We start from the raw sequence: 67,608 nt of genomic DNA on the forward strand, positions 1-67,608 counted from the left end.
ACTTACACCTATCGTGGTGACAACTAGGTAGAGCTGGAGCATAGTCCCAGGCTAGGTTTTGTCAACAGCGGTGGGTTGGCCAAGTATTTCTTCAGATCCGTGAATGCCTTTTGACATTCTTCAGACCATTTGCACGTTAGCTTTACCCCTTTGGTCTGCCTTTCAACTGCTCGGTTTTTCAGTGCTTTGAAGAATGGAAGACACCGATCACCAAAAGCATAAATGAATCTTCCTAGTGCAGCTACTCTTCCTGTTAACTCTTGCACTTCCTTGATTCATCCAGCTAGCACCATATCTAAGATGGCCTTGATCTTGGCCAGATTTGCATCTATCCCTCTTTGTGACACCATGAAGCCAAGGAATTTACCAGAAGTTACCCCAAACGCACATTTGGCAGGATTGAGCTTGATTTTGCTCATTTTCAAAATTTGGAATGTTTCTTCGAGGTTGGTTATGTGGTCAGCTGCCTTCAAATTTTTCATGAGCATGTCATCCACATAGACTTCTACGTTGCACCCTATCTATTTTTGAAAAATCTTATTCACCAACCGTTGATAGTTGATGCCTACATTTTTCAGCCCAAACGATATTGCATTGTAGCAGTACGAGTCGCTACCTATTATAAAGGAGGTTTTTAGTATGTCTGGTTCACACATTTTGATTTGATGATACTCGGAGTAGGGATCCATGAAACTTAGGAATTCACGGCCTATCGTGGCATCTATCAATAAACCAATACGAGACAAAGGGCAGTGGTCTTTAGAGCATGTTTTATTCAAATCAGTAAAATCAATACACATATGCCACTTGCCATTAGGCTGGGCACCATAACTACATTAGAGAACCACTCAGGATAAATGGCCTCCTCAATGAATCCTGCCTCCAGCAGCTTGACAACTTCCTCTACCACTTTTCCCTGGTGCTCGGGTGCAAAGGTCCTCTTCTTTTGGAAGATTGGCTAAGATGCTAGGTGGATGTTCAGTAGCTGACCATGCGAAGATATCTACATTGGCCCTCCAGAACTCCACCGTGCACTTCTCTTGCTCTCCCGTCAGACCTGTGCCAACCTGCACGATGCGGCGATCATCTCCTTCAATAATCTTCACCGAAACTAGGTCCTCGACTAGCTCTGAACTTTTGTGCCCAGTATCATCATGAGCATGTTCGAGTGTAACTTGGAGCATCTGTGGCTCCTTCCCTTTTCCTCTCAGATAGCCCTCATAGCATTTTCTCAAGGTTATCTGGCTTTTATGACACTCTCCTACTCCTCCCTCAGTGGGGAATTTCATTACGAGGTGGGGAGTAAAGGCTATGGCATGCAGGGCATTGAAGCCTGGTCGGCCGAGTATTCTATTGCAGGTGGAATTAACCTTCACCACCAAAAATTTCATCATCACTGTGGATAGCAAAGGCTCAGTCCCCACAGTCACCAATAGCTCAATAGAGTCTTCTACATGTACAGGGCCTCCATTAAATCCATAGAGTAGGGAGTCCACCCTTTTCAGCATCTCGCGTTTCAGTTTCTTTTTTTCAAACACATCATAATAGAGTACATCCACCAAGCTTCCATTATCAACGAGTATCCTGGCCATCGAGCAATTGCGATGGTCATCTTGATCACCAAGGCATCATCGTGTTGTGATTGGATATCAGAGAGATCTTCATCCGAGAAGGTTATTTTCTGCTAGTTCTTCTTTTCTTATCTAGCATTTCAGCCTAGAACATGCACCGAGCATGATTTTTTCTTGAATTTGAGGACTTTCCCCCCAAACCTGGGCATCCAAAGATTGTAGCTATCTCTCTAAGGGGTGCATTCTCGGTATGGTGACTACGGTCAGTTGGATCTACTCTGTCTTCATTGTCGCCCAACCGATTAGGGGATTTTGCCCTCTCCTCAGGTTCTTGGGTTCTATTCCCCTGTCTTCGGTCACCGCCCTCCTTCTTCACAAATCTACTCAGGCGGTCCCTCTGGATGAGGGCTTCTATTCATCCTTCAGTTGTCTGTACTCCTCTGTGTCATGGCGATGATCTTGGTGGAAGCTGCAGTATTTGTTCTTATTGCAGTCATGGGCAGGCTTTATCATCTTTCCTGGCCAACACAGGGTTACCTGGTCCTTAATCTCATTAAGGATGAATGCCTAGTTATGCGTGAGGGTAGTGTATGTGTGCTCCAGCTTTGAATCGCTTCTAGGAACCATGCTCGATCATCTCTCTTGCTCTTTCCGTCTTTCTGGTCTTTGCCATCTTTCTGGCCATTTCTCCCAGATTGGGAATCTTTCCTTTCCAAGCTTTTCTTCTCGGGCTTTGTCTCTTTCTCACACTTGGTTGTAAGAACTTCTGCAAGATTGATATGCTTTTCGCAATGCGAGAAGAGTTCATACATATCAGCTGGCTCGTCCATGATTAGGGACTTCTTCAGTTCAACATCTTTAATGCCACTGTACAAGGCTTAGAACTTTACAATCGAGTCCAAATCCCGTACCTCCAGTGCGTCATTGTTGAACCTTGTGAGGAAGTCTCTGATCATTTCATTAGAGCGTTGTTTGATGGCCAAAAGATTGGCTACTATCTTTTTATGGATTCTGCTGCTCATAAACTTTGCAAGAAAGGCCCGACCGAGCTCCATGAAGCTAGAAAGTGATCGAGGCTTCAGGCGCGCGAACCACTGTCTTGCCTGGCACATAATAGCGTCTGATGCCCCTTGAAAGAACATCAAAGATTTGAAACTTTTAAGATGGTCCTCCAGATCCATCATGCCTCCATACTACTCAATGGTTGGCATCTTGAAACCCTTAGGTAGGCGCTTCTCTCTGAACTCGTCTGTGAAGGTGAGACTAGTGGTGAATTGGAAGTCATGGCTTGGAGCATGATTCTTTCCCTTTAGAACTTCTTGGATCTGCTCTTGTAGCTCCATCACTTTGTCATTCAAGGCCTGCTTTGCCGTGGTCATCTGAGATTCTTGTCTCCTGTTATCTCCTAAAGCTTCTTTACCCTTTCCCCGAATATTGTTTGCATCGCTATGATTTCACTGTGTTCTGGGGAATGGGTTCTCTCCTTCGCATGAGACGGGCACGAAAGTGGTGGTGGGATTCCTTGTAGGATGTTACACTGCATCTCCATCATCTGGTTCATCTGATCCTGCCATCAGGTTTGGAGTACTTTAAATTGCTCCACCGTCACATACCGTGGCGGATCCCCAGGGAGTCTTGGTTGAGAATCTTCCCTCTAGGAATTGTCCTCTTCTATAATTACATCATCTTGTCCGGCGTGAGGGCCAGAGGGTCCCTCCGGTGCCCCTTCTTAAGTAGTGGCATGAGCGGCGGCTATAGTGGTAGCCGCAGCGGACTTCAAAATCTTTGATTGGTTGCGAGTGTTGGTCATCGTGGGATCTTCACAGGTCTCTCATTCTTCGTTCCCACAGACGGAGCCAAAAATGTTGCACAAATTAAGAAAGATCCTTGCCTAGCTATGAGGTTTCCATCTTTGCAACACTGAAACGTATAATGGAAATGAAGAATTCTTCTTGAAACAGTCTTAATTTCTCAATTGATTGATCCCTCTTAACTGGGCTCAAGGGCCTCTATTTATACAAATTTCACCCCAATCCCCTTTACAAAGATCTTCCCCATAAGTTTCCTTCCTCGTTAAGAGATGGAGTTGTTCTTGGTTAGGAATCTTTCCATACGTTGATTACGGTTACCATTCATATCGCCTTTAGGATTTTCCTTAACCATCTATGCTGACGTGGCTGTACCGATTTAACCGTCCTACACGTGACATGCGAATCTTGGGCGTAATGTGCTTCTTGGGCTTCAAGCTTCCATGTGTCACCCTAGGATTGGGTGGATAAAATATGGTGTATCAATATGTTCCCCAAAATACCCTCACGATATCCCCCATACGCACTTGAACCGCCCACGGTGAATGAATTCCTATTCATCGTGGGTGGAGGGAAACTTGGTCCTTAAAAACTAAAGGTAAAATAGGAATTTGATTGAGTTGCACCATCAAATTTGATATGTAGGACATATTGGATTATTTACATTTGATGTGTGTCTATGAAATACAAGTTAATTTCATTAAATTAATTATTACGACTTAAATCATGTGCTTGTTATGATTATTTTGATAATGTGCAATTGTTCGCTTTTTACCATTGTAGTTCACAATTATGGATAGAATTGGACACTCTGTCCAAGAGTTGTCACATTATATATTTCTTCAATGGAGATTGGTAAGAAAATATAAATGTGGAAGATGTAATTGTGTTGAACATTGATCCATCGAAATTCCTGATTTGGTTTACCGCCATGTTGTTCTATGGCTATCACTGAGAGGGGGGGTGAATCAGTGATGTAAATTCTTCAATTTCTTCGTCACTGGCACTGATAATTACTGGGCGGATCTGAAAACAAATCATAAGGTCGTGTACACACCCCAGCCAGACTCAAAGGCTCTACCAAGTGTGTACACCCATTCTGCAGCCCACACACTCCAAATGCAACAATAAAGATATAATGCAAAAATCCACACGCACAACACAAGGTATACGTGGTTCGGCAAGTTGCCTACATCCACGGAGCAATGCCACTATGGGCTTCATATTTGCTCAAATACTCAACTTCGCTGCACCTACAGCTGGGAGCACCCACACCCAAATTTTCTCAGCATAGAACTGAGAGGGCAATTAAGCCAGTACAAAAAGTACCCAATGCCTGAGAGCACCCACTCCCAGTATTTAGCACCCACTAAATACAAGACAAAAATCAATAGAGTTGGGTTTATATCAATACCCTACAAATAAGCTCAGACTAGCTTAGGTTATCAACATGTATCACCTAACACTAGTAAAAATAGAGAACACAGACAATCACAAAGAAAAATGGAAGATTGGAAGCCTTACAACCATTTGTCTGTACCGATCTCAAATGTGATGGAGCCCACTGGAACTGCTAACTCTTCCCTTGCAAGGAGAGACTTGGGTTTTCAAGTGCACACTGCCATAAGGGGATCACAGATTGCTCCTTTCTTCTTGTCTCTTCCTCTTCTTGTATTTCTTCAAGAACCAATCATAAACCCCAATTTCTCCATAAATAGATCTTCAAAAACCATTGAGAACCAGCTTGATGGAACCCCACAATAGCCTTCTATTTCTTCAAAAATAAAAAATGTAGAGAGAGAAATCAGATTCCATTTTCACCCATTTGGTTGCTCTATTTTTCAAGCAAAAACCCCTCTTTCTTCTTTTCTTTTCTTCTCTTCTTCTTCCCTCTCCTTTCTCCCCTTTTTTTTTTCTTAACCACTCCACGGTTCTGTAGCTTCTTTTTCACTTAGAGAAGAAGAAGAACCATTTATCTCTTCTTTCTACAAAAGATCAAGTAAAAGACTAAACAGCCCTTTTTAGATGGGCCAAGGGAATTTACATAAAAGGAATCTTCAATCAAGCATTGATTAAAATACTTCTCTTAAGGTAGAGAGAGATTGGCACAGTTTTCAAAGTGCTTTTTGAAGAACCAATCAAAAGCTTTTAAATGGAATCAAAGACTTTTTGAAAAGCTTTTTAACTCATCCATTCACAACCTTCACGTGGGAGAGTAATGATTTCCTTTTTTTTTTAAATCTCTTAAACTTTGATAATTTTAAAAAGAGCCCCTCTAACCTCACTTATTTATGTCATCATAGACATTAATTAAATTTATTTATATATAAACCCCTGAGACCAAAAAGTGATCTTAAGCTGCTGGCCAAGAGAAAAATTTGAAATCCAACTTTCCAGATTTGCTTCTAATTTGTGCATCCAAACGGAAAAAATCATAACTCCCTCATTTGACGTTGGATTGAAGAACCGTTTGAACCATTGGAAAGAGGACTCGATGAACTAACTTTTTTTAGTTCAAACCTCTTTGAAATTCTGATGCAGGACCCACTGAAAAAATACCTGAAGGTAGTACAGCCGCGGTGACTTATGAAATAGGAACCCATAAGCCTCCAAACACTTTGTACCGCTGCTACCCATGCTTGTAATGCTCTGAACTGCAACCAACAACATTTCCTAAGCCACTGGACACTGTCATAGCCTCAAGACTGGCCACCTTATCACTGCTCTGTGCTTAGTTGCCAACAATGACAACCCATATGCAACAATTGTATCATAAGGAGAATTTCTGGTAGTTTCTTTTCTCATACGTGAGAGGCACTTACTGTTGCATGTTTATTTCATGTAATCATGGTGATCCAATGATTGATGTCTACTGACGGGACTGACTACACATCAGACGTTCATTATGTGGGGTATATACAAGAATCTGGGTGATCCTAAGGTTTTCGCACCCCGATAGGATGAACATTCAAGTGAATGAGTTGTCAGACTATGATTGGTCGAAATCCAAGGCCTCCATAATATTATATGTGATATTATTATTTGAAAAGAGTTTAAAATAATTTCTTCTATCATGGGTCCTGACACTCCCGAATTAATTAGTGATGCACTTGTCACATTGGCAGGTATTTTTATTCCACACTTGTGAGCATGCATTGTGGATGTTGGTTGTGAGGGGTAAAGTGTAATGAAATTACCTATCTTAGAGGGTTTTCAAGTTACACCATTGGTAGTGCCGTCCCTTTGTGTAATTAAGGAAAACTTATGGTCACTCTTTAGGATCAAACCACGTGGTTCGATCACATATGTCTATTTGAATCTTTAAGATTGGTTTTTTCTATAAAAGGAGAGACCTTAACTCAAATTTAGTTGCACACAATACTTTGTTTTTTGGATTAAACTTGAGAGCAAGAGAGAGTTTTCTGCTTCCTCAAGAACGAAGAACAAAGGAGATTTGGGCCATGTAGGGAATCGATAGACAAGGATCGAACGCTTATGCTGCAATCCTTTGGAAAAGCGTGCCACTTATGCATTTCAAGTAACCCTAACCCCATTCTTGTGTCCTATGCATGTATGTTCATTGAGATCTGTTGCGGCAAGATCTGAACAGAGCTCTCCTGCATTGAGCTGACCTAAACAGAATAAGAGCTAAGTAGTGGAGTGCCGGTCTAAACTGGCGGAGTCACTCCGATGCCTAAGTTAAACCTCTCGCAACAGATAATTCTCAAAGTCAAGAAAGTAAAAATTAATTTGACCCCCTTACCTGGGCTAGGAATTGCAATTTATAGGGTTGAGATGGTAGATCGGTTTAGAACCTATGTGATGGCAGACCATTTTAGGGCGTCCCTTATTTAGATATGTGGCGCCCCTCGGGTTGGACACCTATTTGCTAGGAGGCTATGCAAAAAGCATGCTCTTAACTAGGTAAGTTACTTGTTAGGTTAGATTATCCCTACAATTTAGTTGCGTGTTGGTCAAGCTAAGAGCTTGGCTGAGGTGGTTGCTGAGTAGCCATGACGCGGAAATTATGTTCTAGATGGTTGCTAAGTCAAATTAATATCTGAGTAGAATGCCATGGGGTGGATCTGGTGACCCAATCAGTTGAGTCGGCCCTTGGGACGCTTGGTGCCTATTAGTCGTTCTTTTAGTGATGTCTTTGATCCATCTCTAATGACTGATCTGGAGGGTCGGTCCTTGGTCTAATCTTCGAATTACTAATGAGAGCGTTACCAAATATGGCTTAATTCAACATTTTTGTAAAATTACCAAAATGCCATCAAATGGAGATGAATATAAAATACAACCGTTTTGTAATTTTAGATACCATGTCTACCCATGTTAGGCTACAATTGTACCAATGAGAGCTTTCTTGATCATCTATCACATGGACTAACTCATGTACTGCCATGTGACAAATAGCGAAACATTATACTTCATTAGACATAGAAACAGGAAAGAAAATTCTCAAAAAATATCGAATACCCTATAAGAAAATGTAGGTAACAACTGAGGAAATTCTACTTTTTCCAGACAAAGTACGAGAAAAAAAAATAATGGATCACTGGTCCCCTCCTCTCAATTTTATTAGGCAGAATATTAAAAAATTCACCAAAAATGTACCGATTATTATTAATTAGTTTATAAGAAAAGACAGTCAACTCTTGAAAAAACCAAGGAGAAGAATCAAATATGCGAATATTCGATTGAGTTTACGATTTGATGTTTGACATAAGAGTCTAACATAACCGACCATCTTCCTTAGCTTATCAATAAGTCATTTAATTGATAGCTATTTAATACATTTTTCATTCACAATTAATATATTTTCCTTATCCCAAAGCCTAGTGTCCCCCCCCCTGCTCAACAGTTGGAGTTCTTGCCACTAGGCCAGTTTTATTAGAATTCATGCTTATTTTTACCGATCAAGGAGAAACCTGTTATAATCGAAAACATTAACATTTTTTTTCTGCTTCTTCTTTCAAAATCATGAATTATCTTCTATTTTTGAATTTCATTTCTTTCTTCTTCCTTCTTTACCCTATGTGTCTATCTCTCTCTTCCTGCCTTTGAGGGGGCAAGGGAATTGTTCAAGGGGGTGAGGAGGGGGGAAGAAGAGATAGATACATAGGATGCTAGCTTACGGTATACCGCTAGCTTAATATCAAATTAATTTCCATTTTTTTTTAAAAAAATCTCCCCAACGTTTATTTGTTTTCTTTTAACTTTTAAGAAAACAAAGTCTCTTACATTTTCATAGCATAAACTAAAACAATGGTATCGATAAAAATTGGTTATGTGATTAAGTTGAACTGTCAAATTTGACATGAAACTCATCTATAGGACTCCCCCTATATAACCCATGGTTAATCTTTCATGTGGGTTAAATTCAAGGGGGTCATAGTGGGAAAATTTTTGTTTAGGAATGTTCCTGTTACAAGGCCGGCAACGAAGGAAATGAAATAATTCACTTCATCTCTAGATTCATAATACTCTTCTAGGTTTTAGTATTTTCTCCTATACCCTTTAAGATCCCATTTCCTTGGTTGCCAGTCTTTTAATAGGAACATTCCTGCTACAAGTATAGCAGCAAAATTTTATCCGTCATAGTGCATGCCACCTTTAGTCTTGATTTGTGGGCTCTTTTTTGTGTTCTGAAAGATACTTTTTTTGTGGTTCAACTTGAGGATTTCAGTTATGTGTTTGGAATAGTAATCAAATACCCACTTATAAAATAGAAAAAGAGAGAGAGAGAGAGAGGACGACTCCTGCCTTTGTATTTGGTCATTCAAAGCAATCTAGATCGTCTACGGCCTGCCTACCCATAGCGGCCATAGCAGTGCACTAATGAGGTGAGGCATAATGACCGCCTTACTCCTGCCTGGGCGCCTTGCCCAAGCGGGGGTAGGGTGGTCATTACGGCTCACCCCAATAGTGCACTGCTATGGCCACTATGAGCAGCAGGCTGTAGACGATCACGATCCCATTCAAAGGGCCCATAGGCTCTAAGGATGGCAGCCCAAGAGGATTAAGTGGGGTGACATCCCATCTCCAAGAGAAAAGGGCAGCCAGGGGTGGGGAGTGTGAGGGGGGACAGGGGAGTTACAGTATCTCAAGCAACGGTTAATCTATCATGTGGCTTAAATTTAGGCGGGTCATAGTGCCACCTTTGGTCTTGATTGATGGGGCTCTTTTTGATGCTTTCAGAAACATAGTCTTTTTGTTGGTTAACTTGAGGATTGCGGTTATATAGTTTTTTTTTGGTGGAAAAAGGAGAGTTATATATTAAATATGAAGAAAAAAAAAGGACCAAAAAAAATTGGAGGCCAACAGCAACGGCCTCCACTATAGGCACAAAAGGATTTCCTATTTACATTTTAGATGAGTGTATCGACACCCTCTGAGATCCCTAACTATACAGGCTTGGCTATCAGAGGGCAAGGAATCAAAAGTATATTTCTCACAGCCAATGGAAGCTTGCAACTTAGATAGGTGATCTATCACTTGATTGGACTCCCTGTAGATGTGCTTAAGAACAACCCCCGCGGAGGGGACATGTAGACCTCTTCATCTAGGTCACCATGAAGAAATGCATTGTTAACTTCCATTTGAAGAAGAGGCCAACCACGAGTAGTGGCAATGGAAAGTAAGGCACGGATTAATAAGCTTGGTGATAGGCACAAAGGTGTCATGATAGTCAACCCCTTCAAGCTGTGTATAACCCTTTGCGACGAGTCGAGCTTTGTAGCACTCAATGGTACCTTCGAATCGCCGTTTGATCTTGTAGACCCATTTCAAACCAATGGTTTTCTTGCCTGGGGGAAGGGGAACAAGAAACCAGGTATTGTTGGTTGCAAAGCTACAATTTTGGCCTACATGGTCGCATGCCATTCTACAAATTTCATAGCCTCAGAAAAACTATAGGGTTCATTAATAGAAACAATAGAGGTGAGAAAAGCTAAATGAGAGTCACTGAAACGAGCATTAGAAAGAAAAGAACTATGGGGGTGGGGTGTGACCAAACTTGAAATAGAAGAAGATGATAACAACTTGATAAGATTGCACACATAGTCCTACAATCGGCGGGGGGGCTGCTTCGTGCACTAGGGTCAAGAAGACGGTATAGAGGAAGCAGATTCGGCCAAGGGTGTGGGTTCAACCAAGGGTGTGGGCTCGGCCAAGGGTGTGGGTTCGGCCAAGGGTGTGGAGTTGTGGAGAGGGACATCCTTGGGATCACTAAGAGGGTCAAGTTGGGTGGGGTGAGGTAAGGGTAATACGGGTGAGCCTGGTGCAACTGGAGTGGGAAGCATTGCATAGGGAAAAATAGTGTCATGGAATGTAATGTCACGGCTAACATAGATTTTTTATGAAACTAAATCAAGTATATGGTGTCCTTTTTGACCATGAGGGTAGTCAATAAACACGCTAGGAAAAGCATGCTGATCGAATTTATGGTGAACAATGGGGTTTCTCCTAAGACAAGGCACCCAAAAACTCGTAAATGATGGAGACGAGGGGGGGGTGCGATGTAGGAGTTCAAGAGAAGGTGGGTGGGGAGGCGATTAGTTAAATAAGCAGCAGTTAGGATGCATTCGTCTCAAAGTTCCAAAGGTAAATGCAATTGGAAATGTAAAGCGCGGGCAATATTGAGGAGGTACTAATGTTTACGTTCAACAACCCCATTTTGGGTGTATGGACACAACTGGATTGCTGAATAATCCCATGTGTTTGGATAAAAAAAAAAACACAGGCAGCATTGTTGAAAAATTCAAACGCATTGTCAGATCGAAAACATTTGATAGTACATTGAAATTGGGTTTGAATTAGTGAAAAAAAAATATGGGATCAAATGATTCACTTCAGTTTTAGATTGCAATAAGAAAGGCCATGTACTATGAGAAAAGTTGTTAACAATGGTAAGGAAATAACGAGTATCAGGCAAAGTGCGTGCTTGGTATGGTCCCCAAATGTCAACATGAATCAAATAAAAAATACGTGTACTTGTAATTGCACTAGAAAAAAATGGAATCCGTGACTGTTTAGCTAACGTACATATAGTGCATGTGCACTTATTAGAAATAGTGATAGTAGAATCAAGGGAATGTTAATGGGGTTGGGGAGAAGAACCGGGGTGGCCCAAGCGCTAGTGCCAGAGATTGAAATGGCCCCCTTGAGATATCGCGGAAGCAATTGGACCAACCTCAAGAAAATAGAGGCTGCCTCGTTTCTTACCCGTCGCTGTAATCTTCTTCTAGTGAGGGTCCTGAAACACACAAGCATCAGAAGAAAATGAAATCAGAAACGTAGAAGTAGCAGTTAAGGCACTAATAGAGAGAAGATTATAATGAAAAGTTGGAACAAGTAAAACACCGTGTAAAGAAATTGTAGAGGTAAGAGAAATGGTCCCAATGTGGGTAACAGGTGCTTGGGAACCATCAGGGAGGGTGATGGGAGGGGATGTGGAAGAGGCTTCCAAGCTATCGAAGAGGGAAGAATCAAAAGTAATGTGGTGGGTGACCCCTGAATCAAGAATCCAAGTGGAAGGAGTGGATATTACCTGTCATATTGACCATGGGATGAGTATCAGGGGGAAGCAATGACATGAGGTGTTGAACCTAGGCAGACGTGAGGGTAGGTGTGGAAATGGGAGCAGGGTTGGTAGTGACCATAGCAGCAATGAGTGGGCGAGCAAAGCGACTGCCATTGTCAGAACGTTTAGAGCCAACACGGTCCTTCCATCCATTCGGAAACCCATGCTTCTTGTAGCACCGAGATTTAGAGTGGCCATCTTTGCCGCAGTAGGTGCAGTGATAATGCGGTTTGGTGCCAAAAGAAGAGGATCGGGCAGCAACAGCAAGACGCGCTAGTTCAGTTTATGGAGAAGAAACGACCATGGCAGCCGAATCAGGTATGAGAGAGCGAGCATCGTGAATGGATCGTTGGCGTTCCTCCTAAAGGAGCAAAGAGTAGGCCTTGTTGACAGCAGGCAAAGGATCCATGAGTATGATCTGGCTACAAATAGCTGTGTATGCCTCATTTAAGCCTTGCAAAAAATCCATTAAATAACCTTCAGACAGGATGGTGTGTAAGGTGGACACGACACAACAAGTGCAAGATGGAAAGGCACGGTAGGATAAGAGTTCATCACGAAGGGCCTTGATCTTGGTGAAGTAGGCAGAGATCGAATCCGTCCCCTGGACACGTGTGGAGAGGGCACGACGGATCTCAAAAATGCAAGGAGAATTCTTTTGTGAGCAACGATCATGGAGGTCGGTTTAGACATTGGCGGAGGAATCGATCCAGAGGATGCTATGAGCAATGGAAGATATGGTAGAATTCACGATCCAGGAGCGGACCATGCTATTGCAACATAACCAATGAGGGTGGTCGGTGGAGTCGGAGGTAGGAGCCTTGAGGGAACCATCAAGAAAACAAACTTTGTTCTTCGCTTGGTGCCGAGTAGTCATTCTTTTAGTTATGTCTTTGATCCATCTCTAATGACTGATCTAGAGGATCAGTCCTTGGTCTAATTTTCGAATTACCAATGAGAGCGTTACCAAATATAGCTTAATTCAACATTTTCGTAAAATTACCAAAATGCAATCAAATGGAGATGAATATAAAATACAACCGTTTTGTAATTTTAGATACCATGTCTACCCATTTTAGGCTAAAATTGTACCAGTGAGAGCTTTCTTGATCCTCTATCACATGGACTAACTCATGTACTCCCATGTGGTAAATAGCAAAACATTATACTTCATTAGACATAGAAATAGGAAAGAAAATTCTCAAAAATATTGAATACCCTATAAGAAAATGTAGGTAACAACTGAGGGAATTCTACTCTTTTCAGACCAAGTACGAGAAAAAAAAATAATGGATCACTGGTCCCCTCCTCTCAATTTTATTAGGCAGAATATTAAAAAAATTCACCAAATTGTGCCAATTATTATTAATTAGTTAATAAGAAAAGACAGTCAACTCTGGAAAAAACCAAGGAAAAGAATCAAATATGCGGATATTCGATTGAGTTTACGATTTGATATTTGACATAAGAGGCTAACATAAGGTTTTGTGTGCCGACCATCTTCCTTAGCTTATCAATAAGTCCTTTAATTGATAGCTATTTAATACATTTTTCATTCACAATTAATATACTTTCCTTACCCAAAAGCCTATTCCCCCCCCCCTCGGTCAACAGCTGGAATTCTTGCCACCAGGCCAGTTTTATTAGAATTCACACTTATTTTTACCGATCGAGGAGAAACCTGTTATAATCGAAAACATTTAACATTTTTTTTCTTCTTCTTCTTTCAAAATCATGAATTATCTTCTATCTGTGAAATTTACTTCTTTCTTCTTCCTTCTTTACCTTATGTGTCTATCTCTCTCTTCTTCCCTTTGAGGGGTTAAGGGAATTGTTTCAAGGGGGTGGGGAGGGGTAAAGAGGGAGGGGGGAAAAAGAGATAGATACATAGGATGCTAGCTTAATATCAAGTTAATTTCCATTTTTTTAAAATCTCCCCAATGTTTATTTTTTTCTTTTAACTTTTTTAAGTACTAAGAAAACAAAGTCTCTTACATTGTCATAGCATAAACTAAAAAAAATGGTACCGATAAAAATTTGTTATGTGATTAAGTTGAACCGTCAAATTTGACATGAAATTCATCTATAGGACTCCCCCTATATAACCAACAGTTAATCTTTCACATGGGTTAAATTCAAGGGGGTCATAGTGGGAAAAATTTTGTTGCTACACTTGTAGTAGCAATGTTCTTGTTACAAGGCTGGCAACGAAGGAAATGAAATAATTCACTTCCCCTTTGGATTCATAATACTCTCCTAGGTTTTAGTATTTTCTAAAATACCCTTTAAGATCCCATTTCCTTGGTTGCCAGTCTTGTAGCAGGAACATTCCTGCTACGAGTATAGCAGCAAAATTTTATTCGTCATAGTGCATGCCACCTTTGTGGTTCAACTTGAGGATTTCAGTTATGTGCTTGGAATAGTAATCAAATATCCACTTATAAAGTAGCAGAGGAGAGAGAGAGAGATGATGACTCCTGAATTAGTATTTGGTCATTCGAAGGGCCCATAGGCTCTAAGGCTAGCAGCCCAAGAGGATTCCCTGGGGTGACATCCCATCTCCAAGAGAAAAGGGCAGCCAGGGGTGGGGAGTGTGAGGGGGGACAAGGGAGTTACAGTATCTCAAGCAACGGTTAATCTTTCATGCGGCTTAAATTTAGGCGGGTCATAGTGCCACCTTTAGTCTTGATTGATGAGGCTCTTTTTGATGTTTTCTGAAATATAGTCTTTCTGTTGGTTAACTTGAGGATTTTGGTTATATAGTTTTTTTTTTTTGGTGGAAAAGGAGAGTTATATATTAAATATGAAGAAAAAAAAAAGAACAAAAAAAATGGGAGGCCAACAACAACGGCCTCCACTATAGGCACAAAAGGATTTCCTATTTACATTTCAGATGAGTGTATTGACACCCTCTGAGATTCCTAACTATACATGCTTCGATATCAGAGGGCAAGGAATCAAAAGTATATTCACAGCCAATGGAAGCTTACAACTTAGATAGGTGATCTATCACTTGATTGGACTCCCTGTAGATGTGCTTAAGAACGACCCCCGCAGAGGGGACATGTAGGCCTCTTCATCTAGGTCACTATGAAGAAACGCATTGTTAACTTCCATTTGAAGAAGACGCCAACCACAAGTAGTGGCAATGGAAAGTAAGACATGGATAGTAACAAGCTTGGTGACAAACGCAAAGGTGTCATGATAGTCAACCCCTTCAAGCTGTGTATAACCCTTTGTGACGAGTCAAACTTTGTAGCGCTCAATGGTACCATCGAATCGCCGTTTGATCTTGTAGACCCATTTCGAACCAATGGCTTTCTTGCCTTGGAGAAGGGGAACAAGAGACCAGGTATTATTGGTTGCAAAGCTGCAATTTCGGCCTGCATGGTCGCACACCATTTTGCAAATTTCATAGCCTCAGAAAAACTACGGGGTTCATCAGTAGAAACAATAAAGGTGAGAAAAGCTAAATGAGAGTCACTTAAACGAGCATTAGAAAGAAAAGAACTATGGGGGTGGGGTGTGACCGAACTTGAAATAGAAGAGGATGATAACGACTTGGTAAGATTGCACACATAGTCCTGCAATTGGCGGCGGTGGCAGGGGACGGGGCTGCTTCGTGCGCTAGGGTCTAGAGGACGGTATAGTGGAAGCAGGTTCGGCCAAGGGTGTGGGTCATGGGGAGGGACATCTTAGGGAGCACTAAGAGGGTCAAGTTGGGTGGGGTGAGGTAAGGGTAATACGGGTGAGCCTGGTGCAAGTGGGGTGGGAAGCATTGCATATGGAAATATAGTCTCATGGAATGTAACGTCACGGCTAACATAGATTTTTTGTGAAATAAAATCAAGTATACGGTATCCTTTATGACCATGACGGTACCCAATAAACACGCCAGGAGAAGCATGTTGATAGAATTTATGGTGAACAACAGGATTTCTCCTAAAGACAAGGCACCCAAAAACTCGTAAATGGTGGAGACGAAGGGGGTACGATGTAGGGGTTCAAGAGAAGGTGGGTGGGGAGGCGATTAATTAAATAAGCAGCAGTTAGGATGCATTCAACCCAAAATTCTGAAGGTAAATGCGATTAGAAACGTAAAGCACGGGCAATATTGAGGAGGTACCAATGTTTACGTTCAAAACCCCATTTTGGGTGTATGCATACGACTAGATTGCTGAATAAACCCATGTGTTTGGGAAAAAAAAAAACACAGGTAGCACTGTTGAAAAACTCAAACGAATTGTCATATCGAAAACATTTGATAGCACATTAAAATTGGGTTTGAATTAGTGAAAAAAAAATATGGGATCAAATGATTCACTTCAGTTTTAGATTGCAGTAAGAAAAACCATGTACTACAAGAAAAGTCGTTAACGATGGTAAGGAAATAACGAACACATGACAAAGTGCGTGTTTGGTATGGTCCACAAATGTTAGCATGAATCAAAAAAAAATATGCGTACTTATAATTGCACTAGAAAAAAATAGAAGCCGTGACTATTTAGCTAATGGACATACAGTGCATGTGCACTTATTAGAAATAGTTATAGTAGAGTTAAGGGAATGTTAATGGGGTTGGGGATAAGAACTGGGGTGGCCCAAGCGCCAGTGCCAGAGATCGAAATGGTCCCCTTGAGATACCACGGAAGCAATTGGACCAACCTCAAGAAAATAGAGGCCACCTCGTTTCTTACCCGCTGCTATAATCTTCTTCGAGTGAGGGTCCTGAAACACACAAGCTTCAGAAGAAAATGAAATCAAAAATGGAGAAGTAGCAGTTAAGGCACTAATAGAGAGAAGATTATAACGAAAAGTTGGAACAAGTAAAACACAGTGTAAAGAAATTGTAGAGGTAAGAGAAATGGTCCCAGCGTAGGTAACTGGTGCTTGGGAACCATCAGGGAGGGTGATGGGAGGGGATGTGGAAGTGGCTTCCAAGCTATTGAAGAGGGAAGAATCAAAGGTAATGTGGTGGGTGGCCCCTGAATCAAGAATCCAAGTGGAAGAGGGGAAGGAATGGATATGACCTGTCATATTGACCAAGGGATGAGCACCAGGGGGAAGCAACGACATGAGGTGTTGAACCTGGGCAGGCGTGAGGATAGGTGTGGAAGTGGGAGCAACATTGGTAGCGGCCATAGCAGCAATGAGTGGGCGAGCAGAGCGGCTGCCATTGTCAGAACGTTTAGAGCCAGCACAATCCTTCCATGCATCCGGGAACCCATGCTTCTTGTAGCACCGAGATTCAGAGTGGCCATCTTTGCCACAGTAGGTGCAGTGATAATGCGGTTTGGTGCCAGAAGAAGAGGATTGGGCAGCAGCAGCAAGAGGCGTTGGTTCGGTTTTGGGAGAAGCAACAACCATTGCAGCCGAATCAGGTAGGAGAGAGCGAGCATCGTGAATGGATCATTGGCGTTCCTCCTGAAGGAGCAAAGAGTAAGCCTTGTTGACAGCAGGCAAAGGGTCCATGAGTAAGATCTGGCTACAAACAGCTGTGTATGCCTCGTTTAAGCCTTGCAAAAAATCCATTAAATAATCTTCAGAGAGGACGGTGTGTAAGGTGGACACGACACCACAAGTGCAAGATGGAAAGGCGCGGTAGGATAAGAGTTCATCACGAAGGGCCTTGATCTTGGTGAAGTAGGCAGAGATCAAATCCGGCCCCTGGACATGTGTGGAGAGGGCATGACGGATCTCAAAAATGCGAGGAGAATTCTTTTGTGAGAAACGATCATGGAGGTCGATCTAAACATTGGCGGCCGAATCGATCCAGAGGATGCTATGAGCAATGGAAGAGATGGCAGAATGCATAATCCAGGAGCGAACCATGCTATTGCAACGTACCCAATGAGGGTGGTCGATGGAGTCGGAGGCAGGAGCTTTGAGGGAACCATCAAGAAAACAAACTTTGTTCTTCGCTTCCAAGGCCATTAGCATGGAGCGACACCAAGTGGGATAGTTATCCCCATCAAGCAATGGAGTAACTAAAGAAGACCTTGTTTTATTCAAGGAATGGAGAAAATAGGGAGATGAGATGGTGATGGGGGGCCTCGGCCATGGTGGAGCTGGAAGAACTCTAAGAAGATCGAATAGTGGCTGATACCATGTTAGAATAGCAATTCCCATAGGTTGTAATAGCTTGATTTCTATTGAATGAATTGAAAACAATGATATACAATGTAAAGAGATCCTTTGACGGATGACTTTCCTATTCTATTGACTAACTTTACAAATATAAACAAGAGAAGATGAGGAAAGGGAATATTGCATGCTCATCTCTTGCAATAAGGACATCGCATGCCATATGGAGAAGATTCATGCGATTGGATCTGATAATAAATCTGGTTAGCTGTCTTCTAATACAATCAACAAACCACCAGCATTGCCAAGGAGCTGCCTTGGTCCCTTTGATATAATCAATAACACTCCGTGAATCAGAATGGATATGCACATATTCGGAAAATTATCCTCTCCAATTCCTTAAAGCTCGGCAATGCGATAGTGCTAGGTGGAGATGCCGACACGTGGCAGCTCAGACATCCAATGGTCCGAGCTCATTCACTATGTTGAGCTCGGACCATTGGATGTCCGAGCTGCCACGTGTCGACATCTCCACCTAGCACTGCCGCACTGCCGAGCTTTAGGAATTAGAGAGGATAATAATCCGCACATATTCATATCCTCTAATGACGAGCTCTTCGACACCAATTAAGATAGCTTCCAACTCATGGTTGATGATGGATGAGGAAGGGACAGCCGCTGCAATAGGAAAAATGACTTGACTAGTACTCTCTAGCTAGCTACGTATCCAAGGCTAGCTTAGTGATCAAATACCTACTTAGGGACATCGGTCTTGGACTGATGATTGGGACCATTGGTCGTAGTAGTGTTTGGGGTATGTTAGTTTTGAGTTCGTGACCCCTCCTCCCCTATCGCCTACAGTAAATCAGGTCTTTTCTGGAATAAGTGTTGATTCTTCCAATGGAAGAAAGAGTCGAACTAGCAATCTCTACCTTAAATCTGATGACTACTATGTAAAGATTTTGGATCAGATCCAGTATAAAAAATATATTAAAAAAAGAAAAAACTGAACCCCCTCCCCCTGTTGAATGACTTAGAAACTGAGGAGATTCGATCTACTCCTTTCAAAAAACCACACATGGGTATGACTGACCATGAATCGCTAGCTGTTCCCTTGCTCTCAATTTTCTTATACAGAATATTCGAAAAAATAAAAATATTCCTTTGAAAAAACTAAGCGTCTAGCGTTATTAATAAGAAATCTCCTTCTCTCAATTTTCTTATACGAAAATATTCCAAAACGTAGCGAATAGTACTACTAATACAACTAATAAATAATAGATTAATGAGAAAAAAAGATCATCTAATTCAATAACTTTGAAAATAAGCTAAGCGTACTAGCGTTATTAATAAGAAAAGATTTCAACTCTTAAAATAAAAATTAAGTAATCGTGCCCCAATTCTTACAATATTGAACTCATTTCTCCTCTAAGGAACTTAAATAACCAAGTTATACATAAATATAACAACGTTAACATTAATCATCTCCATTGTCTTCTTCTTCTTCTTCTTCCTCTTCTACTTTCAAAATCATGAATTCTCTTCTATCTTGGAATTTCTCTTCTTTCTTCTTCTTATTTCTTTTTTTGTTGAGTTCATCATCATCAGTGAAAACCTTGTCATCCTCAGAATCCATCATCATCATCATCATCATCTTTTAATTATTCATCTTTTGAGATTGACAAGTCTATAGCAGAGTTTCAAGATCACACTGCAATATCGGATTTTCGGGTATTAAACAGAAGATTTTTTAAGCATTGTCTTGATCCAAATCCATATATTCGAATCAATGTGGATTCAGTTGCAGGGTCTGGACTTTCTAATGACCAAAATGTAACAGTTACTGTTAGTGGGGTTTTGCGCCCTTCAGATTCTGATTGGGTTGCCATGATCTCACCTTCTAATACCAGGTATGTGAAAACAAAAATATTACACCTATTTCAAAATTAAATTTTTCCTCTTTTTGAGATTTTTCTATTTTGTTCTTTTAATATAATGGTTTTTGGATGTGAAAAGTTTATCAGATTGTCCTCTGGATGATGCAATGTACATACAGACTGGAGATTTAAGCAGCCTTCCTCTTCTCTGTCATTATCCTGTAAAGGTAACTCCATGATCTGTTGTTTATTTTTGCCTAAAAGATAGAAAATTAAGGTTTTGACATATGCTATTCTAGCATTTTCTCTTTGGAAGAAAGTTCTCGGTGAGGGAGTATACTACCAAATGCTCAGAACACAGAGGAGGGTGAAATGATCAACCCACCCCCATGAAAGGAGAAAATCCGAATTTGTATCCTCTCAATTACACTGCCCGTACTTGACATCAAGTACATCTAATAGAGGGAGGTGGACCCCACATGAACCTTACCTTGGGCAGTGTGTTCGGGCAGGGGGTAGGATAGTCATTTCTGCCTCCTTTGTTAGATGTACTTAACTTCAAGTACGGGCAGCGTAATTGAGAGGAAAAAAATCCCGAAAATCCTGCCCTCCAAAATGCTAATGTGGGTGCTCTCATTGGCCCCGTGCGTGCAAGGCCACGTTTCTCACAGAGAACACTGACCCTTTCTCTTAATATCAAGTCTGATTTTATTTTATTTTATTTATTTATTTCTAGAATATATACCCAATTGTTACTTTTTTATAAGTATGAAGAAAAAATAAAGCCTCTTATATTTTCATAAGACAAATGTATTGAAATCCTAGTAAACTAATGAGTTCTTGATAAGAGTCCACCTGATAGTACTTGAATCACATCTCCCACATCTTAGTCTTATTTTTTAATCCCACTTTCCTAAGATTTCACATTTGACCATAGGTACTGTAAAAAAAAAAATAACACAATGGTTCTGAATATTAAGTTGTCATTGGCTACTGTAATATATTACCTCTGCCATTTAATATTAAAAGGAAATTTCCTTGTTTAACAAATTATTACTAACTTATAGCACACTTTTAAAAAAAATTTACTTTCAATTCAAATACCAACACTAGATCCTACACCCCACATTCTTAAAGTCACTCTTCCCATTTGAATTAATTATATGTCCCTCTAGTCCTCCCAAAATAATAGAAGCATATTTTCATTTTGCATAAGATTCTTGCCAAGCCCACCCTTATTTTTGCAAAAGACCATTTCATTCGAAGGATGGTTTGGATTAGTTATGTATCAAATTTTCTTAGTGTTATTTTAATTGTCGGATGCAGAAGACATGGTCTAGATTAGTCATGTCAAATTTCATACTCAATTTTGATAAATTTCCCTCATGTATGTTCGTTCATGCCCATGATACTCCAATCAATATTGTGCACTTTATATTTTACAAAGCTTTATTTTGCTATTTGGCGAACTCCATTGAAGCTGAAATTTTACAAATAACCAACAGACTTTAGGTTTACTTGTCCACAAAATTTGGACCTCATCCAAGCTATCATGTGATAGATATTAAGGCTACAGAAACCCTTCCTGCACATCTCTCTCATTTTCTCCCTAATAGTTAGTGTCTTTTTTTCTCATCCACATCTGTTAATTTCTCTCCAAAAATACTACCCATGTCATCAATACTTTCCTAAAATACCCATTTTTTGGTCACATGGATTGATGATTTGATATATTGGAGGGCATTCTTAATATGTGATTTGTCAAATTTGATAAGCTATCTCAACCATATTACCCACCATATATTGAAATTTATTCTTAATTTTTCAATGGTCAAATTGACAAGTATTCCATGAAAATTTTAAGAGCATTACAATGAAACAAGCATGCATCAATTTTCTCAAATTTAGTCAATATTTAAATCTTGACATGGAAAATATTTCCATCAAATTTAGGAATCAAGTAGTATCAGGCCAGATTGAAAAATATCATGTTGTAAATCCTTGAATAGATGGATTTTTATCTTGTCAAGTGCAGTGCACTGCCCAATGCACCTCACTTGAGAATCCAACCGTACACCCAACACTTGAGAAGATAAAATGACACCACTGCCCATGTTGTTATGATTGGATTCTCAAGTGAGATGCATTGAGCAATGCACTTGAGAGGATAAAAATCCAGATTTTTCTCACATTCACATCTCTCATCGTGTCTCCGCCGTGGAGTCTCCTTCACAACATCCCTTCTTGCTCCAATCATACATAGGATCTTTTATGTTCTCTCTCTCTCAAATTAGATGCAACTGATTAATTTGGACTTTTTTTTTTTTTTTTTTTTTTTTTTTTTTGTTTGGAACTACAGGCTCAATACTTGCGAAATGATCCAAATTTTCTCAGTTGCAATAAGACCGAATGCCAGGAAAACATTAATGGCTTCTGTGTAGTGACAACATGTAGTGCTTCATTAACATTTCATGTCATTAACATCAGAACTGATATAGAGTTTTTGTTCTTCACTGGGGGGTTCGATACACCTTGCATTTTAAGACGAACAAAGCCAGTGAAATTTGCTAATCCAAATGCTCCTTTGTACGGTCATCTCTCAAGTGTGGATTCAACTGGCGAATCGGTAATTTGATTGTGTTTTCATGATCTCATAAACTTGATATATATTTATAGGCTTTGATTTTGAATTAATTAGACAATATTGTTTGTGTTTGTTTTGTGGCAGATGAGATTAACATGGGTGAGTGGAGACCAAAACCCTCAACAAGTTCAATTTGGCAATGGAAGGTCTCAAACATCAGAAGTTACTACTTTTACACAAGATGATATGTGCAGTGAGTCCTTAATTTGATCCCTTTTTTATTCTTCTTTGGTTTTATTTTTGTGTTTTTTTTTCGAGAAGTAGTTTTTATACGCGAGCACTTCCAAGAGTCCATCTCTCTCCTCTCCATATGAAAAGACACCTCCGCCCCCTTATTTTAAGTAGGAGAAATAGATCCATGGGAGTGCTGGCGTAGGACACACTCCAGACGGTGTTCTTTTCCCCCTTCCTTTTTTAGCAATAATTATTTTTCTTCCTCTCCCTTCCATGAAAAATCATATTATAATGAAATATATTGGAGAAGAGTTCTTTATGGGGGATTGTACCACCCATGCCTAGACATAGGGAGACCATGCTCCCCACAAAGAATGTCGTTATATATAAATAACATAGCACCCTTGAAATGATTGCCCTGCGTCCCTTCATTGGCCTTTGCCCGAGTGCTGGGGCCACGCGACCGGGCAGTGTTATTCTTCCCATAAAAAATTATAGACTAGTATAAAAAATAAATTCAAAATACCAAAATTCCTATTTTAAATAATGGCATGATTAGGATAACTAAAACATCAATATAAAGAACCTAATTTTTACCAAAAATAATATATATATATATATATATATATATATATATAAAGAACCTAATTACGCCAAAAAAATAATTAAAATCAGATTTAAAATTATCAGAAATAAAAAATATACTCATTACTTACTTGCAATTCCTACAATAAAAAGTATAGAAGCCAAGCCATGCACTTATTCTAAGATTAAGAATCAAAATATATAAAAATAATAAACAATGAAGAAATCCTAAAAAAATATATATATATAAATATAAATGGGTATATCACTGATACATAGTGAAGGGCAATAGTTATATACCATCACTTACAATCATATAACTACCAAAAAAAAAGTTTTACTCAAAAAAAAACTACCAAAAAAAAAAAAATTAAAAGAAAATAAATAGAATTGAAATTTTATAGTAGATAGAAGATTAACCTAGAAAGAGAATGATACTAAAATGAGGAGTTGAAGTCATGCACACTTCCAAGTTATAAAATTGAGAAACGAATACCTGAGAGTTGAGACAGGATTTAAGATAAGAGACCATGCTTAATTACTTCCAACATTCTTTTGAAACCTTTAGACATTGGTAGGGTTTTAATTTATCAATGAGGTAATTTGTCTTCCAAGGAACGTTATCCAACTGAAATTACTCAAATATGTCGGCCAAAAAATTATATTTGTGTCATATGCTGATTGGGTGCACCGACCACCCACTTGCTTGTTGCGTTGCAGGAAGTAGGAACACATTGGTCCAAGTTTGTGATTTTAGTATATAAGAAAGGTCGTTCCAAGTACTTTCCTAAGATAAAAACAAAATTTTTTTGTAAAATTTTAGTTTCATTTTTTAATGAGATGTTAAAAAAAAAATTTTCAAAATCTTCCCAAAGTGGGATTTGAAATGGAACCTCGAAACACACCCAACCTAAGATTTTTGTTTTCGAGGTTGTTTGACTAGATGTTTTAATTATTCAACCTTTCATGGGTATTTTAATAAGTTTCAGAATGCTTTTTCCCTATCACTTTTGGATGCGGTTCCCAACATTTATTAAGGATAACACCAAGATGTCTAAGGTTCAAATTAGTTCGACCCAACATCCTATACTTGGGCATGCATTGTAATTTGAATGCGCACAACTGCAGAGTGATAAAATGAGGTATCTATAAGGAATAATTATTACCTCTATTTTCTTTAAATCCTTTAATACGAGAGAGTGGACTCCACCTTGGGTAGTGTTTTCGGACAGGAGATAAGGTGGTAATTTTTGGAGGAATTCGAGGGGACAACGAATTGGAGGGGACAAGGATTCATTTATAAGTCCTAATTTGTTCAACAACAACAACAAATTCAGTCTTATCTCAACTTAATGGGGTTGACTTCATGGATTCAAACAAAATAAAGTAGGGAAAATTGTGGTCTAAACCAAAAAAGGAGATGAGATAAGGGAAAGAGGGTGAGAAATGAGATGAGAAATGAAAAATGACAAATGAAAAATGAAAGATGGAAAATAAAAATAAAAAACAAATATGAAAGATAAAAGTAAGATGAAAGAGGCACAACTTAGCAAGTTAGGAAAATCTCAAATAAATGGGATCTGCTACATGAATCCTTGTCCTCCAATAGGTTCTATCCGAGGTCATACTGGGTAAAAGGCCTAGACTATGCATGTCATTCCTCACAATTTAATGAAAGATGGAAAATAAAAATAAAAAACAAATATGAAAGATAAATGTAAGATGAAAGAGGCACAACTTAGCAAGTTAGGAAAATCTCAACTAAATGGGATCTGCTACATGAATCCTTGCCCTCCAATAGGTTCTATCCGAGGTCATACTGGGTAAAAGGCCTAGACTATGCATGTCATTCCTCACAATTTCTCTGTTGTCATTTTAGGTATATCCCTAGCTCTTTTATGTCCTTCAATCAAGATCATCTCATTCTTCCTTACTAGGGTGTTCCTAAGCCTCCGTTGAACATGATCATACCACCTCAAACAACTCTCTCAAAGCTCATCATTGATCGGGGCAAGTCCCAAGTCAGCTCTAAAATGTTCATTTCTTACTTTATCATTCCTAGTTTTTTCACACATTTATCTTAACATCCTCATCTCTATTACACATAGTTTCTCAATATGACATTTCTTAATTGCCCAACATTCAGCCCTATAAATCGTAGCCGGTCATACAACAGTCCTATAGAACAATGCCAAGTTATTAGCTTTTATTATGAACCTGACCCTTTGACAATCCTAATCATGAGCTTTGTTTTCAATTAATTAGCTTGATAGAACAATACCAAGTTCCCCTTTCTTGATAAATAACCATTACAATGCTTTCATCCTCCAATTAATTCTTTTTTTTGTGGAAATAGAGGGTGTTGGAGATTTTCTTTCTATTATTTCTTACTTCATTTGTGGGGGAAGACATTGCATAATATAATGACACTGTTTTTTGGTTCTAAAATTGGTATATAGCTAGCGTGATACCAAGCCCGGCCAAGGATTTTGGATGGCATGACCCTGGCTACATTCATACTGCACTCATGACTGGACTTCAACCTTCAACAACTTACTCCTACAGATATGGAAGGTAAGTAATCAAAAACAATTAGAGAAGAGAGAGAGAGAGAGATACAAATCTACAGTGAATAGCCAAAGGTGAATTAGAAATGCGAATTTTTTTTTGAAAATTTATTTTCCATCTATATTGAGAAGAGATACATTAATGTGACATTGCAGTGATTCAGTCGGTTGGAGTGATCAGATTCAATTTTGGACACCACCTGCAGGAGGATCAGCTGAGCTCAGATTCCTTGCATACGGGGACTTGGGGAAGGCGCCTCGTGATGCCTCCGTTGAGCACTACATTCAGGTCATAACCTCAAAATTTCGATTCATCAACTTGCTAGGACAATATGTAGGGAAAATGGCCATCTATCGATCTCAGAATGTCATAATTTAATACATCTTCTTTACATGATAAATTCAATATGGGAAAAAGTTTTCTGTCCAGAAGTGAGGCCTACGCCCTTACTCCCATGAGTCTATCTCTCTTCTCCCCTTATGAAAAGACACCTCTGCCTCTTTATTTTAAGGAGGAGAGAGATAGACACATGGGAGTGCTGGCGTAGGCCACACTCTTGTACAGAAAACTGCTTCCCATTCAATATATAATGTGGCGCGTGTGTGTACACACAACATTCTTATTAGAGATTGTGTTGTGAAATAAACAGCCAGGATCAATATCAGTAACAGATGCCATAGCCCAAGAAGTTGCAACAGGCAATGTGGATTCCATTTTTCACATTGGGGATATCAGCTATGCAACTGGATTCTTAGTGGAATGGGATTTCTTCCTTCACCAAATAGTCCCTCTGGCTTCTCATGTTTCTTATATGACTGCAATTGGTAACCATGAGAGAGATTATGTAGACTCCGGATCGGTCTATATAACACCTGACTCAGGTGGCGAATGCGGAGTTGCTTATGAGACCTATTTTCCTATGCCTACTATTGCTAAGGACAAGCCATGGTATTCTATAGAGCAAGGGCCTATTCATTTCACTGTGATTTCTACTGAGCATGATTGGAACTCAGACTCGGAGCAGGTAATTATTAACCTGATCTTTCTATTCCATCATGTTTTTATCAATCCTTAAAATCTTCTTTAATCATAAACTAACAAACATAAAAAAAAAAAAATATCTATATTGCAGTACAAATGGATGGAAATGGACATGGGATCAGTTGATCGGTCAAGAACTCCTTGGTTAATTTTCCATGGGTAAATATGACCAGAAACATCCTCCACCTCTCTTTTTCTTTTTCTTTTTTTCTTTTTCCTACCGATGCTACAATATTGACAAAATTGTGTATGTATTGCATGGAATAGGGCTGGGTTGGGTTGGGCCGGGCTTTATGGAACCCTAGTCCAACCCAAAGTCCCCTTAGCTGGGCCCAGACCCGACCTAACCCTGATTTAGGGCTAAAAAAATGCAACCCTGACCCGCCCTCAGGGTCGGGCCGGTCTGACTCTGATTGGCTCTAGTCATGGGTAGGGGGAAGGAAATGCATGAGCTAGAATGGGTTGGGGAGAAAATTATCAATTTTACGTAAAATAACATTGTAATAAAATATATTGTATCACTCATTGTCTTCATATATAATATATTATATTACAAAATGTGGGTGACATTTAAAGTTTATAATAGATATATATATATATATATATTATATCAATATATATTTTATAGTCTTAACTTAAAACAGGGTCGGGCCGGGCCGGGCTTAGCCTGAGGCTTCAACCCTGGCCCGACCCAACCTTGACTCAAGGCCAGAAATTTCCAACCCTAATCCGCCCTCAGGGCCAAATATCTCAGCCTAGGCCCTGTTCGGGCTTAGGACGGGCCAAGGCGGGTTCGGGCCGACAGGACCAAACTTACACCCCTAGCATGGAAGAAATATATTAAGAGATTATGGTTTTTCATTTGAGACATGAGAGCTCACTTATGGAATGAGAGAAATGTTGGGATCTTTCGTCAAAGATCCAAACTCATTCCCCAATTTCAAGAGATCCATTGGGATTAATCGTGTGCCATGCTCATGAGTTCGGTGGGGACTCCATTGGCAGAATTGTGTGTCTTGCATTCTGTTCTACTATTTTTGTCACCTATAGAATGAGAGGAATGCTAGGATCTTTCGCCAAAGATCCAGACTCATTCCCCAATTCATTCAAGAGATCCATCAGGATGTTAAGAAAAATATATTAGCCTGTTGCTTAAGGGTAAGTAAGAGATCCGGAAGGAACTGTTTCTTGGTTCAGAAGTGGGGTGTCTTGCCTTCTTGGTCAAATCTGTGATGGGAAAGTCTTTTTGGATTTTTCTTTGGTTGCTTGGGAGTTAGTGTTTGGGGTCTTTTGGGCTGTGAAGTGTTTTCTGTTTTCGCCTTTGTTCCTCCCCCCCCCAACGAAATTTTGCTGCTACACTTGTAGCAGGAACAAGGCTAGCAGTCAAGGAAATAGGATCTTAAAGGGTATTTTAGAAAATACTAAAACCTAGGAGGGTGTTTATGAACCCAATGGAGAAGTGAATTATTCTATTCCTTGGCTGCTAGGCTTGTGTAGCAGCAAAATTCCCCCCCCCCCCCCCCCCACCCACCGGCTTGTCCGTGTTAGGGGGATCATGTTTTGATCCCCTTTTGGGTTGATCCCTTGTCTTGTTTTCCTCTCTGCATAGTTTTTCTTTTTCTTCAATTAATTCATATTACCTCATGCAGGCATAGACCAATGTACTCTTCCATATCAGGACTACTTAAAAGTGTAGATCAAAATTTTGTCAAAGCTGTAGAACCTTTACTAATGGACTATAAGGTAAGTAACTGGTATCTTTTGCAACAAGATATTTCTTAAAAATGTAATGAGACAAGGTGTGAAAGAGAAACTTCTATAACAGACTAAATTTTAAATCTACATTCACCATTGTTTTAGAGATTGTTTATTTAAAATAAGATACATTTCTGATCATGAATCAGGTGGATCTAGCTCTCTGGGGTCATGTCCATAACTATGAAAGAATGTGTGCCGTTTATCAAACAGATTGCAAGGCCATGCCTATGAAAGATGCAAATGGAACAGACACATATAATAATACAAATTACAGTGCTCCAGTTCATGCAATTATTGGAATGGCAGGATTTACACTGGATCAGTTCCCAAGCAATGTGAGTAAATGGGCATCATCTCTTGTTTCTTTGCTGTATGTTTTTTCCTGGTGCTTGATGGGTAGATTCTTTTCATTGGTATCTACACTAATACACTCCATCCTGCTCTAAGGTAGCCTGTTTGTTTATCCTCATAGGAGCTTTTATTATTTGTAACCTACCCTTTTCTCTTTTTATTGCTTTTCTTACTAAATTTAACCACATTGTTTTTTTTTTTTTTTTCTTTCTTCTCATACTAATTTAAACCACATTATATCTAGCCCTTCCCCAAAACCACCAAACCTATTGTGCTCATTTCTTCAGAAGGTTCAGATTTTCAAAACCCATATTATATGCAACCTCTTGCCTTTTCTTCATATTAGTATTGATCATCAATATTTCAACAATTTTCCTTAAACTAAAATGTTTTTATAATTAAGATTCGGACAATATGTGTTGTTTGCTTTGGACAGGCTAGCGATGCTAGTTGGAGCTTAGTTAGGATTGCTGAATTTGGATATGTAAGATTTCAGGCGACAGTGGAAGAGATAAGAGCTGAGGTTAGTTTACAGAAATCAAAATCCCACCCTAAAACTTTTTTATTTTTGTTTTATTTATTTTTATTTTTTTTAGTAGACAAGAAATTCAATAACCAAAATAAAAGGAAAGAAACTATACACCCATGCCAAATCCATCACCCTAGGAAAAGACCTATTTGTTGAACAGTGATTGCCACTGAGAGGGGGGTGAATCAGTAGACTTTAAAACTTTTCCCTCAACAAGTTCACTTTACAGTTCACTTATTTATATCCTAGACACTCTCCACAATCATTAATGCAGTCTTCTCAAATACATAAACACTCAAACAACCAGTCTGATAACCATGTCTCAAGCACACACAACCAACTATAGTGACAGACTATTGCTGCCAAGAGTTGATGTACATAATGCTGGGAGGCCCTCACTTAAGCACAACAATCTCAATCACTGCTGGAGGCCCCTCACTGGTAGCATACATATACAAACAGTCATGTACACACCCCAGCCTGACTGTCAAAGGCTCTATCAGGTGTGTATACCCATCACGTTGAAAAGCACTTCTAACAAAAGCAAGCAAGCATCCACAACATGAAAAAAATATGTGTTTCGATAGTTTGTCTATGTGCATGAAGTAATTAATAGTCACTCAGACCTCAGCATCTACCCATCCCTAATTTTCCCAACATGAAACTGAGAAGCCGCACCCACAACAGATGATGTTTCAGTCACTCCCATGACTCAAGACATTTGACTTGTTCCAGTCCCTAAATATTGAGACCCTAATGATTTCTTAGCACCCACAGGTAACCTACACTGTATCCAAATGCAACTGGACAACTTAATATAAATAATTGGGCTTATAACAATACCCTACAATCAAACCACATCTAGTGTATGTTTCAACATGCATCCCTACTGCTAGCATATAAAATGGATAATGAACTCAGTAGAGCTTTATATATATATGCACTCTTGCTATTAAATCTAATCAACATTTGTCCTGGCCACACACAAAATAAATATAAAGTAATACTATAATGGATGATATCCAGCCTTATCCCTGAAACGGAAGATACAAATGGAACACAACTCTCAAATGAAATCCAGTAAAATACTATCATTTTATCCTTTGAAAACCAAAACATAATCTATCACCAATAACAATACTTATAGAAGGAAAAGCATCAAAATATGTGAACTGAAATTCTAGCAAACTTAACCTATCCAAACTTTTTAGTTTTTATTTTGTTTGGAGGCGGTGTTCCTCATCAACATGAACTTACTTGATTCTTTTTATCTTGCTATCTTTAGTTTGTGAGTGCAAGCACCAAGATGGTTTTGGATCGCTTCCGCATCATCAGAAGTTAAGACTTTTGGGTATTGAGCTTTGTGTGTGTATGAGAGAGAGAGAGAGAGAGAGAGAGAGAGAGAGAGAGTTTTTCTAGTCATAAGTAATTTTCTAGGGAGGAAATGGAAGAGAGTTTTCATTAATGCGACAGAGAACATTTCGTTCAAGACCATCATGGTTAATTGGGGTTGTACATGTGGAGTGGCAACTGATATTTCAAATTGATCTGCTGAGGAGCTGTTTGGAACACAGGGGCTTATGTTCATCTCCTGAAATTGTTCCTAGGCTTAATTTGTATTTCAGAATAAATGTTTGTAGGAACTTATGACAAAGTAGTTGATATATATACTTTATCTAAATGGCACTGTAGACAAAACTGTAATGTGAATTCATTGTAGAAGACTTGTACAATACGATCTTGCGTATGTAGATATGTGTTGTGCAACTAGAAACATTTTATTTGTTAGGAACGATGGTTGGACTGAGTAATGGCACCAGTTAACGACTATAGACCCATTATAGTGTAACCATAAATATGTGAATCAGAATTCAAGATAAAATAACATCATAGGAGATTTTCATCCTCTCAAGTGCGGCCTAGTGCAGCACCACACTTAAGAATCAAACGTAAAAACATGGGCAGTAGCGTTTTTTTATCCTTTCAAGTATTGGGTGAACAGTTGGACTCTTAAGTGTGGTAAATAGGGCAGTGCACCGCACTTGAGAGAATAAATTTCCCCTCATAGGCTCTTGCGGCAGTCATGCAATTTCAAACTTATCTTTTCGGGATAGTTAAAAGTTGTGCTTAACTAAAAAACAACTTTGGAGCATTGAAAATCTGTAACTTGTAACAAGAAGGAAAGAAAAAATAAAGAAGTAACAAAAGGGAAGGCAGTGGCATCTTTTTATACTTTCTAGTGTTGGGTGGGCGGTTGGATTCTTAAGTGTGATGCATTACTTTGTGCGCCACACTTGAGTGGATAAAATCGAAAAGGCATGGATGTCCCTCCTATAAGGTATCAAAACAACACGGAAATTTATCCTTTTAAGTGTGGCGCACTGCCTAGTGAACCACTTTTTTTTATATTTGGATAGGTAATATCGCTTTATTGAGAAGGAAAAAAACAAACTATACAGGAAGACCACATACAAGAGAAGAAAGAAGGCCCAAAGGGATTCCCAACACTAGCTCCCTTTCATGGACATGCCCATGAGGGGGAGACAACCAAAAAAAAATTCAAAGAGGATGAAAAGACAACCGTCCATCCACCACTTGATAGGATAAAAAGACACCATTGCCCATGTTTTTATGGTTGGATTCTTAAGTGTGGTGTACTGGGCAGTGCGCTGCACTTGAGAGGATGAAAATCCCAACAAACACTATCGACCGACCTGGATTGGTATACTTGCACAAATGTGTGAAAGACAACACACACCCCTAGCTAGCACCAGGATAGAATAAATTGACCCTCCTTCAGTGGGTTTTGTTGTGGGAGGTGTTTGACCACTCTCCTTTTCCTTCCATAAGCATAAAAACAACACCACTACTCAGGGAAACACATGGAGATTATAGGTTCAAGCCTTGTGAGCATACTTATAGTGCACCGTATCAGATCGGGTATGGGTTACCTTCAAAATTAATTTTATGATATGGTATTGGCATAGATCTATCGTATTTGACAAGTTTACCCCTTATTTTTTTAAAATTTATTTTGGGTAATTTACACATACCACCCCTAAGGGACGAAAGGATAATTTTATCCCCTAGTTTTGAAAAATTCTGCATACCCCCCCTGAGGTTTGCAAACAGTAACAAATAAGCCCATTTCATTAGTTCATGACTAGCAGTGTTATAAATAAGAGGTGAACTAACAAAATTACCCTTGCAAGAAACATCACCAGTGGACATCGGAAGATGAGTTGCAGCCTCAAACTCTTGTAATTTACTCACTAACTCCGAGCAAGGGAATGATGGTGATGTCGCCGGTGGACATCGGAAGACCTTCGTTCAACATCATTCCTACATAAACATCACCAGTGTAGAACCTATATACTCCATAGCCATGCCTAAGGCCCTGCCTGCAGCACTGAGCTACATCATCATCATTCATCCAAGTAAACCACAGATTATCATCTGTTAGAGCAACAAGAACTAACCCATAAATTTAAGAAATCATCGATCAATTAAGACTCACCTTGACAGAAAAACACACTTCCCGTTACCTGAAATATGAAAAAAAGAAAAGTAGATGAGAAAGACTTTTAGAATTTATAACTTAAAATCCTGTTGTCATTTTCAAAGAAATCCTAATGGGGTAATTTTAGTTGAGGAAGAAGTGAAATTGCGAGAAGCTTACTTGGCTTTAGAACCAGTGCTCAAGAACCCTAGGGTTTTGGGCGTTGTTGGATTGGTGGAAACCGGGATTGCTCATGGAACCCTAGGGTTTTGGGCATTTATGGTGGTTTCAGCTTTGAAGGTTGAGATGGAGATGCTGGATTTGGTGGAAGACTTGACAGTGGATGTGGATTCGTGAGCAGAGATGTGCAGGCGATGGTGGTTCAAGATGAGTTCTAGGTGACGGTGGTTCAAGGGAGTTCAAGAGCACCGTAAGGGCAGGGGTTGATTGTTGAGTGAACAAATCTAAGGTTTAATCTATTGGATATGCAGACACGAAATTTCTGGTTTCTGTTCTTTTTGGTTTGGTATTTCTCTTAGTGAAATATCAGCCTCTGGTGAATGAGGCAGCAAAAGCAATGTTCAGGCAGATTCTAAAGCTAGATGCTTCTCCCAGGCTGGAATCTTCCAATAGCAATGTTGATAGCTTCCTGATTGATGATGTATGCTCACCATTCAATGCATTCCTCAACCTTCCTTTTGCTCTCCTGTATTACCATACCCTTCACAACAACTTGCAATCCAGAAGGCTCTTGGTTTCTCAGATGCAAATCTGACTGACTCTAGATCTTCAGCAAATCTGAGGCTTTGGTGGTGGATTTTGTGCCTAGCTCCAAGTGGGTTTGATCTTCCTGAACTTCTTTATTAAGAATTTGAGGCATCTGTGAAACCCATGGTATATCCAGTCAAAAAAACAAAAACAAAAAAGATCCGTCCAGACACTTGGTTTTTCTTCTCTTGAAACCATAAATGATTTTGAAGGTTCTAAATCACTGTCTTCTCTCTCCTTTAATCTATTCTTAAGTGGCTTTGGGACTTTTTCTTGAAGTCCTTTTACTTGAAAGCCGTGAAAGACATTATGGATTTCAGGGCTTTTGGTATCTGAGTTACCTGGAATACCTGCAACTCATCTTCCCCAATCTATCTGGGGAAGATGAGTTGTAGGTTTTTTGTTTTCTTTTCTTGTAAGGGTAATTTTGTCAGTTCACCTCTTATTTGTAACACTGTTACTCATGAACTGACAGAATGGGTTTATTTGTTACTGTTTGTAAACCTCAGGGGGGTACGCGGAACTTTTTGAAACTGAGGGGTAAAATTATCCTTTTGTCAAACCTCAAGGGTGGTATGTGTAAATTACCCTTTTATCTTTACTATTTTACCCTATTTCCTTAATGTTTCACCGCTACGATATTGACCACCTTCAAAACCGTAAAGTATCCGTAGTATTGGACGATCCGATACCAATACGTCAAACCATAGCCACCGGTGGCAAAAGACAATCCGATACCAAGTCATCTCTTTTCTAGACTAAGCATGTGTATATCTAAAACCTCGTAGTTTGGAACCTGTAGCTTCAAACGCTTTGTGTACTTATTGTCTTCTCACACCCTCCCAATTAAAAACCGAGTAGAAAAAATTGGGTCAGTGCAATTGAATTTTGACCAATCTTCTTTCTTTTTTCTTTTTAAGGATAAAGGCCTATACAAATTCATAGTATCATAGGTAGGGCTGCAACAGGATTGGACCGGGCTTTTTAAAATCCCAGCCCAATTATGAGTCCTCTGGTCTCAGGCCTGGCCTGGCCTGACCTTAACTCATGGCCAAAATATTCAACCCTAATCTGCCCTTCCAGTCAGGCCGAGCTGACCCTAATTGGCCTTGAGGCATGGGGTGTGACAACTATGGTGCTATGTTCCTTTGTTGTTGGTTTGCATATTTTTGTTCATATCAAGCTTTTTTGAAATTTTAATATTTATCAGGCTGACCTTTTAGATAAGGTATTTTAACCATATAGTTTGAAATTCTATTTTTATTAACCTAAGGTATCGAGGGCTACTAAGGTATGATATGAGTACCTTCCTACTAAAGTACCATTATATATCTATTATGGGAGAGGGTTCCCTATACTACCCAAGTGTAGTTTCAGGTGAATGAGGGAACCCCCTTTGGAATCTGGAAATAGGGGAGGGCACTTATGACATATCACCCCCTCACTTGAAAAATGATATGTGAAGGGGTGTACATTTCATTTTTGAGTTGACATTGTGCAAAACTTTTTTCCATCCAGTAATATGCATGAACTAGATGAAATCAGCCGATTTTAGGTTATACTTAATAACATAGCCTTATCCCAACTTAATGGGGTCAACTATCATAGTGTAAATTAACCAGGATTAAATTTAAGAGATGTTGGGGCTGGGCTAGGCTGGGTCGGACCGGAGAGAAGAAAAAGAAGAAGGACAAGAAAACAAAGTTGGGCCGAGTCGGGCTCGACCTTAGCCTAGCCCAGACCTAACTTAGCACCATAAATTCCTAGTCCCAACCTACCATCAGGGCCAATGTATCTCAACCCAATGCCTATTCGAGCACAAGATGCGGTTGGGCTGATCAGGCCAAACTTTCACCCCTAATTCACAGGAATTTATAAAAGGACTAGGACACACACGGGCAAGCCCGAGTGGGACAACACATATTGCTGCTTGGAATGTACTATGATATTTTTTTATGGGAAAGGGAATGCCACCTAGCCGTCCCTGCGCCCTAACACATGGGCATGCGGTATGACCATTACACCCACTGAAACCCTGGAAATGACCAGGTATGCGATGGTCATCTCGTGCGCCCCTATATCAAGGCGTAGGGAAGGAGTGTCTGGCGCGACTAGGTGATGTTCTTTCTCCTTTTTCTTTTTTTTTTTTATATATATATATATTTACTTTGCAAGGATCAAAGCATAACTCAAATATTCTCCAATATATTAAAATAATGGGAAGTAGTTTCTGGCCTGGAGTGTAACCTATGCTAACATTCCTATGTGTCTATCTCTCTCCTACTCAAAATAAGGGGGCAGAGGTGTCTTTTCAAATAGAAAAAAGAAAAATAGACTCATGGGAGTGCTGGCATAGGCTACACTCCCGCACAGAAAACCTTCTCCCATAATTAATACTCTTCAGTCCACTATAAAAATACAAAAAGAAGAATCAAATATGCGGATATTCCATCAAGTTGGGGATTCATGAAAGTTCCTGCTGGTTCAGATAGTAAAGCATTGATGGGTACGTGAAGTGACACATCATTTAGTATTAATAATTTTATGAAGACTAGTCTAAGATGCCACTGCATCATATTAGTTTACAATAAATATAATCCACTTATAAAAGTAGATTCCCGGCCATGAAGCTTTCCATTACCAAACAAATCAAAGTCATGGAAACTAAGAGGAAGTATTTAGTTAATAATCCCCAAAATCTTTCTCAAACAGACATACAAGATTTTTTAAACGATTCCATAAACAACAACGTGGCAAATTTCATGCTTCATTCTTAAATGTTGAATCAAATATCACTGTTGTGGAATTCAAAACAAGCTATCTAACAACCTAAATCTTTTTCTTCTTCTTTCTTCTTTCTTCTTCCTCTACTTTTAATTATGTTCTCATTTCTATCTTTCAATTTCAGTTCTTTCTTCTTTTTATTCATTCTCTTGTTTGGCTTATGGAACACATTGTCACCGTGGTTCTTCTCCTCCTACTACTACTCCCCCTCCTCCTCTTCTTCTTCTTCTTCTTCTCAAATTATTAGTAACTCCATAGCAGAATTCGAGGGCTACACTGCAATATCAGAGTTTAAGCTATTGAATAGAAAAATTTTATTAAATTGTCTTCATCTGAATCCATTTCTTGAAGTCTCTACCAGTACCGGAAGTGGGTTTGGACTCTCAGACAATGAAAATGTAACAATTACTGTTAGTGGTGTTTTGCATCCTTCACATTCAGATTGGATTGCCATGATCTCTCCTTCTTCTTCTTCCAGGTTAGTGAAAATTAAAGACTCCTTTAAATTCTCTGGCCATTCAAATTTGTTTCCTCCCCCTTCTTTTAGTATTAGGGCTTTCGATTTTCTGTGCAGTGTTAAAGATTGTCCTCTGAGTGCAGCATTCTACATTCAAACTGGAGATTATAGTAAATTACCTCTTCTATGTCATTATCCTGTAAAGGTAAAACCAATTAAGAATTTGTTGGAAGGTTATGAATAATTGAATCAGATTAAACTTTATGATCTTAATTATTTTGGAACTAATTAACAGGCCCAATTCATGAGCAATGATCCGGATTATCTTCGTTGTAAGAATCAGGAATGTAAGAGATACAGAGAGGGCAGATGTGTATTGAAAACATGTGTTGGTTCACTAACATTTCATGTAATTAACATCAGAACTGATATAGAGTTTGTGTTCTTCACCAGAGGGTTCGATAGGCCTTGTATGTTAAAACAAACAGGGCCTGTGAGCTTTGCTAATCCAAATAGTCCCTTGTATGGTCATCTCTCAAGCATAGATTCTACTGGAGAATCGGTAATTCAGGTTCTTATGAGAAATTAATTGTGGTTATAGCCATAGAGATGTGAACTAATAAGATTTATGTGTGTTGTGTTCTAGAGCAGATGAGATTAACTTGGGTGAGTGGAGACGAAGAACCTCAACAAGTTCAATATGGGGATGGGAAATTCCAAAGATCAGAAGTAACTACTTTTACACAAAAAGATATGTGCAGTGAGTTCTTAATCTCTTGCCTTCTGCATTCTCCTTTTCCCCTTTAATGCATCTTCTTCTAAATTCCTTACACAGAGAGAGAGAGAGACCTTGGACTTTGCATAATAAAATTTTGAGGAGAATGCTTCCAAAATAGAGATAAATTTTGAAATGCTCTAATGGTTATCTTAGGAAATTTCTGAGACTGAATCGTGTTCTTGTACAAATACCGTCCAAGGATCTCTAGGAGTCCGGAATCCAGATCCATTCCAATAACATTTAACCAATAGAGTCAATCTCCTACCATCCATGGGGTGTGAGAACCACCTCTAGGATGTGGGGACCACATCCCATGGATGGTAAGAGATCGACTCTGTGGTGGTTAAATGTCATTGGAGAAGATCTATATTCGAGCCCCTCTAAGGCCACTGACATGAAATCCACTCCTATTTACTTTTTAGTGTCTTCTTAGTGGCTCCTTATCAAAAAAAAAAGTCTTCTTAATGGCATTATTGTCATGGGTCATCATTCCTCTTAGAAATATTAACTTACTCAAAAACTTATCTTATTCATTTCAAAAATACATTTCTTAGGGGAAACGCAAGCCCAAATAGAAGACAAATAACCATGGGACACATTTGCTTCTTGACCGAAACCATAAAATTATAATAATCCATGCCATACAAGGATGATTGGCTCAAAATTAATTGTCCTTTACCAAACTAGTGTAGCCATCACGGGTTTCTGTTAGATGGTGACAATGAACCATTTCATGATGGACAAATAAGCATTGTTGCTTGCCTTCATAATCTTTCCATTCGTTCTTACCATACAAGCATGGTTGGCTTAAATTCTTTCTTTTTATGGAATCCAATCATAGATTGACACGTTAATATAGGGCTGGTTGGTGTTGGCAGATTTCGAGTTATAGGTCGGCAATAAGCCACTGTTCTCAAACTCAAGCGATTATCTTCACTTTCTTTGCTATTATGGATATAAAGAGAAAATTAGACACAGGGCAGGCAAAATGACCACCGTGCCCCTAAAAAATTACATCTTTTCATGGGGGTGTCAATCATTTCAACTCTCTCCCATGTCCGGGCACAAAAGCAGCACATCGCATGTGTCCATGTAGCATTTTTTCTTCTCAATAATAATAATAATAATTATTATTATTATTTATTTTTTATTTCTAATGGACTTGTTTTTTTTTTTTTTTAATATATATTTTTTTTTGGTAGAAAATGGACTTGTTTATTTGGTGTAAATTAAATTGGTAGGTTCTCTAATAAAGAGCCCAGCCGAGGATTTTGGGTGGCATGACCCTGGCTACATTCATTCCGCAGTGATGACAGGGCTTCAACCTTCAACCTGTTATTCCTATAGATATGGAAGGTATTATTGTTTCTCCTTTTTAATATATTTTTGTTATTAAAAATAAAAAAGAAAAAACAAGAAGACCGGCCCTTGATGTGTAACCTAGTCTGTGATAATCAATCCCTGCCCAATTCAGGTCCAAGTACCCAAGCCCAACTTAATATTGCCTGTCTCGCTGGCTTTCCAACCTACCTATGGATTGAGATAAGAAATTAGGAGAAGCCAACCTGAATTTAAGGATGGCTAGCTTGAATTGAATCCTTAAGTTAAATCCTGTTTCAAATGTTAAAAGTAGTATTGCAACTTGGGCCTATTACCCAATGTACCCCAATGCAAACCAGCCCGATTTATGAAGATCAAACAGAAAAAGGCCCAAGTTGCAATACTACTTTTAACATTTGGGGGTAGTAGTGGATGACACTTCAAAAAGAAAGATATCTCTACTGAGCAGGAAATGTTTCCTTGCCCGGCCCAGTTCCCTCAGTGCCTGTAATAAGGCGGGGGGGGGGGGGGGAAGGACCACCCTAACCCTACCCTGCCCAAACATTCTACCCGAGTGGGGTCTACCTCCTTTATTTCAGGCATTGGGGGAACAGGGCTGGGCAGGGAACTGGAAGAGATAATTTTCTGCAAGGAGCATACTAATTTTTTCGGAAACATTGTGGTAATTCTACATTACGATTTTGTTTTTTCACTCAGTAATTCTATATTATGAATACATAGTAATTTCCGTAATCCAGTGATTCAGTAGGTTGGAGTGATCAAATTCAATTTCGAACCCCGCCAGCCGGAGGGTCATCTGAGCTCAAATTTCTCGCGTTTGGTGACATGGGCAAAGCCCCCCGTGATGGCTCCATTGAGCACTACATTCAGGTAATAATCTGAAATTTTCTATTCCCAAACTGGAGAGATTTCACTCATAATTATTTTCAGATCATTACATCTATAAATGTTTGTACAGTCTTCGTTTCTAGTCCATATACATATAGACATTCTCATATTAGAGGTTATATTTTTCAAATGATCAGCCAGGAGCAATATCAGTTGTAGATGCCATGGCCGAAGAAGTTGCATCAGGCAATGTTGATTCTATTTTCCACATAGGAGACATAAGCTACGCAACAGGATTTTTAGTGGAGTGGGACTACTTCCTTCACCAAATTGGCCCATTGGCATCTCATGTTTCATACATGACTGCAATAGGAAACCATGAGAGGTACTAGACCTTCACCTTCATTTAGGTTTTCTTCTTCTTATTTGTCACAACTACATATGGAGTTTATATTGTTTGATAATAATAATTTTACAGAGATTATATAGACTCAGGATCGGTTTTCATAACACCAGACTCGGGAGGAGAATGTGGAGTAGTGTATGAGACATATTTTCCAATGCCCACAACTGATAAGGACAAACCATGGTACTCCATAGAGCAAGGTCCTGTTCATTTTACTGTAATTTCTACTGAGCATGATTGGAGCCCCAATTCTGAACAGGTAATATATATATATATATATATATATATATATATATATATATATATATATATATTGAATAATCTTTCTTTCTTATGATGTTTTATTCCTTCAAGTATTTCATTTTAATAGCATTCTAATAAAATTAAAAATTGTTACAGTACCAATGGATAGAAAAGGATCTGAGTTCAGTTGATCGATCAAGAACTCCTTGGTTAATTTTCACAGGGTAAACATGAACAAACCCTCTCTCTCTCTCTCACTCTCTCTCTTGCTCTCTCTCTCTCTCTCTCTCTAAATTTTGAAATGAATTGATTTCATTGAGTAGAACAATTACAAGAGAGAGTGCTACTTAAATAGCACAACTATAAGGAGTTACAAAAGAGGAAACAAGAGTCCTAATAGGGTGCTGAATCTAATCAGATGTGATAAGAGAAAGATTACATAGACTAGGATTCTATTATCATATGTGATAGTGATAGAAATAAAATATAGGGTAAGCTATACATGGGAGGCGCAGATATGATCTCTACGTGTAAGCACAATATGACCAAATACGGTCATCTAAATGATTTTGGGTCACATCGGATGGCTCGAATACCAAGAACCGTGCTAGGGATAAAATGAATTGGCCTAAACTTTACGTAAAAGCTTAATATGACCAAATAATGTTATCCAAAGTGTTTTAGGCCAAATCGGGCAGTCTAGATACCGAGAACTGTGTCAGAGGCAAAACGGTCAAATTGTAAAAGTTGCCAGGTGGGAGTGAAATTTCACATGTGGGCTTAAAATGGTTAAATAAAGCTATCTTAGGGGTTTAGGCTATATTTTGGACGGTTTGATTACAAAAAAGAGGGTAGGGGTAATTTGATAATTCTTACCATTCAGTCACCACACGAGTTACGGCCTCGACCATCATTGCCAAGACACACTTCCAAGGTGTCAAAATGTGATGTCTACACTTACTAATACATAACCAATGATAATTATGTGAACCATTATAGAATATAAGACACTCAACCACAACAATTTCCATACCTGAATATAAAGAATATCCTAGAATATTTATCCTCGTATCTTGCTTTTGATGCTCACATCCATTAATATCTATCAGATCATGTTTTTGTGATTATTTATAAGAAATTTTTTTGACTCGCATTCCACCTAAGCATAGTATATCTGGGTCTTCAATTTTAAGAAGGTAGGTGGCATGAGAATTATGAGACAACAACATAAGTTTAAATATTTCTAAGGCTGACTTTTGTTGTTCCCTGAGGAAAGCTCTATAAAGTATAAACAGAAGTTATAAGAACAACAATAATAGCATAATCAACAACTAGAAAACCTTAATTTACATTTTCTAAACAAAGAAACTAAATTTTCAAAATTATGTTGCACTTTTATTAGTGATTTGATTAGTTCTCTTTGTCTTCAGTTTTATTAATTCGAATCTATATTTTCTTGGTTTCATAGGTTAGGACAACTCTTTCTCACTTTTTGATGTCATAAATATTATGTATTGAAATATTTTCTGGTGCAGACACCGACCTATGTATACATCAATACCAGGAGGACTAATTCCAAATGCGTATCCAAGGTTTGTCACAGCAGTAGAGCCTTTACTAATGGAAAACAAGGTAAGTAAATGATACATTTGCAGCAAGGTGATCCGAGGTTGCGATATTCCGATTTTTCAATAAATTTTTTTAACTTAAAATCTACATTGACCAGGCCATGGTTTTAGAGACTCAATATAATCTAACACGGCTAATTAATTCAGAAAATTAATGACTCAGTTGTCAACATGAATCAGGTGGATCTAGCTCTCTGGGGCCATGTTCATAACTATGAAAGAATGTGTGCGGTTTACCGAAATGACTGCAAGGCCATGCCTACGAAAGATGCCAATGGAACTGACACATATGATAATATAAATTACAATGCTCCAGTTCATCTAGTCATTGGAATGGCAGGCTTTGAACTGGAAAACTTCCCTAGCAAGGTAATTTAATGGGTTCCATCTCTTCTTTCAATTCTTTGGTTTTATTTTCGTTTTCCAATTGAAAATTTCCTATTAATGTATATATACACAAGTATGTTAAATTAAGAATGCTTTGTAATTGATGTCATCTATGTTCTTTGCTTTGGACCAGGTTGGTAGTTGGAGCTTAGTTAGGATTCCTGAATTTGGGTATGCAAGATTTCACGCGACAAAGCAAGAGATAAAGGTTGAGGTTAGTACATTAAGTACCAAATCCCCATTCATACTAATTGAAAATCAAAGAAAGGTACCTGAGTATATAAGGCTGATCAGTCTGGATTGCAAAAGTCCAAGAAGACCCAAATAGAAGGTATTGCCATGATTTACATTAGATAATATAATCATACCTTGACATCATGGGAATTACAGCGTCAATCTTCAAGCTTCAATTTTCAAATCCAATAGTATTCGAGATTGGGAAAATATGACTTGTGTCTCATGTGACACAAGCCTTCTTTATTACCCCTATAAGACAATAAGACAATAAGATAATTCTACCCTTGTACCCATTACAACACTCCCCCTCAAGTTGGTGCACAGATATCACACATACCCAACTTGGAAACAATGGAATGAAAAGTCCTACCACTAAGCTCCTTACTAAATACATCAGCCAAATGATCATGAGAAGCGATAAAGGGAACACAAATGAGATCAGAATCCAACTTCTCCTTAATAAAATGACAGCCAATCTCCATGTGTTTAGTCCTAGCATGCTGAACTGGATTGTGGGAAATGCTAATGGTAGATTTACTATCGCAGTAGAGCATCATACGAAGAGTGACAGGAACAACCAGATCAAGCAGAATCCCACAAAGCCATAAGAGGTCACAAATGCCATGTGCCATAGCATGAAACTCCACTTCAGCACTAGAACGAGCCACAACAACCTACGTCTTACTTCTCCAAGTAACGAGATTACCACCCACAAAGGTGCCTTAACCTGTGGTAGATCGACGATCATCAAGAGAGCCAACCCAATTAGCATCAGTAAAAGCCTCAACCCGAAGAAGACAATGAGGAGATAAAAGGAATCCACAACTTGTAGCAGACTTCAAGTAATGAAGAATACGATAAACTACCTCCATATGTGTGGATTGTGGATCATGCATATACTGACTAACTAAGTTGACAGCATAGGCAATGTTTGGAAGAGTATGAGCAAGGTGAATTAACCGAAAAACCAAGCACTAATATCTTCCTTTATGCATAGGCTCACCTTCTTTGCTTAGGAGATGAACATTTGCATCAATAGGAGTGTCATCCAGTTTGTAGCCCAAGAGTCCTATCTTTGATAGAAGATCAAGAGTATACTTCTTCTGAGACAAGAAGATACTGCAGGTAGATCTGGCCACCTCAATGCCAAAAAAAATAGCGAAGTTATCCCAAGTCTTTGATTTCAAATTCGGTACCCAAGTAATTCTTGAGGCGAGTAATCTCATCAACATCATCACCAGTGACAACAATGTCACATAAACAATCAAAACAACAATCTTACCAATAAATCAATTGATAAACAGTGTATGGTCAACATTGCTTTTAGTATAGCCAACAGACACCATAGCACTGAAAAAACCTCCCAAACCAGGTGGCCTGAGGTGACTGCTTCAATCCATATAACACACGTTCAACTTGCACAGACTTACCTGAGTCTTAGGAGAATCAAAACCTGGGGAACATCCATATATACCTCTTTTTCAATCTCCCCATGAAGAACTTCATTTTTAACATCTAATTACTATAGGTACCAACCCATAGCCACAAATATGGAGAGAAGAACACGAATAGTATTAAGCTTAGCCACTGGAGCAAAAGTCTCCTAATAATTTATCCCATATGTTTGTGTAAAGCCCTTGGCAACAAGTCTTTCCTTATATCAGTCAACTGTACCATCAACCTTCTGCTTCACGATGAAGACCCACTTAAAACCAACAGTTTTCATATGAGGAGGAAAACTAACAAGTTCCCACATATCATTTCTATAGAGCCTGCACCTCTTCCACCATAGCTGCCTTCTATTGTGACTCCTCAAGAGAATCCTACTAGTGACTCTTGGGAATAGAAACAGATGAAAGAGAAGACACAAAAGCGAAGTAGGATGGAGAAAGAGAATCATAAGAAACAACTTGAGCAATGGGGTGGATTGTGTAAGATTGAGTACCTTTTCGGACAATAGTAGGTAAATCAAGTGTGAGATCAACCAAGGAATCAACAACAAGAGAGGGACAAGTATTATCTTCCAAAGTAAGACCCAATAAGGATCAAAAGGTGACGGTTGACTTGGTAGGGTAGGTGCAATGGGCTGTTTCTACTTTTGAACATAGACATGCATCTCTAGTCTAGACTAAGGAGTGTCCTATGGAGCGATCTCTGGAGGATTTGGAACTAAGGGTGGGAGCAGAGGCGACTCATCTTCTTGAGAAATAGTGAAAGACTCCCCTGAAGAGGAGTCGTGGAGTCGTAGGTCACGGATTCATGAAAGATCACATCCATTGTCACAAACCAACGATGACTAGGAGGATGATAACATTTGTATCTCTTTTGCGTAGAAGAGTATCCTAAAAAAATGCAATGGAGATTATGAGGATCAAGTTTCCCATGCGAAGATGATTACGAGTATAGCAGACACAACCAAAGATCTTAGCAGGCATGGGAAATGCAGAAGACCCTTGGAGAACATCAAGAGGAGAACGAAAATCATGTAGATGAGATGACATGCGATTAATGAGGAATGTCACTGTTAACACTACATTACTCCAAAATTGTGGAGGGACATGCATTTCGAACATAAGAGAGCATGCAACCTCTAAATTATGTCGATTCTTTCTTTTGGAAACTTCATTTTGGGCAAGTATGTCAACACAACTAGTTTGATGTAGGATGCCAATAGGCAGAAAGGTATGACAACAAGGAGCTCTCCATGTATTCACAACCATTTTCACTACGAAGTAACTTAATTGTGGCAATGAACTGGGTCTAAACCATACGTTGGAATTGTTGGAAGTAAGAAAAGAAAACTTCACCCTTGGTCTACATCAAATGAATCCAAGTAATTCTAGAGTGACAATCAATAAAAGTGGCAAACCAATAAAAAGTCAGTAATAGGAAGTACAATGAGAAGAGCCCAAAAAATCAGAGTATATTAAAGAAAAATAAGTGCAATTTTATTATTTGAAGTAGAAAAAACTGATCGAGTTTGTTTGGCCAAAACACAAGCCTCATAGAAAAAACCACTCGATTTACAATGCTTGAAAGAAGAGAAAAGACGAGCTAATGTTCCTAATGGGGGATGTCCTAAATGCCTATGCCACTCAAGTAAGTCCGAAGCAACAGGAGATACTGTCTGAAGAGCCTGACCAGAGACCGTAGATCAAGCAGATATAGACCATTATGCACCCTACCAGAGCCAATCATTGCCCCTGTTACCAGATCCTGAAAAACAAAATGAGAAGGAAAAAATGTGACTTTGCAATTGAGATTGGAAGTAGGACTACTAATGGACAAAAGGTTAGTAAAAAAATTAGGAACATGTAAAACAGAGGAAAGGGACAAGGAGGGAGAGCATTTGATGGATCCCTTTCCAGAGATAGGGGAGAGAGACCCATCAGCTACTCGAACCCTATCTTTATCAAAACATGGAGAACATTAAAAAAATAGGTTAAACAAACCAGTCATGTGATCAGACGCGCTGGATTCGATGGTCCAAGGAGCAGATGCAACGGATGTACCAAGACCAGTAAAATCAATACCTGAATTGGCATTGTGAGGAGCAGTAGGTTCAACAACAGAAGCAAGAGAAGCAAATGCAGGCTGATCCACAGGAGAAATAAGATGAGAAAAGGAAGTGAGCTCATCAGGAGACAAAGAGGTTCCGGGTGCAGCAGGAGCAGGAGAATCAAGTTCGACTATCTCGGTGTGCTTGGCCTGGGTTGGGTTGGAATGACCACGACCATGACCAAAAGCATAAGCAGGCTGATTATGTAATTTCTAGCAATATTCTTTAGTGTGGCTTTCCTTGCCACAATATTCAAATTTCATCAGAGGCTTCTCAGATAAGGAAGTACCAGTCCGTGAGGTCTCACCAAGGGCTTGTTACCAGAAAAAAGGTTGATCACTCTAAGGTTGCCGATGTAGGTTGTGGAAGCATAACAGAATGACTGCTGTCCTCCAGCTGAATCATAGAATAAGTCTGCACAATAGTAGGAAAATTTTCACGGCTCAACACCTATGCACGGAGCTGATTATACTCAATATTAAGGCCTGCCAAGGAGTTACAAACTCGTAGCTTGTCCTCACGTTTTTTGAAATTGGTTGCATCAACAGTTGGTTTGTATCTTGAAACTCTTCATAAAAATCCAACTCCTGCCATTTTGTAACTCAGCATAATATTATGACAGAGGAAGTTCCTTTATTTCAGTTCTTGGACTTTCTTGCGGAGTTCATAAACTTGGGCATCATTTCCAACTTGGGAGTATGTGTTCTGGGCAGCTTTCCAAATCTTGGCAGCTGAATCAAGGAGATAGCCCTGAACAATTTGTGGTTGCATGAAATTGATAAGAAAATCCATAACAGAGAAAGCACACATTCCCATTTATCAAGAGTTGCCAAGACAAAAATAGGCTTCGCAGCGGAAAGAAATACAACATGAGCGTGACCACACCATATAATTCATGCCATCCAATTTGACAGAACATGTTGGGACGGAAAAATAATTTACCTAAGAAGAAACGTTCATCCAAATAAATGCAAAAGAGATCTCAGAAGTCTCAGGCATAATAGAGCGTGTGGCTTTTAATCACAAGAGAGACAAAATAATTGTATAGGTCTCCATAAAAAAATTGAACAAGCAAGGATTGGCCCTAAAACTCACCACCAACCAAGCAGGGATTGCCACTGAGAAACCAACAAGGGGCTGAATCATGCATGAACCAATCCCATGAAGAAGAACAAGAAAAAACCGAAGCAGCTCTCTTAATGCATCACGACAGAGCTTGTCGAATCACGGAAGAGGGAAAAATCCCTTGGTGGCCTAAAAGAGAGCCACCGAGGGTGGAGGTGATGGTAGCACTACCTCCCGCTGACTCACAATGTCACTAGAAGTGGAGAGAAATCATTGGGAGAGGTCAAAAGGGAGGGAGGCACTGTTTGCAGGTGGAGGTAGTCTAGATGGAGGCTTTGGTGAGGGCAGTAATGGAGAGTAACGAAAAAAGTGGAATAGAGAGAGAGAGAGAGAGAGAGAGAGAAGGGGCAATTAAGGTTGTGGATCCCTAAGGAGATCCCCCTCTGATACCATGTTCGAGATTGAGAAAATATGACTTGTGTCTCATGTGGCCCAGGCCCTCTTTATTTATAATATGGAGTAGAATATTCTAGAATGAGTACAAGACCAAATTACCCCTATAAGACAATATGACAATTCTACCCTTGTACCTATTTACAACAAATAGGAATGAAGACCTCAATCTAAAGCCGGTAAGTTAAAATTCTATTGAGAAATCCAGTTTAGTTGCCTTGATGGGAGTCTAATCTTCCAACTGGGCTTCTCATCGTCAACACATTCAACATGAAAAGAATAATATTAACAGCTGTTTGGACTCTCATGATTCAAATTGAGCCTTAAGAAGAAATGAGACTGTTGATGGAAATTGATAAATTGTAAATGCATTTTTGCCACCAAGTCGACATCTATCCCAATCACAGCATTGATGAAACAATGGATAGATAAATTATAATCTCAGATTATTTCATTTTTGCATCCTAAAAAAAGTCCAATTTGGGTTGTGTCTTGTAGGACATACAGTTGATTAGGCAATAATATCGGTTAACCAATTCATATCAATGAAATGTTTCTAACCATTTAACTAGAGAGTGACTGAGAGACATCATAGGGGATGTCGATAAGAAATCCCAAACATAAAAGTTCCAAAACTCTCAATTGGCCCAACAAATAAGTATAACTATTTGTTGGGAATCTTTGAACCTAACAGTCTTGTGGTCTCTTCTCAGGGCCCACCCCCCCCCCTTCTTCCCCTCCCACTCCTCCGCGGGTGGAGAAACAGTACTAAAGCAGTCGGATCTAAGGTTCCGATGGATAATTCTTCTAACCGTGAAGCAGCGACACCTCATGACCGCAAGAATACTCAAACACCTGCCACCATGCATCCTGTACCGTCTAGTTTTCGCCCTTCTTTGATTGATAGAGTTACTAGGAGTAGGCCGAAGTGATTGTTTATTTTGGGCCATCTTTTTCTTTTGCTAAAGAAGCAATAGTGGTAAGGGGTTAGTAGGGATGTGGTCCCAGGTTTATGGCTGTTCTGGGTTGGCTCTATCCTTGTTTCCTCTTCAGATTTCCATTCCTACTTGATTCGGCTGTAAGTAAAGGCCGTTGATTTTGTTCAGGAGCTCTCTCCATGTTTCTTTTTGTTTTTTTTTTATAGTTTTTTATTATTCTTTACTTCATGTATTTTTTGAGTGGGGGTGGAGGGGGAATTCTGGGCTTCGTCGAATATATTTTATTAACCCGAAAAAAGGTATAACTTAAGAATGCTGAAAAACCAAAAAGTTGCCCTCCAATAGTGAATTTAAATAAGATAAGGGAAAAAATGTCCTCTATGCAATATAATACCCTAGGAAGGTCCATGTTTTATACATCTCCTGAGAAAGTTACAAGCAGATTTAAAAAAACAAAAACTGTTTCTTCGTAAATTTTTAAATAGGTTTATCTTTAATTTTTATTGGTTTCTATAGATTTTCCTGATGTTTTTTGTTTGCTTCTTTCCTTTGTTGATGGCAATTCCAAAGGAAGGGGTTTGAAGTACTTTTTTATATTGTTTTTATTCGTCTAGGTATGCCTAGATTTTAATTCTCTAATAATTATTTTATAATTCAATTTTGTAGATCCTTAGCAAGAAAAAAAAAAAAAAAAGTAGAATCAAAGAGATAATTAAATTTTAGATGTATATATATGTATATATATATATATATATATGATGACTCATAACTATTAGAGATTAACAAAATGCTAATCATATTTTGCATGGAATCTAATGGACCACTGCTTCTAACCCAAGTCAAATTTCTTAATCCATATATAATGATTTTATGTATCTGTCCCCCTTATAAACTTAACTGATTCTAACTTTTCTTGTCACCTTCAGTATGTGAATTCAGAGAAAAGGACGGTTGAAGATAGCTTTCGTGTGGTCAAAAGCTATAGAATGTACAACTAGGCTTTTATGCTCACGAGAGAGAGAGAGAGAGAGAGAGAGAGATTCCATTTAATTTGAATAAATTAAATATCACATTTTCATATTCACATGCTTATTGTGAATATTTTAATATTATGCAACCCACTTTTACCGTTACTTATTCATAACTATGGGTAGACTTGAGCACTCTATTCTAGGGTTGCCCCATTATATGTTTCTCTATTAGAGATTAGCATGGAAATATAAATGTAGAAACTTAATTCTATTGTATCGTATTACAACATTTCAAAACATCATAACAAAAGAAATGTCTAAACTCTCTGCCTCACCCTCAACGCTCTTAGGGACATATATCAGTCCCTCAATCTCCAAAAGCACAAGTTGCACAATGGCATTGGACAAGCTCTGGCTTTGTATAACATCATAACAATGGGGGTGATCCGCGTTGACTCGGGTAGACCCAGGTTGGCCCGAAAATACTTTTTAATTTTTATATTTTTAGAAGATTCCTTTTTAAAGGCCATAAATTAAAATTTAATATTTCCAATCCATAAAGTCGATTTTGACGCGCCGTATATCGTCACTAAGCTCTCTTTGATTACTTTCCATCTGTATGACCAATACGACCAGGTCCACCAAAAATGCACTAAAATTGAGGAATCTATAGAATGATACTTCATGCCGATCGAGGCCCAAACAACATTGGATTGAATCGGATTTTATGTACAAGCTTAAAACAAACTAAAAAGTTATTTGAAGGGTTTTGGCCAAAATCAGGGGGTCTAGATGTTGAGAAATCGCCCAGGGCAAAATTATTTTGTACTAAGTGAAAAATCCAAATGTCAGTGGATGTGAATGAAAATTTATACACAAGCTCAAATTCTAAATGAGACTAAATTGAATAATTTTTGTTCAAAATGAGGATTTTCAGGTACCGAGAAAATATCAGGGCAAAATGGTCATTTTTGTAAACGGTTATGGATTTGGGTGAAACTTTATGCACATGCCCAAAAGGGTTAAATAAGGCTACCTTAGAAATGTTGGATCTATTTGGAAAGGTTTGAGTATAAAAATTAGGTTTGGGGAAAACGATCATTTTTTGTCATTCGGACGACATGGAAGCCAGTTGAACCCTAATTATCATCGTTGAGACATTCTCCCAAGGTGTCAAAATATATTATCTATACTTGTATTTAAGAGGCTGTGGAAGGGTAAAAAAGCTAAGTAGTTGGATGACTTTAAACTTGTGTTTATAGGGGATAAAAGTACTAGGAGTGTAGTGGACATAATAGTGGTTAAAGATTTAAAGAATGATGTGGTGGATGTTAAAATATTTGGTGATAGTATTATATCTATCAAGCTTGTGTTGGAGAAAGAGATATATTGTCAATATAATTAGCACTTATGCACCCCAAATAGGATTGGATGAAAGCAGAAAGTTACAATTTTGGGAACACATACTACAAGATTTTAGTTAAAGAGAAAAGATTATAAGGGGTGATCTGAGTGGACATGTTGGGAGCGATCGTGGAGGCTATGAAGGTATAGATGGAGGATATGACTTTGGAGAGACGAATGAGGAGGGGACTTCGTTGTTAGATTTTTTTATGGCTTCTAACTTATCCATTGTAAACAAATATTTTGAAAAGAGAGAGGAGCATTTAATTGCCTTCAACAGTGCGCATCATAGTAGCCAAATAGATTTCCTTCTAAGTAGGTCTGATAGCTTGTTATGTAAGGATTGTAAGGTTGTACTTGGGGAAGCCTAACCACACAACATAGATTAGTGGCCATAGCTATGTGTCTCATTCCGCCGAACCGTTAGAAACTTATTTACCCTAGAAAAATGGTGGAACTTAAAATGAGATCTTACTGATAAATTGGTCAAACGAATAATGTGGGATTTTGATTGAAACACAAATACGATGAAATTAGATGATTGCTACTATTAATTAAGAAGGTTTCTAAATATGTCCTAGGCGAATCGAAAGAAAAACGTCATTCCTTTAGAGAGACAAGGTGGTGGGATGATGAGGTATAAACAACCATTAAGGCTAAGAAAACTAGTTTTTAGATCACAAAGGATTCAATAAGTAGAGGATTTAAAAAGGTATAGGTTTGCCAGAAATAAAGCTTAGAAGGGTGTAGAAAAAGTAAGAGCAGATAAATATCAATATCCTTATAACAATCTGAGCACAGCGGAAGGGGGAAAAACTATCTCTAAGATATATGTAAAATGAAGGAAAGGAAGAGTCGGGATTTTGACCATATATGTATTAATAACAAGGATGGTAAGTACAAAGGGATGAGGACATTAAGGAAAGATGGAAAGATTATTTCTACGATCTGACTAAATGAAGACATTAGTAAAATTATGAACACAAAAAAATTGACAGATGAATGAAGGAGAAGCATTGCGGTCCTTTTTTAACTAGTGAGTCATACTATGAAATTAATGTAACCTTGTTGGAAGCTATGACTTGGAAGAATCAAGAACACACTCTACTAGGACTGTATTCGCGTAATATGAACACAAAAAAAAAAAAAAAAAAAAAAAAAAAAAAGGTAACACAAAGGGGAAAAACTATAATTCTTTTAGACACTAGTGAAACTCTTTGTGGTTTAAAAAAAAAATCAACTGAGTCAAATTCAATATTTCAATCACTATCTTATTTCCCACCCAAACTATATATTTATAGAAAAAAATGAAAACCCTAAATCTCAAGTCTCTACTTCTAATAAATCTATGGCTAGGATTAATTATAAATTACATCATAAAATAAAAGAAAAAAAATTAGGCAAGGTACCCAAATCGTGTAGCGGATCCAACGCACAAAAAATCGCTAAAGAAAAAGAAATAAATTATAGGAGATAATCCCCCAAAAAATTGTCCCCCTTGAACTATAGGTGGCGGCTTCCAATTCCTTGCTCCCAAGTTGGATCTTTTTCCAAAATTAAGACATACTAAACCTAAGGCAAAAATACTCCACATGATCGTCCAGCTAAGAAGGCCAAATTGGTGAGATTACCTTGCAAGGTGGGGAGGATATATATCTTCAATTCAGTAGTCTATAACTCTATATTTTTTTGGTAAATAATAAATTTATTGATTAAAAGCATGTGTACAGCCAGTGGCTTCATTTAGGCAAAGGGTATGAAGCCACAATGGTAAGCGGCCAATCTGTCTTACACATGATGGATAGGGCCTTCCTAGCCAGGGTATTTGCGATAGAGTTTAGATCCCTTGGAATACAAAGAAAGCAAATAGACTCAAAAGAGGCAGCCAAACGCCTCACGTCCCCAATCAGGACTGCAGCCTCAGAGGGTGGTACATGGTTAGGGTCGAGGAGAAAAGAGAGAAGTTCCTTGCTATCTAATTCCACTGGCAATCGTTGATGTCCATCTTCAAGAGCCTAAATAACAACACTTCGAACTGCCGCTGCTACCCCTTAAAGAACTGAACTGAGATAAAAGGGGATCGAAAGGGCCTTCACTTGAACACCTCTATGATCTCTGAAAATAACCCCCAAGCCCCCTTTAGTTTTATCCTTTGTAAGTGTTGCATCACAGTTTGCCTTCATCACACCAACGGGAGGGAGAGTCCAACAGGCCTTATCATTTGTTGTCGGAGCATGAGCCTTTGTTGGGGTTGCCAATGCAGAAGTGTATTCATTGTATGCCCTTTTTGCAACTAAAATAACCTCTGTAGGTGTCCAGGATTTAGTTTTAAACACCATGTCATTCCTTGCACGCCAAATGTACCAGCATATGAAAGAAGCTCTCGCAAGTGATTCTCGGGCTAGCCATTTATCCTTGCGAAATAGTACATCCCAATCACTTAGCCAATCATGTAGAGTTGGAGCCGAGGTACAGGAGGGAGTGTACGTAAGAGAGCTTCCAAACCAGATTGCTCTGGAAAATGAACACTCAAAGAGCAGGTGTCCTACGTACTATTTCCCTTTGCACTCCGCATCTGGCGCAAACCAGGTCAATAGGAACCCTTCGGTTAGCTAATCCTTCTCCAGTAGCTAATCCGTTTGCATGCACACCAAATGAAGGATTTTATCTTGGGTAAAGTTCTTATAGCCCAGATACGCTTGCAAATAGAATCTGGAACAAGATCCCAACAATGCATCCTTGATGATGATGCATTTGAGCCTCTTTCTCATCCTTCACCAACATTCGATAGGCTGATTAAACACTGAAGATACCATTCGGCGATGGTCCCCAAATCTGCTTATCCTCAGTCACAAATAAACTAAGAGGGATCTTAAGGATGGCTTCTCTATCGGAAGGTTGAAAGTAAAGTTATAGAAAATCTATATGCCAAGTCCTGTTCCCAGGGTCAATAAGATTTGCAACGGATGAGAGTGGCAGTTCAGAGGGCGAAGGTATTGGAGTTTATAACCTGGTAAGGAGGGTACCCATAGATCTTCCCAAATATTAATTTGAATACCATTTCCCACTTGCCATAATAATCCAGCCTGCAAGACCTTCCTCCCTTCTATAAGACTTTGCCAGCCCCACGAGGGCTTGTTTCCTAATCTTGCATAAAGAAAGTCTGTCGATGGGAAGTAAATAGATTTGATAAAATTCACCCAAAAGGGAGTCTGGTGATTCCCACAACCTCCAAGATGCCTTAGCTAGTAAAGCCTGATTTTGGAGTCTAGAATCCTTGAAACCCAAACCACCTTTGCTTTTTGACCTACATAGCCTAGCCCATGATATCCAATGAATTTTTGCACCTTTCTCAGACTCCCCCCAATAGAAGGCGGATGAGGTCTTCCTAACAGACTCATGGAAAGATGCAGGAACTTTGAAGTGGGAGCTAGCAAAATTTGCCATAGGGAAGATGGCAGCCTTCAAAAGTACCTCCTTTCTGGTATGTGATAGGAGATGCTCCTTCCAGCTTTGAATCTTATTAAGAGATTTCTCCTTGACTTCTTAGAACAAGTCCTTTGAGGCCCCAAAGTCAATAGGTAGCCCCAAATATTTTGAAGGGCCATCACCATAGGGGACCTTCAAAACTCTTGGAAACCATCTTTTAAACTTCAAGGATGTATTTGGGCTGAATGTGAGGCTCAATTTTTGGAGATTGATAGCCTGACCCGTCGCCTTGCAGTAGAGGTCCAAACATTGCTTCAAGGATTGAATTTCACCAAGTTAAATTTGTGTGAATAAGAGGCAATCGTCGGTAAAGGGGAGGTGGGCGATAGGGACACCTCTATGCCGCACTTTGACTCCATGCTGGTTACCCCTGATCTCTTCTTGTCTTACCACCACTGTGAGTGCCTGAGAACATAAGATAAAAATAGCAGGAGAGATAGGGTCCCCTTGCCGTATACCCCTTGAGGGAGATACGACACCCTTAATACACCCATTAATAAGAAGGTTGTAGGAAATAGTCCAAATACAAGTCATCACCCAATTAACCCAGTCATTACAAAACCCCAACTTTAAGAGTATGCCTTCTATAAAACACCATTCAAGCCTATCATATGCTTTCTTCATATCTAACTTCAAGGCTAGAAATTTATCTTTACCTCTTTTGTGTTTTTGATGCAGTGAAAGATCTCATGCGCTACTAAGATGTTATCAGAGATGAGACGGTTGGGGATGAAAGCTGTTTGGGAAGGTGCAATTAGTTGATTTAGGACTCCATGCAAGCAATCTGCCACTAGTTTGGTAATAATTTTGAAGACCACATTACAAAGGCTGATGGGGCGGAATTGCTCTGCCAACTCCGGATGGGTCACTTTTGGAATAAGACAGACATAAGTCTTGTTCAAATCCAAAAGGATGTGCCCCGATGTAAAGAAATCCACAACATAAGAGAAAATGTCGCTCTTTATTAAGTCCCAGTACTGCTGGAAAAAGATAGGAGGAAACCCATCTGGGCCTGGAGATTTTAATGGTGCCATAGCAAATAAAGCAACCCGAACTTCTTCCAAAGTGGGAGCTTTACATAACATTTCATTGATTTCCTCAGTAACAATAGGCTGAACAGCATCAAGTACCTACATTAAGGCCGCATTATCAACAGGTTCGGATGCATATTGAGCTTGGAAGTGGTCGCATAAGATGTTTGAGACATCAGAAGCCGAGTTAGACCATTGGCCCGAGGGGAATTTCAGCTTCATAATTTTGTTGCGATGACGTCCCCGTAAGGTTGAGATGTGAAAAAAGGATGTGTTCTGATCTCTACCCTGGAGCCATGCAATGCAAAACTTTTGTCTCGACATCTCTTCTTCTAGAAGCTTATGCACCTGAGATTCTCTTCGTTGAGAGTAGAGTGACATAGGGAGGCTTTGAATATGTTCCAGCTCTTCCTTTGATTTTTTGATATTGTCCTAGACCACTCCAAATACCTTTTGATTTCATTTCTTAAAGACCTTTCGACAATGCTGTATTTTCCCCATCACTTGACACACCGCTGGTCCTGCCATAGGAATCGACCATCCTTTCACCGCGGCATTTCAACAGTCCTGGTTCTTTAGACACATGGATTCGAATCTAAATGGCCTTTGACCATGAGGCACACCTCCCTCGGTATCCACCACAATGGGACTGTGATCGGAGCTCACTGCCAGCTTCATAAAGACCACTGCTTCTCCAAAACTCTGTCTCCACTCAGGGTTACAAAGAGTACGATCCAAGCGTATTCTGATATTTGTAGGTCCATTTCGATCTCTTGTTGTTCCATGTATATGAGGGACCATGGAACCCAAGATCAATGAAATTACAAGAATTGAGAAATTCTTAAAAGGTATCAGGATCTCGTGAGTTTTGCTAGGATCCAGATGCTTTCTCATACCAAGCAAGGTAAGAATTAAAATCACCAAAACAAAGCCAGTTACCTTGTCGATGCCCCCTATGGGAGTAATGCGATCCCACACCTCTTTTCTTTTATGCCTTAAAGAGCCACCATACACACACGTGAGAAAAAAAGGAGGGTGCTCAGCCACAGTGACTTCCACATCCATAATTCTTGCATCAGAACTCAGAATATTTAGAGTGATAGAGTCTTTCCAGAGCAAGGCCAGACCGCCAGAAGCACCTCTAGGCTCCACTGCTACACAACCAGTGAAATTTCTCTTCTGCTGTACAACATCAAGCTTTTCTCTCTTCATTTTCGTCTCCATTAAAAAAATAATATCCGGTTTTTCCTTGTTGAGCAGATGATTGAGGGGGCGAATTGTCGAGGGAATCCCCAGCCCTTGACAATTCCACCCTAACAGCTTTATTGTGACCTGTGGGACTGTAGTCACCAGTCTCCACGGGAGTTTGTCCTAAAAAATGGGACAGGGATGTGCTTTCTTCATGCTTCACCATCTGATAAACCCAAAATCACACCGACCAATCGTGAACCGCCATGTATCCCAACCCAAGGAGGTGGGCCGTCACAGGCCCGGCAAAGAACCAGCTCAGACATGAACCACAAGCATGACCATGGGCGCGGACCAGACAGGCACGGCCTCACGGGGTGCGACCTCACAGGCGCGACCTCACGCATGACCTCACAGGCGCGGCCTCACAGGCACGGCCTCAGGCAAGGCCACGGGCGCAATCCTCGGGCACAGACTAGACCTCAGGTGTAGACCAAGCCCGGAGACATAACCGCCACCAACAACCAAGTGCGAGTACAACCGACGACTACCACCGCTATCAACAAGACATACACTATCTCAAGGACACTAGGCCACCGCCTACTAGCCACGTAGTCCCAGATGGACTCAAGCACCAAGGATCTTATCACCACACGTAAGTGTCTATCTACTAAGGACATCAACCCTATTGGGGCACTACCTCCCTTAGGGAGACAACCAACCAAGGAAGCGCCCTGCTACCCAGGGACTCTATCAACTACGAGGAGTACTCGCCACCGACTGGGACTCTCCACTAAGGGTGTCAAACGGTGTAGTTTTGATTATACGGTGCGGTTCCGGTTCGGTACACATTTTGTAAGGTAGAAATCAAAACCGCACCGAATAAGAATCACCCAAAATCAAAATCGTTTTATATGCGGTGCGGTTTTTGCGGTTTCTATTCGGTTTTTATTATACGGCTAACAACCGGTTTACATGCGGTTTGTCATACCAGTTCACATCTGGTTTCAACTTTGTATCCTTTAATTCTATCATCCATTTCCTTGTTATGTGGGAGAAATTGTATATTTCATAAACAAATTAGAATATAATTAACACTCAGTCACTCCCTTATCTATTTAGTAATTTTCACTTTTTCCTACAATCGTCAATTCATGCAGTTGGAGTGTTATGTTTACAATCCTTGGAGGTCTCTCTGTCTTCATTGGAATTTTCTGCCAATAATTGTGGCACTTATGTGATCGAATATTGGGTGAAGAAATTAGAATCTGGTTTTGTTCGATCTTCGAGCTTTTGTAGTTTTTATTATGCAGAATTTGGAAAAATTGTTTGGTGGGTCAGAATAGTGACATTAGATTGAATGTTTTCTGAATAAAGTGAGAGACACTAAAACATTATTGAGAATAAACTATAATCAATGGGCATCTATGAAGCTCAAAAACCGAGACAATAATCAATGAAGTGAATAAACTATTGAAAAAATTGATTGCTAACAATATTGAGATTTACCTCTTCTTGCAGTAATGAATAAAAACTATTATAGAATTCCACTGCAACTTTGAAACTAGAAACCACTCTAAGAGATGAGACTGTGAAGAAGAAGCGAAGTGAACGACTCAACATTGAGGAGAGGCGACCTAGCACGTAAAGACGATTTCGCAGCCATGGTAATTGGTGAGTATGGATTAGTCAATTAGGGTAAAACATAAAAGGGAAGAGGGTTAGACAGTTATGGACTCTTGGATTCTATCCGGTTCTATTCGGTTCAAAACTAGCGGTTAACCGACGGTTATCCGGTTCTGAACTGAACTGAACAGGATACAGAACATGTGAAATCAGAATCGCACCATTTTTTTTGCAGTCCGATTCGGTTCGATCATAAATGGTCTGTTCCAATTTCGGTATTCGGTTTCGGTTTCATTTTGACACCCTTACTCTCCACACTGCCATACTCCACTATAAAAGGGAAGGTACTCTACCCCATAATCTTGTCTTGAATTCTAGCATTCATCTATTTGCTCAGAGAGATCTAACTTAGGCATCGGAGAGTCCTAGGCCGGAACCACACTGGTTCTCCTTTGTTACCCTGGTCCTTTTGCAGGTTACGGAACTCGAAGGGACCGCTAATGATTTCTTGATGCAACAGATTGGCGCCGTGTGTGGGAACGACGCTAGCTATCATACCTACTAGCTCGATTCCTCAATTACTCAATGGCACCATGGGGTAAGAAGACCGCTCCTCCACCAACAATGCTGCGAGGGAGGGGAACGGATCACCTCCTCCAGAGAGCTTGCGTCGCAGAGCCAATTACCATGTCTCTCAGGAGAGGGAGATCTCAGAGAACGAACAGATTGAGGTAGTCGACCTCAACCCCGAAGCAGCTGTGGAGCCAGTACCTGACCCTAATGCACCAGCGATTGTGGGTCAGATCAATGACTTGCAGCGGCAGATCCTCAATGACCAACGACTCTTTCGAGACTACCTAAGGCAACGTGTGACATTCCACCACTGTAGAAGGTTGCCACCACCAAGGACAGATCCTATTCCACAATAGGAGCAGAGCCCTAGGAGGTCACCTCCCAGGGGTGACAGATCAGAGAGGTACACTAGGCGCGCAAGTGCTACTCACCAATGGGGGGATCCCTCCTAGCATCCCACAAGAACAACGGACCTCCCAATACGGTTAGACCATGGGAGGACACCATCACACTGATCCTGGGTACCCAGTCCGAAAGGATCAATTAGGAGGTTAGTGTAACGACCCAAACCCGAGATAAGGGTATGAGTACAACCCTCGCGGGCGGTGATCTTACGATCGGGTTCTTAACTTAGCATGTGTCTAAAAGTTGACTGAAAAATTTTTTTATTAGCATACAAGCATGCCACCTTGTCTAACTATGCAGAAGATTATCAAGCAACATATCAACGAATAAATATATGTTTTCATCCAAATCTGGTGGCAATTCCAAATTATCATTATATGTTCATCCCACAAGCATAAGAGCCAACATAAAAGAAAATAAACAGTATCCAAGTCAAATTATGCTACATCCATCCATTAAATCCAAATTCAATCAATAAATTATCCTAATATCCATTTTTCAAATCTTCAAGTCTATCAAGCATCATAATCGCCATCCTGCTGCTCCTGGTCACCTGTGCAGTCTGTGCACTGACATATTCCATCATCTATGTCTGAAAAATAAAGGGGTGAGCTCGACAGCCCAATGGGACAAAGCATAGATAATACATGCATTAATAGGCACAACTTATACATACAATGCATGAACTATGGTAAAAAACTAGATTCATTAATTATGTTTGGTTATACTGGATGTACACATCTAGTAAAGGTGAGGAACACAACCGTAGATCTGACGGCTGCCATTTCTTGCATTACCCGGCTGAACATCACCGGTAGTCATTTCTCTTTTACCCCGGCTGACCGGACCAGGTCTGGGATTAGGTGCGCTCCCCTGTGGGAGGTCTAGATCCGGTTCTGGTTCTGGAGGATAGTGTGCTCCCCTATGGGAGGTCTTATCCTCAATTCTATTATGGTGTCCTCATCCAGCACCTAACCCCCTGCTGGAAAGGGGTGCAATTTGGGTTCTAGGTCTGAATTCTAAATGTCTGATTCTGGGACCTTATGTCCAATTCTTTCTTATATTCTGAATGAGGTTCTATCACATGCTGTCATGGTATTTCATCACATCATATAATTCTAAACTCATGATACATACATGGCATGTCACTCATATTAAAGCATAAAACCAAAAATCCAATGCTTGTAAACATCATAAACAATCACAAAGCATCTGAAATATAAGAGTCAATGGTTCACTCACATAACATAGCATAAGAGGCATATTAACTCATGTAAAATCCATGACACCTTTGTACTTGAATATAATTACACTTTTACTAAGTCTTTAGTTTCTCCCCCGTACAATCTATAATCCCTAGATAGGCTCACCTATCACATCATATTAATTCTTCTCAGATTCTGTCCCATAGTACGCATAGTCACTTCCTAATGCCATAACTTTTAACACATACATTCAGTAGGTATAAATCTTACATAATATTAAACTAGACTTAAACTACCACAATTCATAAGAAGGACCCATCTCCAGAATAAGCCTCTAAGGCCGTTAAAATCCAAGCTTAAACTAGGGTACTGACAAGAACTTTTCTACTAAACAGAATGACCTTTGTGCATTAAAAGTATATTAATAAATCGTTAAATATTATACTGGTTCTCAGTTTTTTATATGTTAAACTAGAATTATAAATACACAAAAAATACGAAGACATAAACCTAATTTAAGGTCTCTAAGTCTGCTCAAAAATTGAGTACAACTCGGGTTCAAAACTATAACAAAACCTGCACTCAGGATTGAGTACAGAGCAGTAAAAACACAAGTTTTTCATCTTCCAGAAATCAATTCAATCGGATCTTTTTATGAGTGAAACTAGACTTATAGGGCCACGTTTCATCAGAAGGGGTCATCTTCATATTTGGCCCATAGTTAACCCGAAAAATAGTCACAAGGAAAGACAAGTGTGCTGAACAGAATTACATTAACCTCAATGTAAGACCCAAAATACATGCACTTCCAGAATGGATTATGGTCTTAAAATATATGAATAAGAAGATATATCAGTCTACTTTGTAACCATATAAATTTAAAAACCTAATCCTAGGCCGTTTAAAAACTCTGATTTTTATAAAAACGGTGCGCAGAAAATCTGTACAGAAAATACCAAGAATCACAGTTTCCTAAAGACTATCATCCTTGCTAAAGACGCAATGCAAGGTCTTAGAATTCGATCTTACAAAATTAATCTAGGTCTATTATCTCTTACCCTAAGAAAAATATTAAATTAGGTTTAGAAGAACTTACTCTTTGTTTGTGCAGCCCCAAAATTAGTTGAACTCTTTAAGCTTTCACATCTTCTCTGTTTCTTCTCTTTCTCTTCTTCTTCTTTTCCTTTTTTCCTCACTTCCACGATCCAGGTTTGGGGTATCCCTTGAAGTCCATATTTATATTTATCTCTCCTCTTAAACAACCACCTTTTTCCCCCTTTCTTGTTTATCTCCAACTCACACTCTCTCTCCCTCTCTCTTCTTATTTCTATTTTCCTTCTTATGTGCTATGACTCTCTTCCCTTCTTAGTTTATCTCAATTTATCTCAAGTTAGTCAACCACTTGATTCCTAATTTATTTCTAATTTCCCTTTATTCCTTATTTATCTCTTTTTTTTTCCTTTAATTCCTAATGTATCTCTACTTTTCCTAAATCTCCCATTTAGACTTGCTTTCTTCCAAGTAATCGGTCCTATCTATTCTCTCCTCTTTTTTTTCGTTTGCATCAAGTCACGAAATCTCATGGTGGGGTCCGTAAGGGCTCCTTCCACCAAGTTGGCCGAATTTCTCTCCTTGTAAATTGAATTTACCTGAATTTTGATAATAATTCTAAAATAAACAAAAATGATACTTAATGTGTTGCAAACAAGAATTGTACCTTGTACCTCCCACAAACAAAGCAACTACACATTGATAAGCTATGAGTACTTGTATGTACATAAAAACCCAAAATTTTATAAAACATTACTGTTTGCATTAAAACACATTTAATTACAAATAATAAACTCTAAGTAATCATATAGCATAATTACCATAATACCCCTAGGATGAAATTACTATTTTACCCATAAGGTTGAGACTTAGGGTTTCTGAAATCTGGGGTTTTACATCCTCCCCACCTAATTTAAATTTCGTCCTCGAAATTTGATGGTACCACTCTCTTAAATGTAATTTAATATATCACTAATTTATTCTCCTAGGAAAGAACAGTTGGGATTCTTATAGATATAAACAGAAGTTCCACCTTTCGGTTACGATCCTGGACCTGTGGTTATGGGCCCACATACCCCTAGATTAACAGAGTAGAAAAATACGAAAATTTTAAAGGTGTTTTGACACTTCAACTTTAGGAAAGAGTAGAAAATTAAAGTGTACCTCAGTTTGTAAATATCTCAGGGTATTTAGCTCCCATATCTTCCTCCCGTTCCCAAGATGCTTCTTCAATGGCATGATTTCTCCAAAGCACCTTGACTAGGGGTATAGATCAATTGCGAAGCACGTACTTGATCCTTCCGGTCTAAAATCTGAACTGGCTTCTCTTCATAGGTCATGTCCACCTTTAGGTCGAGTGTTTCGTAGTTTAGTGTGTGTGAAGGATCATGAACATATTTCTTTAGCATTGATACATGGAATGTGTTGTGGATATTCTTCATGGCAGGTGGGAGAGCCAGCCTATAAGCCAAGTTACCGACTCGCTCTAGAATCTCAAACAGTCCAATGTACCTAGGGCTTAACTTTCCCTTCTTTCCAAACCTCATCACACCTTTCATGGGTGCCACACGAAGAAACACCATGTCACCTTTATCAAATTCAAGGTCCTTCCTCTTGCTGTCTGCATAGCTCTTCTGTCTACTCTGTGCAACTCGAATCCGTTCACAAATCAAGGCTATCTTCTCACAAGTTTTCTAAATTATTTCTGGTCCCAGTATGGTCCGTTCACCTACTTCATCCCAGTACAAGGGTGACCTACATTTCCTTCCGTAGAGTGCCTCATATGGTGCCAAACCAATTGTAGCCTGGTAACTGTTATTATAGGCAAACTCTATAAGTGATAGATGCCATTCCCAACTTCCCTGTAAATTGAGTGCACATGCCCTCAACATATCCTCGAGAATCTGGATAGTCCTCTCAGATTGCCCATCTGTCTGAGGGTGATAAGCAGTACTAAAACTCAGTTTCATGCCCATAGCTTTCTGCAGACTCTGCCAAAATCTAGAAGTAAACCGAGAATCCCTATCTGACGCGATGGATACCGGTATGCCATGCAATATGACGATCGCACCAATGTAAAGTTGGGCAAACTTGTTCATGTCATAAGTCATCCGAACTGGCAGAAAGTGAGCTGACATGGTCAGTCTGTCAACTATAACCCATATTGCTTCATGACCTTTAGGCATCCTCGGAAGTCCTATAACAAAATCCATGGTAATGTGCTCCCATTTCCATTCTGGAATAGATAGTGGTTCCAACAACCCAAATGGCCTCTGATGTTTTGCTTTAACTTGTTAAGTTAGACACTTCTCTACATAGTGAGCAATTTCTCTCTTCTGGATTGAGCATGATGATTTTTGCAGGTTCGTGAAAGAATCTTGGGAAGAGCCAGTCTATGGTTCGCCACTGTTTGTGGTGGCCAAAAAACTTAAACGTCTCAAAGGCCCACTCCGTGAGTGGGCAAGAAGGGTCTTCCCCCATACTGATCGAGAAGTGGCACACACTCAAGAAAATTTGAAATCTATTCAGCGTTCCCTAGATGAGGAAGGATTCTTGGAGGAACTGTTCAACATAGAGATGCTAGCAAAATCTGAATATGATCGTGCGATAGGGCTCCATGAAAAGCTATGGAGAGAAAAAGCTCATGAAAGGTGGATAAAAGAAGGGGATAGATGTTCCAAATATTTTCACCTCTGCACAAAAATCCGACATAGTCAAAGCGCCATTCGAGAATTAAAAGGGGAGGATGGAACGGTTATGAAGGAAGCCAGCTCGATAGCCAACCATGTGGTAGCTCATTTTGAGAAATTTTTTAAAAAAGGAGAATCCATCCGAAATGCTGATTTAATTGGTGTGATACCCAGCCTTGTTACTGATGCAGACAATGAAAGGCTAGCAGCAATTCCTTCTCACGAGGAAATAAAAGCAGCTGCATTTGATCTAGATCCTTCTAGTGCACCAGGACCAAACGGTTACCCTGGTACCTTTTTTAGGGTGTGTTGGGATTTTATAGGCAGGGATGTCTGTCGTGGAGTCCAAAATTTTTTCCAGGAGGGGATCATCACTAAAGGGCTGAACAGCAATTTTATTTCTCTCATACCCAAAGTGGAAAAGGCTGCCAGGGTGGGCCATTTTAGGCCAATTTGCCTAGGAAATTTCTTTTTTAAACTTATTCCAAAGATCATGGCCACCCAACTATCGTCCTTGCTTCACAAACTGATTTCCTCGAAACAAGGACCGTTAAAGAAAGGCAAAATAATTTTTGAAAGCATCGGGGTGGCTTCAGAGCCCACAAATATGATGGCAATCAAATGCATGGGAGGTAGTATGGGCATGAAGCTAGATATACAGAAGGCATTTGACACCTTGGAATGGAGTTTTCTCTTTGATGTACTGGGAGCATTCGGATTTTCACAGAGATGGATCAACTGGATACACCAAATTCTACTCTCTACTAGAATATCGGTGTTGATTAATGGAGGTCCAGTGGGGTTCTTCGGGATGGAGAGGGGCTTACGACAGGGAGATCCTCTGTCACCCCTCTTATTTATTCTCTCTGAAGAGGTCCTATATCGAGGACTAAGCCGGCTACGGGATCTAGGCAATATTCAACCCCTCCCAGGTCCAAGAGGATATATTACTCCTTCACACATTTTGTATGCGGATGACCTATTTATCTTCATGCGAGCAGAGATGAAACATGTTAAGAAGGTAAAGCAGTTCCTAAACGCATACGGAGACTACTTAGGGCAGGTGGTTAATTTAGCCAAAAGCAAAATTTTCATGGAGCGGGTTTCAATAGAGCGCAGGCAGCGATTGATTGACACTCTACAAATCCCCCTATGTACCTTCCCTAATAGATACCTGGGGGTTGAGTTATTGAAAGGACGGGTGAAGAAGGAAACGGTTCAGCCTTTAGTAGACCGTTTCAAGAAGAGGCTAGCTGCTTGGAAAGGACGGTTGCTGTCTATGGCGGGACGTGTCGAGCTGGTGAGATCGGTTATGGGGAGCATCCCTGTGCATAATTTTTCCATTTTCTGGTGGCCTACAGGTACTATAGAGGTCACGGAAAGATGGATTCGCAACTTTATATGGACAGGAGAGGCAGATCGGTCAAAGGCAATCACAGTTCGTTGGGACTCTGTGTGCAAGCCAAAAAAAAAGGGGGGGGGGTTAGGGATCCGTCATTTGAGAGATCTAAATCTGGCCTTACTTGCGAAGTTCACTTGGTCAATCAAAGATGCAAGTTCTGGTTTGGCTCATTTCTTGCCAGGAAGCTATTTGAAAACGGATGGGACGCTCAAAAGGTTCAATGGGCACTCTACTATTCCTCCAGGACTCAGAAAGGTATGGAATTTTGTACAAGAAGGGGAGCGTTGGGTAATTGGAAATGGCAATTCAATCAGATTCTAGTATGATCGGTGGGTAGGTGATCAAGGCATAGAAGACATTCTATGCCCAGCCCAGATCCCAACAAATTTATCTTCGGTCGTGTCTGATTTTTGGATGGATAATGAGTGGACCTTTCCGACATCATGCAACCATCAGCTGCAAGAAGTTCTCTCAGTCATTAAAGACATGGATTTTTGCATTTCAGATTAGAAGGATATCAGGCTATGGGCTCACTCGCAGACAGGTCAGTTCACTATAAAGTCCGCCTTGGAGAGACTTAGACAAAAGGCACCTGCACCTCCTTGGGGCTGGGGGGTGTGGCATAAAAATCTTCTTCCTCGCACAGCCTTGTTTGGCTGGCGACTAGCTCATGGTGCTCTCCCAACTAATGAAAAAGTCTGTCGTAGAGCTGTTCCTCTTGCTTCAAGATGCGAACTTTGTAAGGCAGCTTGCGAAACAAGGAACCACTTATTTTTGGAGTGTCACTACTCAAGTCAAGTCTAGAGGGAATGCTCACATCTCTTCAATGTGAACTGGGGCGGGATCCCCACCATCAAGCTGCTATTTTCTTGGTGGAAGAGAAAGTCCAGGGTGGTCACTCTCCCAAAAATTTAGGACATTTTGCTGGTAATTATATGCCACCAGATATGGTTAGAAAGGAATAGAAGAAGGTATGAAAATGCAATTAGAATGCCTTCACAGATCATTCAACTCTGTTTGAGAGAAATCAAAGATGGAAGTAGGATTCATGGAGGGCAGGTCAACTCGGTACAAGGGTTGGTATTGGCAAAAAATCTGCAATTATCTATCTCTACACCGCCGGAGAGGAACATTTTAGAAGTTCGGTGGAAGACAGCTCCAGTGGGTTGGTGGAAACTTAATATTGATGGGGCATCTTTGGGGAATCCAGGGCACTCAGGGGCAGGAGGAATTTTCTGAACCATACAGGTGCTACAAAGAAATGCTTCGCAATCTACAAAGGAATTTGTACCAACTTTAAAGCAGAATTGGAAGCGTTTATGGCTGGAATCAAACAAGCCCAAGAACTAAACTGTGATAGGATCTGGATTGAAAGTGATTCAGCTGTTGTGGTGCATAGCATCCTGTCACGCAACATACCATGGAGTTCTCTACCGGTTTGGTGGGCGCTTTCACCCTACCTAGACTCAGTCCAGTGGTGGATAACCCACTGCTACAGAGAAGCCAATAGAGCAGCAGATTGGTTAGCAAATATGGCAGCTAAAGATCAAGCCACAAACTATTGGTTAGCACCCCCGGATAGCATTATTCAGGTGGTGAACTGGGAAGCTATTAGTTGGCCATACT

At 39.5% G+C, this 67,608-nt stretch overlaps 1 protein-coding gene across 1 annotated transcript; it reads left to right on the top strand.

Moving 5' to 3' along the window:
• The first annotated feature begins 17,702 nt into the window (after positions 1 to 17,702).
• Positions 17,703 to 49,959, top strand: LOC122643437 (probable inactive purple acid phosphatase 27). Its single transcript, XM_043837058.1, has 15 exons — positions 17,703 to 17,879; positions 19,680 to 19,946; positions 37,090 to 37,106; positions 37,203 to 37,290; positions 37,381 to 37,647; positions 37,737 to 37,845; positions 39,105 to 39,219; positions 39,942 to 40,074; positions 40,230 to 40,417; positions 40,511 to 40,697; positions 40,838 to 40,905; positions 42,217 to 42,313; positions 42,490 to 42,678; positions 42,830 to 42,910; positions 49,875 to 49,959. Exons 1-15 carry the CDS (start codon positions 17,703 to 17,705, stop codon positions 49,944 to 49,946), a joined length of 2,055 nt encoding a protein of 684 aa, XP_043692993.1. The 3' UTR covers positions 49,947 to 49,959.
• The last annotated feature ends 17,649 nt before the right edge of the window (positions 49,960 to 67,608 follow it).

This window comes from Telopea speciosissima, chromosome 10 (genome assembly GCF_018873765.1).
Source record: "Telopea speciosissima isolate NSW1024214 ecotype Mountain lineage chromosome 10, Tspe_v1, whole genome shotgun sequence".
Lineage (NCBI taxonomy): Eukaryota > Viridiplantae > Streptophyta > Magnoliopsida > Proteales > Proteaceae > Telopea > Telopea speciosissima.

Coding starts and splice junctions, on each gene's coding strand:
- LOC122643437 (XM_043837058.1), top strand. CDS start 17,703: ATGGAGGTCGATCTAAACATTGGCGGCCGAATCGATCCAGAGGATGCT. Junction 40,075..40,229: donor CCATTGAGCACTACATTCAG/GTAATAATCTGA, acceptor TCAAATGATCAG/CCAGGAGCAATATCAGTTGT. Junction 40,418..40,510: donor GCAATAGGAAACCATGAGAG/GTACTAGACCTT, acceptor ATAATTTTACAG/AGATTATATAGACTCAGGAT.